The sequence below is a fragment of the Podarcis pityusensis genome (assembly GCF_964106645.2).
Source record: "Podarcis pityusensis genome assembly, chromosome: 10".
NCBI classification, from domain to species: Eukaryota; Metazoa; Chordata; class Lepidosauria; order Squamata; family Lacertidae; genus Podarcis; species Podarcis pityusensis.
This window is the reverse complement of record NC_138035.1, coordinates 40,125,316-40,197,404: the sequence shown is the minus strand read 5'-3', so window position 1 is coordinate 40,197,404 and position 72,089 is coordinate 40,125,316. Positions and strand designations below refer to the sequence as shown.

At 44.6% G+C, this 72,089-nt stretch overlaps 2 protein-coding genes across 3 annotated transcripts in view; both read left to right on the top strand.

Moving 5' to 3' along the window:
- Positions 1-5,428, top strand: part of LRRIQ1 (leucine rich repeats and IQ motif containing 1) — a 106,040-nt gene extending 100,612 nt beyond the window's left edge. Inside the window, exon 28 of the mRNA XM_080971441.1 lies at positions 5,220-5,428. The gene's annotated coding sequence lies outside the window, so the exon portion shown is untranslated. The remainder of the gene's footprint in view (positions 1-5,219) is intronic.
- A 13,317-nt stretch (positions 5,429-18,745) lies between these two features.
- On the top strand, positions 18,746-49,540 carry ALX1 (ALX homeobox 1). Of its 2 annotated transcripts, XM_080971512.1 has the most exons (5): positions 18,746-18,978; positions 25,067-25,371; positions 35,298-35,426; positions 48,051-48,107; positions 48,901-49,540. In XM_080971512.1, the coding sequence occupies exons 1-5, from the start codon at positions 18,756-18,758 to the stop codon at positions 49,219-49,221; spliced, it is 1,035 nt and encodes a 344-aa protein (XP_080827638.1). In that variant the 5' UTR covers positions 18,746-18,755; the 3' UTR covers positions 49,222-49,540. The 2 variants fall into 2 exon arrangements, with proteins under 2 accessions (XP_080827638.1, XP_080827639.1); XM_080971513.1 differs by lacking the exon at positions 48,051-48,107 and having other exon boundaries at positions 48,901-49,537.
- The last annotated feature ends 22,549 nt before the right edge of the window (positions 49,541-72,089 follow it).

The following is a 72,089-nucleotide window of genomic DNA, read 5'->3' as shown; positions in this document are numbered from 1 at the left end:
TAAATGGTTGGGATTCATTCATTGATGAATCTATGTGGCGGTCAATTTCAATCCATAGGTGCAGTTTGTAACTTAGGAGACGTGAGCTTTCAAGACTCACCATTATAGTGGGAATTTCCTTTAGCGTCTCAAACCAAGAGAACTTACAAATAATAAGGTTTGAGGATTATGCAAAGTGATTTAGGCCCACCCAATACATTCAAAGCACATTTAAAGCACGACCGCCTCCCAAAGAATCCCGGGAGCTGTAGTTTTTAAGGCTACTGGGAATTTTAGCTCTGTAAGACGAAGCTGCTTGTTTTGTGACTCCTCTAATCATACAATGAATGCATCCTTCCCGATTTGTTTTTCAACATTATCATCATCATGATAAAACCTCGAATGACAAAGATCCACATGCAAAACCAATAACGCTACACTGTGAACTATGACTGTGGGCGCCTTCCCAGGAATCTGATCCCAAAGTGTCCGGCTGAAATGACTGGGCCTTCTTCCCAAGGAAATGGGCTTGGAGAGCTGAAAGAGCCCTCAAGGCCCCCCCCCCCGTCCCACTCCCTGGAGCTAATAAACTAAATCTGGGCTGCTTGAAATCCGTTGCAAACCTCTGTCCCGCAGCAAGTGCCTCTTTCAGTTCCACGACAGAGGCGCCTCTGGAAGCGAAGGACTCTCCAGCTCCGATTTCTAAGGGCACATGCTTCGGATCACGCCGCTTCCAATTACATGTAGTATATCTTGACCTGAAGACATGAAAAAGAAATAGTTCCTTCACCGTCTGAGGGGACGGGTCTAATATTGGGAGTATTTGTTTTATTTATTTATGGTTTACTTATCTGGCCCGCCTGCCGAAGCCCAGAGAACTATGCCAAACATACAGCACAGATACGGCTATGCCCAAAATACAGCCCAGATGTCCAAAAACAATAACAATGAAATCCAATTAAAATTACCATCAAATCAGGGCAGAAGAGAGGATCGCGCCCCAGATCTTAAGCGCACTGGGTGGAAATAAACGCAAGATTCTCCCTGCGTTGAAATCGGGGCTCCGATCTACCGCAACCCAGTTACTGTGGAGGAGCTTGTCAGTGAGAAATCCTTTACCCTAACGGGTCAAACCTCAGTCGTAGGGTCGGGGAGCTTCGAAACCGCCCCGGTCTGCTTTCCACGCCTTGCGTGGAAACTGACCCAGTAACTTTCCCTCCCCCGCTTTGGAGAGCTGAAACCGACACGAGTGAGACCTCGGCTGCTTTGAAACGGACCGTCGAGGAGCAGTGCCTGCCTGCTGACGAACAGGCCTTTTGATACCACAACAAATCTGAGAGTTTGGGGAGCCACAGGATTGCTTGTTGGGTTTTGCTGGCCAAAAATCAACGTGGTTGTATCCCTCTGGCAGTCTGCCGTGCGAGGAAGAGCGAGAACAGCGCGCGATGCACTCTGGGATGGATGTCTTCTTGTCCCATTGAACTGAATGACTGAATGGTTGTGGGTTATGACTTCCCATCACGGGGAGGGGGAACCGCCTGTTCATGTCGGTGGAAGTCCCCCCCCCCCCATACACACACACACCCCACTTAGAGCCCTATCTTCTGAGCATCATTCTACTATACGGTAAATTCCAATGCCCTCAATAGGACTTGCTCCCAAGTAAGTATGCATAGGCTTATAGAACACAATCTCCAACTAGGTTTCTTTCCCCTGCGGGAGCTTCGCCGACTTGAATGAGAGCTGAAACAAAACAGAGAGACATATAGCAGAATGGGATGGCTTTTCAACCTGAATAATAAAAATTCCAAGCAAGCCATATTTTTAAAAGGATAAACAAAACACGGATCCTAAACATCCGGCCACTCCACCTCAGTTTTCCTGTACACATCTTTATTTGGAAGCAAATAGGACGATCTTTTTTTAATACGTGTAGAAGGACCCGGTCGTGTGAAGCCTGAGGCTGACCAACCTTGCGCAGCTCTCATTCAAGTCCATCGGGCTTGCACAGGAAAAAAAACTTCCATAGGATTGGACCTACGCAGTGCAATGTTTACTTAGGAAAAGGAATCCCAGGTAAACATGTATAGGATTGCAGCGTATGTGTGTGCCCCTTTTAATTCAGTTTTAATAGTGTGCAGGGTGACAAGTCAGACCCTTTGCAATATAAACCAGCTCCACATATGAAGTCTCGAGTCAACAGTGGAATCCGGGAAGCGCCAATGGTCAAAGAGTCTATCTCGGGTTTATTTTTAGTGAGATAGAGCATCTACTTCCGTCGTTAGAATTCACTGGCTCTTCCGCAATTGGGGAAAAACAACAACACACTGACCCGATTTCAAAATAGGGCGTCATTTGTTTCTCTTGCGCTTAGAAAGCAGTCGGAACATTTGGTCCCTGGCTGAGAATATGCTAATGGCCCAGTCGAAACAAACTACATTCATAAAGCACGCTGTTTGGGAACCGAGGAATCAGTTCCATTGAAACCAGAGGCGGCGTGGATATGGGATGGGTGACAGCAAAGTATTCGGCTTTATTGGGTGAAGCTGAGAGCGGGAGCCAGTGCGCCACTGCTAGCCAGCCCAGCCGACTTTGATCGCAATGGAACTGGCGTCCGAGGGAGCCTGTTTAGGATCTGGGTGTACCTTTCGGACACCTGACTCCCTGGAGGGAGGGGGGAGCTTTGCTTTTGATCAAGGGCTCGAAGCAATGACAGTATAAACGAGCAGAGAGGAAAAAATTCTCTCCTACTGAGCTCGCCCTTTTCCGCACTGGAGGGGATCTACAGCGAAGAAAAAACGACCTTGCCAGACAAACGAAAATATGATCGCATCTGGTACCCCACCTTATTCTTAACACGTTTCCCATGTGATTCAACTTTCCTGTCAATTACGGTTAAAACTGAACGGCCAGACCTGCGCAGACTGTGTGGATTTATTAAGAAATAAGTTCCAGGAAGATCGTGGGCATGACAAGAGGAACCTGTTCCTTTAAATTTTGCGCCGCGCCTAATGCATTTTATATTAAACTATATTGTATTGTATGTCATCATTATTGGCATTCACTGTTCGACAGGCTCACAATCTATAATAAGCAACCCTAGTAGTATAAGGAGGGACATACTTGCAGCAGCTCAGTCCGATCCTGGGCATATTTCATCTGAAACAAGTCTCACCAAGTTGAAAAGGATGTATTGCACTACACTGCATTGCGTTATGTTGAGTTGCATTTTATTTTATTGTGATTTAGGGCTAAAGCTGCAGTCCTATGCACACTTACTTTGCAGTAAGTCCAATCGAAATCAGTTGGCCCCTGAAACAGGAAGTCTCAGCAGCGCCGGGTCCCCTCTCTACCAGTAAAAATGCAACACATTAAATAACTAACTATTTGCTGCGCTTTTATGAAGCTCAAAATCAGAGGCAGTCGCTTTACTGTTGCTAATGATAGGGCCGGCGCTACCACACCCACCCCATAAAATCTGTTAAGTCTTCTCCGCGCCACAGCAACAAACTAACGGGGTTCAACAAGTTGTCACTTTCTAGTAAGTGTAAACAGGATCGCAACCTTGAAGGAAACACACGGCTGCCTTGCAGATTTTAACGCCCCTTCCAAAACTTACGTTCCCTTCAAAATCTTGGGATAGTGTTAACTATCCTCTCTCCTGCTTCTAGGGTCCTACCTCACCGAACTGGATTCTGTCCCTAGGCAGTTTTTATTTTAGGATAAAACAGCACGCTCGCCTTCAGTGCTAAAGAGGCCGCTTTGTTGCCACCTCCGCAGAGCGCTAATTTCGGGGTCTCCCCTCGGAGACGTGTGATTCCATTACAGTCAGTGGCGCAGCTTCGCGGCCGAAACCGTTTCCAAACTGCGGCGGTTGCAGAGCACAAAGGCAGCTCTTGTTGGGCTGGGGACAGGCTGAGATGAATTCGTTCAGGTTCTTTTGAAGCAGAAAACCCCCGATTCCGCGTTGCTGGGCTTTGGCCCGAGCATTTCAAATGCAGCGAAGCGGGCTTTGAAACAGTGCGTGCGCAAGGCGCTCCAAAGCTTCGCGTCAATCCGAATTGATTACGGAATTAGAATCGCAACCGAGGGCGCGTGGATGTTTAAGGCGAGTCCAGGCTGGGGAATGGCGATCTGATCAGCTTCTATGCTCTTCATTGGCATGTCAACATCTCCTCTGACCTCTCCCATCCCCACCCCCCATCTCTAGGTATGCAGAGTTCCTCCCCAAAACACTAACACGGAACTTTCCGGACCCAACAAAGGTTGGGTCAGTCGTGCTGTGACTCTAAAACTTACTCGGGTGAAATCTAAGGCGCTTCCTAGTAAATAAACCGGGAACTCACGAGATGCACGGCCTTTGAATTAACCAACGTTTTGCGCTGCACCACTCAGGGTTTGGACACGGACCGTAATGGGTGCGGGTCTCTTACAGAAAAAGAACAGAAAACACCATTGTTTCCTATACAATGCATGTCTACTAGTCCAGCTGAGTCCCATGGTCCTCCTCCCAGATCAGGTTTTGTTCCTCTGTGCTGTTTAACGAGTAAACACTGCAAGAAGCGAGGAGGGCGAGCTCTGGAGCAGTCCTCGTGAAAGACACACTTTACAGAGCGGGGCTGCATTCACACGACAGTTAATTCCGTTTCCGTCCCTTTCCCCTAACTGTTAAGTTCTGCGTTATATTTGAGCTTTCCCGCTATGTAAAAGCCACTTCTGGAACTATAGTGGAACACAATGCGACTTTAGCGCTCGTTTCCGTGTTATTTGCTTCCAGGGTCAAAACGCGGTTTCAAATAAAATGGAAATGAGCGCTAAACTAGCGCTACATTCCACTACTGCTCTGGAAGTGGCTTTCACCTCGTGTGAGAGCTCAACTATAATGCGGAACTTAATGAAGAAATGTCCTGAAAATGGAATAATGTGCCACGTGAGTGCAGAGTGTTGAACTAGGACCTGGGAAGACCGGAGTTCAAATCCCCACTCAGCTACGAAACTCAGTGGGTGACTTTGGGCCAGTCACTCAACCTACCTCATAGGATTGTTCTGAGGATAAACTGGGGAGGCGGGGAACTATGTACGCCGCCTTGAGCTCCTTGGAGGAAAGGCGCGCTATAAATGTAAAACTAAAACAAAACTCACGAGTTAAGCCCCATTACTTTAATGGATCTTACTCCCAGAAAAGTAGGCATATGAATGCAGTCTTATGCTGATACTGATTCGCTTGCTTAATCCTCCAGTTCTCATCCATCGACTCCTTCGTGTGGATGTGTGAGAGACACAGGGTTCACTGTATGGATGAACTACGGGACCCGATCATGCAGCAGTCTTAACGCCACCCTAAGCAGTGTCTTAGAAACGCAGCCAGGCAGTCTAATGGACACGTCAAGGACTAATCCCACTGAGACCTGGTTGTCACTGTACTACTGGTTTGTGGCTGGCATGCTCCACAACAGACCGCAGGTAGGGGCTCACACGTCTGAAAGACCATTCATTGCATACATTTTTTAATGAAATAAAATAAATTCCTCCACACTTGGGGTGGAAGGGTGGACTACATCTCTAGGGAAAGTCTATGTTAGAGCCCTGTTTTTGCTCATGATATTAGGTGGAGAGATTTCACCCCACACACATACCCTGCCGCCCCCAAGCATTGTTCAGTGGGACAGTCCAGAAACATGTTTGCCGCAGTGGTATTTCGCTTTACAGGAAGTTTGCCAGAGGCCGCAATCCATGCTGATGCGGAAGTCAGTCCCATTCAACTGGCACCGAAGTAAACCTGGTTAAGAACACATCAGATATACCGCTTGCCCCTTTTAGCATCTTTGTTGCACAGTTTCTTGGATTTCAGCAGGATCTGGATGGAAGAGGTCGCCAGGCTGAGTCCTTGGGGCCTCTTCTCAATTCGCTTATAAAATGGGGGGGGGGGTGTCTTGAAAAAGGCTCACGTCGCTTTCCTAGCAACAAGAACCATCTCTGTGCGCTCTGAAGCAGAAGAAGCCCAGAGGCTTTTGCTGGTACCTCGAAGGCAGCCTTTAAAGTCAAGCATTCATGGCGCTTCCCAGACAAAATGAGCAATAGCTACCCGACTGTCCACGTGAAAACGTCAGTATTTAAACGAAGGGTTTGACAAATATGTTCGATTCGGCGGAAAGCGAAAGGAGGCACGCTTGCTCAAATATTATGAGCAGACCTGGTGACCGCAAAGTCCCTTTTCAGCATTCACCTCGACGCTTAGGGTGTATTTTCAAAGGGCAGGCTCCCCTTCAAGGGGGCGGAGGGAGAGAGAGAGAGCCAAGAATAGGCACGAAACCGACGGCTTGAAACTGACCAGGATCCCTCCGCTGGAACACACGCGCCCCACGCCGCAGGTACAGAAGCCCACCCCAAGCGCACCATGGCGCGCACGCCGGGCAGAACTGCGCCAGACGCTTTTAGCAACAGGAATATCACTTTCCCCTTAGCCTGAGACTGGTTTACTCGCGAGTCGGGGCACTTAGGCTCGCAGCCAACAGACCTGCCCCTACTACATTGCATCATTTTCTTAAAACCAAAGGTCAGGCGGTTTATGTGTGTGTGAAAGAGCAAATATTTCTCTCATTTTTAGCAAGAGCCAGCCAGAATTTCAACTCAATAAAGTCCTCTCTTTCTTTCTCTCTCCCCTTCCCCCTCTTCCCCTCTTTCTCTCTCTCCTGTTTGCCTTTTTCTTCCTGTAGAACCTTAGCATAAGTTGGACGATCGTTGTACCTTAATCCTAAACATGATGGAAAAACTAGGCAAAAAAACCCCTTTTGCAGCACGACCTTCCGTCTGGTTGACAGTGAACTTCGCTGCACACAGCATATAGAAGCACTTAAACTCAAAGGCAACTTCTTTGGGTGTCTCCCCCTCTTACCCATTGTAACAATATTTGAGAGAAGGATGTTAAAACTGAGCTTTTAAAAATCAGTGCTGTTTGGGGCAATCCTATGAGCAGTTTGCAACTCCTATTTAGCCTTGACCAGTGTTCAGTATTCATGCTGTCACAATTTGAATGATACTGGATAGTTCAGTGGGAAAGTGAATCGTGTGCTTTTCTTCCATTGAAATGAAGAGAACTTACAAATGCTGAACTGGATGTTATCAGTCCTTGGGGTTTAGCACTGAGAATCGATCTAAGGTATTGTAGTATCAAAATTCTGGGCTCAAATCCAGTCCCATGCAGTTTCAATCGGAAGTAACTCGCACTGTTTTAGCGTTGCAGTCATAGAATCATAGGGAAGGGACCCTGGGGGTCATCTAGTCCAACCCCCTGCAATACAGGAATATGCAGTCCAGGGATCGAACCTTGACGTTATCAGCACCACACTCTAATCAGTTGTTCTGTGGGTTTTACTTTGGAGAGACGTAACACCTGAATAGGATAAGGCTGCTCAGCACCATCAGACCTAGCAAATGAGCTTCAGTGTGCTCAAAATGGGATGCATAGCATCAAAGAGAAGAGGAACCGGACATGGAAAGGGCAAATGGGTCGGGGGAGGATGACCTACAAACTAAGCGCGGTTGGCTCAACCAATCCTGCGCCACGTTTGAATAGATCGCCCTTTGATAGAATGGGTTTTATCCAACTATGCTAAACTCAGAATAGACCTATTGTAATCAAAGGGTCTAAATTCGCCAGCCCTTTAATTTCAGTGGGTCTACTCTGAGTAGGGCGAACATTAGACAGGACCAGGTGGGAAGCCCCAGGGCTATGATTCCTCTAGGAAATATTCCTTCAGCCATCATGGGGCAGTTTAGGATGGGTCCAGAGTCCAGTGGAGCTAGAATGCAACTCCACTGTGAGGTAAGTTTCTATTCAGCAAGCTGCTTCTTCCCAGCCCTGTCCCACTGTTTCCATACTAAAACAGCAATCGTGGGAACAAGCCCATTGAATTCAGTAAGATTTCCGAGTTCACCTGCACAGTTTTGCAGTGTCCTGACCCCACTTGCATTTTATTGGAAGGTTAAAGAAATCCGGACTTACTTCCAAATAAGCTTGTGCGTAACGAGTTTAACCGCATGTACGATTATTTGGGAGTAAGACAAACTGAAGGCAAGGCTTTCTTGGAGTAAACCTGCATAGGCTGCATGGCGTCCATATGCATACTTACTGAAGAGTAATTCCCATTGCACTCCGGGGAACTTTATTTTGGGTAAGCTCCTGCTGCGTAAAGGGAGATTGCGCCCTTAGCGCTTATTTTTTTTGGTACCACGTGTGAAGGCTCTCGAATCGAGTGGGCTTTCTTTTCGGGGCTGCCACTGTAATCGCGTTGGTTGCAAAGCGGGGGGTCTGATGATGTTGACCAGGCATAGGCAAACTCGCCCTCCAGATGTTTTGGGACTACAATTCCCGCCACCCCTAGCTAACAGGACCAGTGGTCAGGGATGATGGGAGTTGTAGTCCCAAAACATCTGGAGGACCGAGTTTACCTATGCCTGATGTTGACCTTCAACTTCTGAGGGTTGACGGGATTCGTAGTTCATCAGTATCTAGAGGGCCACAGACTCCCCATCTCTGCAATGCAGACACAGGCCAGGTTGAAGCCTCAGGTGTGAAGCGTGATTGAAAGGTGAAGCCCCAAGCCCCCCCCCAACTTCCAGGAAAGGGATTTTGGGGTCGCTGCCTTAGTTTGCTCTTCCTTTTGAAAATATGCGCGAAAGTCGTTCCTTCTTATGTCCGTTTCATCAAGATAAGCGCAGATCTCCCGGGGAGCAAAGATTGAATCCACACGAGGAATATTAGCTCATCTCTCTCTGTTTGGAGAGAGACCTTAGATCCTCGCGCAAATCCGCATCCCGGGGAGGAAGTCATCAAAAAGCCGAACGTGCTTTGAAATCAACTCGGCTTTTTGCAGGAGGCGAAAGCAGGAAAGCGACCGCTGCCAGGCACACTCCCGATTTCCCCTAGTAATCTCTCTGCTGGACGCGACATTGACAGGTTTATGGCGCTCCGCGTTAAAGTCGGCCTCGAACCGCTTTGTGCGCCGAAAAGCGCACAGAGCGGCGCGTAATCGCCCTGGTAATCAACGGCTCGTCTAGAGAAGCCTTTGCCATGGTTTTAAAAAGAAACATTCTCTGTTTTCTAGGCATGTGTCATGAATGGCAGCTGAGCCAAGCAGCCCCTATGATTACGGCTGGGCGAGTCAGTCGAGGAAATAAAGCGATTGCTGACACCAGGCTTGAGAGCCAAGGCAGGCTGGGAGCCTCAGCCATGGTCTCGCATTCCTCTCTCCAAATCTGGCACCCCCGTATCACGCGCAAAGGTGCTGAGAGGCGGCCTTCGTTTTCTCTGGCTCAGATGCCTAAGAGCGCAATGTTGCAATGCTGGCGACCTATAGCTGGGAATAAGTCAAGGCGACCTGCTTTTTGCTGCTGTGTAAACAGGATCGGGGTGCACGTGGTCCAGCTTGGGCTGGGTCGTGCCTCAAATATTTAAAATCTAGCTTCCCACTGGTAACGTGGATTATCCTCACCTCAAGTGCTCAGAGGTTTTCCACGAAAATGAAAATAGTATATTAGCAGCTTAAAGGGTGCAGGGTGAAAGGAATACGCAGCTAGGTCAATTAGGATCGAAGCTGGTTTGGGGGGAAACGCATGAAAACTCACTATTTCCTAAGAAACCACAGAATAGGTATAGGCTGGGTAGGAATTGTTGCGAACGTCGTGTATGCAACGCTTCCAAATCCAGGGGTGGCGGCAGCGCAGTGGAGGCAGAGCAAACGACTTTTCGGCTGCCAAGTTTTGCCCGCTTGTCAGGGAGTAAGTCCCACTGAATTCGTTGGACTTCGGCGGCTTTTCTGGGATGCCCTCTCGGTTCCTTCCACCTCTTCGATGATCAAAGAGCTCGGGCGATAGTTGCAATCAGCTGAAAAAGCTATTAGACAAGTGATTGCAAAGTCCACCAACACCTACACAATGGAACATCCATGTACAGCCGCAGTATACCCGATTGGAGGTGGGCAATCGGGAGGGGTTCGTGCCCTTCCTGTGACCTTCGCGGCGCATCTGGAGGACTGCTGTTTGAACCCGAGTGCTGGAGGAGGTCTCCAATCCTACGCACGCTTCCCTCAGAGTAAGTCCCATTGAACCCCACTGGGAGTCTTGTTCCTGGGCGAATTGGCCACAGGGTTGGCCTGCAGGTGGACCTTCGGTCTGGTCCTGCGGTGGACAGTTCCACCTTTTCTTCATTTGACACTCTCATCTTTTCAGAGTCACAATCCGGACTCAGGCTGTGGCTGAAGACTGGAACCATGATGATAGGTCCCTTTTGACTTTATTACAGATCCGACGCACGGGGGTGGGAGGGGGAGGGAGGGAGAGAGACAGAGAGAGAAACGGTTCGTGCTGGGCAGAGGCTGTCGAGAAAACGGCAGGAGCCTTTTGGACTGGTGAAGCAGTCGGCCCCAAGTAACGCGCTTACTCTCGGCGTCTTTTGCACGGCTGGAGAGCGTCCAAGCTTTGCTGAGCTGGCCTTCCTCAGCCCGTTTCCCTCCTCCCGACCTGGGAAAGCGACCTTGGCTTGGAGACTAGACTGCAGAGGCCGATTTCCCCCACCCGGGCAAAGGCGGAGGCTTTGGTCACCCTTTCCCAGAGCTAGTCCCGTACTCTGCACCTGGACAACAGCGTAGCAGGAATAGTCCTGGGAAGGTTACTCGGCGAGCCACCTAGAAAACCTGGGTCCATCAAGACTTGGACTTTTGCCAGGTTGGGCAAGCCACCTGGGGAGCCTCGATCTCTTGAGATCCTCTGACTGCTGCACTTCCAAAGACGACTCGGTGAAGTCGCATCTGGGCTCCAGGTGATTTTTTAAATGTATTTTTTGGTCGTTTGTTGTTGTAGTAAATTAACAAAAAGGAGGCATGGTGAAATTGGCCATCCTGAAAAGGAGCTTTGTTAGGGAACCGTGACATTTCAGGATCTTGGCCCAGAGGGAGAATGTTGTGCTCGCCTCCCAAGAGGCTGCGAGGAGCTCCCACATTCCTCCAACGCGACTCGGACCAATGAGGAGCGCCGCCCTGGCTCTGCTGGCGGAGATCCTAAACCGCTGGCTTGGGAACAAGCTCCAAGCTGATTTCAATGGAATTTATTTCCAAGTCCGTGTTGTTATTTCCGATCGGGGTGTTCCTGTTGCATATCCAAGACAGGAACACTTCATGCCCATTAGCTATCCCGTAACACGTTTTAAGCAGCCGTCCATGCTCGCAACTACTGGGTTTTTCTAGACGTCGCCAATGCGTGGCAAAGGGGCGGGATGCGGATTCCAATCCGCCTTAAGGGCTTTGGCTACGGAGCCCCACAGTGCTATTTACGCACAACAAATTAACACCCGAAATAAACCTCTGTGTTTGCAATCAACGTCTTCCAGGAATTAGATTTGTGCCTAGAAATTCTAGAAAATAAGGCAGTCGGACGCGCCACTAATATGCCCCCAAACACAAACAATTATTGCCAGTGGGATTTATATCTTACTAAAAAGTTTTCAAGGCCGAAGTACGCGGACTAACTGAAGTGATGCTGAACTCACTTACTTGGAAGTAAGATCTTTTCAAAGCAGCTGAGCTTACTTAAAAGTAAACCTGCGCATGGTTAGATATATGCCCACTGAAGTCGAGGGTAGAGACTCTTTTTAAATCCCTGGAGATTTAACAGTTTAACTGTGCTATGGAAGAAATCGGGAAAAGTGGATCGCAGAGGCCTTTGCCGTTTTTGGCAACGGGATCATGCCCCTCTTTACTCGTTTGAGTTTAGGAGCAAAACAAGGGCTATTCTGGCAAAGCAGACAGACAAATCCAGTTAGATGCGCCATATATAGCCATATATATATATACACCCGATGAACAAATCAATAAATGCGTCCAAATATATTTTATACCACCAACAAAATTTAATAACTTACAATTCATAGGAATTTAGTATTTCAGGAAGTACTTTTTCTCACCAAGCGAACTTGATCACGTTTCCTCAGAGACACCCCCCCCCCCCGCCACTGGGTTCAATAAGCAAATGTATTTAAGGTTGCAGCCTAAATTATCCTCTCCGTACATTTCGCGACCACAGATTCATACACAACCCAGTTCAGTCAGTTTTGAACTCTAAACATCCAAATATTTCGGCTAAATCCATGAAAGTCCCGTTTGTTCCTCAGGCCTCCTTGCCCTTGTTCCCAAAATGTCCTTTGGGTTTGAAGAATCCTGTATTGTTTGAATAGCAGGGGTTTTTTGTTTTTTGTTTTTTTGTTGTTTAAATCCATTTTAATATTGTAATAAAAGGAGCAAGCTCTGTGGTGGAACCTAAACAAGCGGAGAAGGTGCTAACCCACCTGAAACTGGTGACACAGCCAACGTGCTGTTTAATTGTAGGAGCGTTTTTGTCATTGTTTGGACAAGTCGATCAAGTTCAACGGCAGATTGGCTGCTGACTTCCACGTCTAATTCGCTGGCTTATTTCGGGACCCGTTTGGAAAAGGAGCATTTAAAAATATCCACCCGTCTTCCTTGGTCAGGCTCAGTCCCTTCTCCGCGGATAATCGCAGGCTTACGTTCTAGCAAACCACCGGTAACGAGAAATGCGCTCTTTCCCCGGAGTTCGCCTTCAATGAAACAAGAAAAGAGGAGAGCTGTACCCGCGCATTTGCAGTTCCATAAATACTCGCGCCACCCTGGAAAGGCAAGGCAATAAAATCAGTTCCTTGTCTGTAAGGAATAAGTCGAGGGGAAGGAGATGCTAAGCAGGCAGAGCCAAAACTATAGCCAGAATGCTAACCAGGATACTAACCTTGCTGCTCAAGAAAAGAGTCGTTGAAAGAGAAAAGGGAGGAGGGCGCCGGCTTGGAACGCATTTTAGGAAATTGACACCAAAGAGTGCCTGGGAAAGGCACCTTGTCAGTTTCATACAAAGCATAGCCACAGAACACCCTAACAGCTAGAAACTATAGACTTTTCTTTAAAGCTGCAAGCTTGCAAGGAATTGCTCCTAAAGGCAGGAGAATGTTCTCAGATAGCGAGGCTGCACGAATATGGAGGAGGGGCGCTTAACGGTTGACCCTAAAAAACCGGTATGATCCTCCCCATATGTTCTGCTCTGATCAAGAGGACTTGCCCTGGAAAGTACAGTTACCTTTTCAACTATATCTGGTGGTGGGAGGAAATTCGGTGCAATAATAATAATAATAATAATAATAATATCGAGAGCTACGTTGCTGATCAGACGATTCTCCCTGGGAAGCTCAGCTGTTGAGAAGAGGGCTCGTAGGGAGCATATGCTACAGAGAGAGGCAGTGACTTCCTTCTGACAACAACAACTTTTGCTCACCTGGAAAAGAGGTCCCTATGGGACGCAAGCCCCCTACGGTGCCCCCTACGGTGCCCCCTAGGCTGCCCGGCTGCCTTGCCCTCCCTCTCTCCTCCTTGCTTCCTGTTCCGTTTCCCTCTCACGCGCAGTGCGGATCTTTCGCCCTTTCTTTCAAGCAACCTTTTCTCGAGCCCGTTTGTCGCCTGCAGGAGTCCTCCGCCTTCCCTTCTCCACTTGCCCCCCGCTCCCCCGGCGCGAGGGTCCTTTCTTTTCCCTCAGAGCATTAGCTCCGTCGATGGCCATCTCCAAGGGCGCCTAATCGTGGCGGACCTGCGAGCTGAAGGGCTGGCGATGCAGCGCAGCAGCTGCGCTTTTCAGCGCACTCAGATCCGCGCCCCGCGCCCTCCGCCGGCCTCCGGAGCAGGGGAGGCCGTTTGCCCGGGAAGTCAGTCTCTCTCTCTCTCTCTCTCTCTCTCTCTCTCTCTCTCTCTCTCTCTAGGGGTTATCTCAGGGGACTGTCTCTCTCCCCTCGCGCACACGCTCCCCCTGGCCAAGAGCCGTCTTGCGATCGAGCCGACACCCTCTCGCAGCCGGTTCAGGGACGGCACCATCTCGCGAAACACAGCGAGACATCTGCAGCCCGGCCCGTATAAAAAAAGAAAAAAAGCGCGCGGGGTTGGGTTGGGTTGGGTGGGGGTCTGGCTGGTTGCCTGTCGTAGCCGCGGGAATCCGTCCTGAAAAAAGAAGCTTTTCAGAGCGATCTCACCTCCAGCCTCCTCTTGGAAAAGGAAGCGGCCCCGGCTCGCCTCTCTTTGCAAGAGATCTTCTGATCCCGCTTTGCGCATCTCCAGGCTGCGAGAAATGGACATCAGTGGCCTCCGCTTGCCTGCTGGGACCCTTTGGGGACATAGATGGAGCAAAGCCAGAGAAAAAAGAAAATAAATGTGGGGTGGGGGTTTTTTTGGAGGGTGGGGGGCAAGCAGCTTAGGTCCCGGGCTGATCCGTCCACCCCAATACAGCCAGAGGATATTTTCCCCCTTTCCTTCGTAGCTCCCCCTCTCCCTGGTGTAGAGGATCTTGTTTCTGCGCTGCAAAGTCTCCCTCCCCGGCTGTACACCCGCGTGGCCCGATCTTATCAAGAGCCGAGGCCTATAAATCAGGGGAGCTCGTCTGGCGATGGTGGGGGCGCTTTCCAGCATCAGATCCAGGGCGAAGCACAAACTGGGAACGATAGGGCGGGGTGGGGGCTCAAACACGCGCGCACACGCGCGCAGGAGGGCGGAAAGGGGCGACCAGCCAAGTGAAACTGACCAGAGGGAGCCTTGTATCCGTTCTGTTTTTGACTGGGGGACGCGAAAGGGAAATCCCATCCGGGAAGCAGAGCGCGCAGAGCGCAGGCCGTGGAGAGCCGAAGAAGAGCCCCGAGGCCGCCCCTGGGCCCAGGCAGGGGTATCCTTAGGAGGCCCCGTTTGAACCACGTCCTCTCGCTCGTCCCGGCGGTCCCGGGGAGCCTATCTTGTGTGGTGGCGCTGAAAGCTGCGGCTGAAGGCCGATTCTCTCTCTCTCCACCGCCCCCCGCCCTGCGCAATCCCCTTTCCTTTCTCCCCTGCAGTTTTTGCTAGCTGACTGCCTTGGCTTGTATTGGGAGAAGGGGCGCGCCGCGACTGCAGCAGACCCGCACGTGGCTTTCATTTAGGAGACACCGAGCAAGCCAGCAACTCGCCGCGCCGAGCGCGCTTTCTCTCGGATACCTTCTCCTAGCTCCCTGGCAAGGCGAGGCCGAGGGGCCCCAAGGATGGCCGAAGGGCCGGGGATCTTCAAGCCGGGAGAAAGAGGAGGAGGAGTTCAGCAAAGGCCGATTGGAGCTACTGACTCGGCGTAAGATAAACGCCTCCAAAACAAAACAAAAAAAACCACCCACACCATTATTTTGTGCGCCGTGTGTGGCTTTCTTGCTGCAGTCCCAACTGCTAGATCTCTTTCATATCTGATTCTTTTTTTTTTTCTTCCTTTCTCGATCAGGACTTTTCACAGTGGAAGAAGGCATTCTTCAACCTCACCTCTCCTAAACACGCCGACTTGGAATGAAGCCCGCCCCCCCTTCTCCGGTTGCAATTATTTCTCTCCTGCACACGGAAGCAGCTAGCTTCTGGTCGTAAGACGGACTAGGTGTGTAGAAAGGGTTGGGCTTTGGGAAGTCAAGCGTTGCCAGCGGCTGGGATACAGATATCGATCTGCACACCATTCAAAGTGGTGGAGTAAAATGGTGTGTGTGTTTGCGTGCGCTCTCTCTCTCTCTCTCTCTCTCTCTCTCTCTCTCTCTCTCTCACACACACACACACACACAAACACCACCACCCAATGAAAACCTCCGTTGGAGAATATCCAGTACGGACACTAGCAGGAGCCAACCGGCTAATGCGCAGGGCGCCTCGCATCTTGAGCCAATGGCAACGTTACCATGTGCTGGAATAGACCTCGAAATCCTGTAAGAATCTCCGGAAAATGGCAATTGTTTATAGTTTCATAAAAGACTGAAGAATTTATTTATTATTATTATTATATTATTATTATTATTATTATTATTATTAAACACAACGCACGCAAACCTGTTCTACAATCCACCTCCTGCGCGAAATCCACTGCAGTGATGGATGCGAAAGGGGGCTATGAAGGAAGAATTATTTATAGGCTGATTGTGGCCATTTCTGCTGGTGGATCATAATGATCCCCTAACGTGGGTCTCATTATATTGGTTTATATTGGTCATTTCATTAGAATGGTGTAACAAAAGCAAAGCAAAACACAAGCAAACCAGCCCTGAGGACTTTACAATATTGATCCCCCCCCCCCCAATTTTAAGTGCATTGCCTTGGATTTCTATTATCAGTCTCGTTTAGCCCAGGGACACCCCGACCTAGGAAACCCCGCCCCTTCTTTGAATTGTCTGTCACGTTGCTAGGCCCATTGAAATTAATAGGGCTTATTTAATGAACACAAGTAAGTTAGGTCCATTAATTTAAATAAGTCTACTCCGAGTAAAAATCTTAGCTAATAATAATAATAATAATAATAATAATAATAATAATTTATACCCCGCCCATCTGGCTGAGAATCGCCCTTAGAATTAATGAAAATTCAAAGGGTCTTTTGTGAGTAAAACTTAGTTGAATACAAATGATGGTGATGGTTATATAAAGAAGAAGAAAGGTGTTAGATGAAGGCTAGGTTTTGAAACGACGAGCAAAATGATTGGCGATTTGTGCCTCAGGCAGGCCAGGGGCTCCACCCCCCCCCAAGCAAAATCCTGATCGCCCGTGTATCCCTTCTGACGTCCACACAACAGCTGTTCCCAAAAACTTCGCCTATACATCTCGACCTCGTCGCAAAGTGCGAGGAAGCTTGTGATGGACGTAATCAGTAGTACCGACCCGCAGGCATTTCTGATACCCGCTTAAAACGAAGCAAACAAAATACAGTACTCCAGCAACTTCCAATGAGGAAAGCAGCCTCGGTTATTTATTTAACCCCAGTCCCTATGAAAGAGGGCGAGGGAGAAAGGCAGAGCTACATAGGAAGAGATCTCGGCAGGTCGAACCCATCGATTCTGCGTTGCAAGAAACGTTCATGATAGGGGTCGAGGCTACTAAGAAAGCGCGCAGGGAGACGAAGCGTCACAAGATTCCGACGATCATTTGACACGCAAAAGATCGCTGCTGGCAGATTAATTATTGACGGGGGGCGGGTTGGGTAGGGAAGGAATGGAGAAAAGGGAAGGGGGCAGCATTGGAATGTCAGCCCTCTCCTAGCAGACACTTCTGAAAAGAAAGAACAAGGGTTAATACTGGACAAGGTTGTTTTATAGATGAACGATTGTCAGAATTATGTGCATTTCCTAGCAATAAATAATAAAACACTTTGGAGACATTTTGTGTGTGTGATGGGGGGCGGGGAGAATGAGCTTTCCTACTTGCTCATATCTTAAATCAATTGGTTAACCTTTAAGGTACCACAGGACTCTTCAATCTCCTGGCTGCAACGCACTAAAACAGCTAATAAGAATTAATAGTAATTAAAAAATCGGTATATACAGTGGTTGACAATTTGTAGCTCCCATATTTGCAGTTCCTTCTGAAAACCCTGATGCACACGCGTGCTTGAAATATATCATATCTCAACTTGAAACACACATGTGAGCCGATTTAAAAATATATATATTTAATATAAGAAAAATGCCTCCGCCTTTTGGTTGACGGAGCCCTGCTATATTATTAATAAAGAACAGTATTTAAATTTTGGGGGTGCGCCTTCCCCTCCTCCTCAAACTATCCGGATGAAACTCTTGCTTTCTATTGCTTACTTTGAAATATTCCCTTTGAAGCCAACGGGGCTCCTCTGGAGTCAGTGACTTGAGAACGCGTAGTAGCCTTTTGCAGTCCTCAACGTGTTTCCTCGCGAGGAAGCAAACGCCAAGGATTCTTCTCCTGCAGGCTTACACCTAGGCCGGGTCCTAAAAACGTTTCCTCGGAAGTAGAGAATATATTGCAGCCTTGTATGGAAATCAGACCTGTTGAGGGGATCGCTGCCCCACAAGCAAACGCCTATCGGATTCGGAGTTGGAAATGCGGATGTAATGAGACCAAGGGCGACTTACTTCCGAGTTAAAGGCGCTTCGCTCCTTCGGGGATGGTGACTTTCCGACTTTATTTCTCCGCATCCTTGAAACCCGGGCTTTCCAGACGCTGTTGGCAATTATTACCCTTCTTCACCTTTCTCGCACCCAGCCAGGACCCCTTTCGGTTCTCTTGGCGGTTCCCACACAGATCCCCCGCCCCGAAGTGTAACTCCCCGGAGCTGGCGCTGCAGTTTGGCAACGCGTCGCGGGAGCCCCCCCCCCCGCTTTTCTTCCTCTTAGTTTACCGCGAAGTCCAGAGACCGCGGCGGGACACCCTCCCATCCCGCCTCCTCCGCCACGCTCCTCGTCTTCCCTGAGCTCCAGATCGCCGGCCCGTTTCCTGCTGCCCGTTCATACGGGCCGAAAGCAGACCAGAGTCCCTCCGGATCGCGGCGGCGTCGCGGGCGAGGGAGGGGGAGAAGGCAGGAAGAAGGCAGGGGGTGGGGGAAGACGCCTCTCGACTTGCAGAAGTCAAGGCGAAATGTGAGTTGGCTGCGGTTGGCCAGGGACTCTTCTCCGACCCCCCTCCCTCCATCATTCGCTTGTCTACCCATCCGCTGTGGGCCGCCGAGGTTGCGGCGGGGAGTGGAGAGCGAGGGGGCCAGAGACTGGGTGGAGCCAGCGGAGGCCGCAGTTTGGAAAGGTTGCGCAAGAAGCCCCCGCTGCGCTTCAAGATATAAAAGCGCCGTCGAGGCGCCTCCGCCGCAGCACCAGCGACTGCAAGAGCAGCAGCAGCAACAGCAGCAGCGACGACGACTGGCCAGGCGCGACCGCGGCTCCGTCGAGGATTATGGAGTTCCTGAGCGACAAATTCGGCCTCAAGAGCCCCCCGGCGGCGGCGGGCAAAGGAGGCGACTTCTACCTGGCCTCCGGGGGCCCCCTCGAGCACGTAATGGAAGCGCTGGACGGCGGAGAGGCCTTCTACGGCAAAGGCGGAGGCAAATGCGTTGCCCAGGCCGCCTATAACCCGCACGCCAGGCTGGACAGGGCGTCCCCGGGCAGGGACGGCTCCGGTGAGTGAAGGGCTGGCCGCCACCGCGGCAGGCAGTCCGCCCGCACTGCGGCCCAGGATTTGGGGCGAGTGTGTGAGGTGCGGGGTGGGGAGAGGGTGTCCGAAAAGCCGTCCGGGATCCGCTGCTTGGAGCGGCTCTCCTCCGGAAAGGGGTGGCGTGGCCTTCTGTGTAAACGGGATCCGGGTCGGCGAAGCGAAGCGGGTTCTTTTGAGCGTCTGCATGCAGAATGTTTTTGGAAAAAAATTTTTGGGGGGCGTGGGCAGTTCTCTCCTCTCCAGCAAAGCTCCTCACATACACACACGCACGCACAGCAGGCCGGACAAGATTGTGGCCCAATCCACCGCAGATTTGGAGTGTTCTTCTCGGGAGAACACCCCCCTCTTTTTCATCTCAGAAGAATCTGGGGCGCAAACGCGGTTTTCTAAAAGGTGATGGCGCCTTGGAGGCACCTCGAGCGGGGACGCTTCTCTCACTGTGGAGAAGCCTCGCCAAAAACGGTCGCCACCTTAGTTATAGAATTTAGATTAGTTTCTCCGCAATCCCAACAGCCCTGGCCAGCTAGAAACATCCCGATCCGAGGACTTGGAAGCCCGCAAAAACCGGATAGCTAAAACCGGTTTCCTTCGGGGAGGAGAGTGTTTTTAGACGGGCCGCTCATTAAATGATGAAAACGAGATAAAAGTTGACAATGTGAAGGTGATGCTCCTCTTCTGTTGCATTCTGATTTAACTTTAACTGACGCCCGTGCCTGTAATTCCTCCGTCGGAAGTTGCGGCAGCCGCCAAGATCCAACGTCAATTCATCCCACCAGCAGCCGGCTGGTTTGCAAAGAGGATTTTACCTTCCGACGGCCTCGGGCTTTTCTTCTTCCTCTTCTTCCCCCTTTAAAGTCCTCCTTCGGGTGTCACGCAGTTTGGAGGCGTTCAGCTGCCCTTGCTTTTCTAGTTGTTGTTTTTTTTTCTCGTGAGCTCTGAAGCTGCCTCCCGCAGGACCTCAGATCCGCTTCCCCGCTCACCCCTGTCTTTAGGGATATGAGAAAGAAGGTAGCCCCCAAAGTCAGCATTTCAAAAAGAAAACACTCCCCCGACTCCTTTCCTTCTCCGTCTTTTCCCTGAAAGCCAAATCTGTGGAAGGATTTACCCCCGGAGTCTGGGAGGCGAAGGAGGGACCATAACGCAAAACAGAGAGAGGAACCGCGGAAGGACGCACATTTCGGTCTTGCCCTGCTATAGATTAAAATGGGCCTTTTAACTTTGCGCGTGTATGTGCTTATATATATATATATAGAAAGAAAGAGAGAGAGGTTGTAAAGGCTTTTGGCTACTACTGTTATTACTCCTACTACTATTAATAGTACCCCGCCCTTCTATGTGGGTTGCCCCAGACACTCTGGGCGGCTTCCAAGATATTTAAAACACAATAAAACATTACACTACAATAATGCCTTTATCTATCTAGTGTGCGAATGCCCTTTACCCACGTATTATCTTGATCGTCTTCTAAATCCGTCTGTCATCTATGGGTTTTAAGCATATGTAATAACAAAAGTTGGCAACACAAACATAAACGGATAAATTAATAATCTCATCATATAGACTAAATTATAACGACAGGCAAAACGGCGGCGCGCAGTTTAATTACACAACAGAAGGAAACAAGGAAGACATTTAACTGTCAGCAACAGAAAAGGTAACAGCCAGTTATCGCAGGGAGTCGCGAATAAGCCAAAATGATCCTTCGGGAGCGGCTAAAATGTCCCAAAGCGACGAGAGAGCTCTAATGAGTGTGTATGTTCATTATGAATGCTATTAGGTATATCAGAGCATTTTATATCTTTATGCTATTACTGAGGAAATTGGAAGCCGAAATGTTTAACTGCCCGACTTACACCCCCCCCCCCATATTAATATACATATTTTCCCCTGATCGGTTGCATTCGTCCAGGATACGGAGTGTACTTGAATGCACCACCATTTTTCTGATCTTCTCTCACACTACAATATTCTGTCACATCCGATCCACAATCCGGTTAAACCATAGTGCTCGAATCTGACTCCAATGGTTTTAAATTCAAATATTATATCTGCTTTTTGGAGATCAGTCGCCCGCCCTCCCCATCTTTGTCCGCTGCTACTTTCTTTACTTTAGACTTTTCTTGACTGAAAACAAAAGAAACGAATAAACAAACAAAAACTACCACGGAAGGAGCAAGCAGGGGACTGCTTTCTCCCAAAATTCCGTCGGCCCATTTTATCCTTTCGCTTACTTTTCTACTCACCGGAAGTGCTGACTAAGTTTGCTGGAACATCTGGTCGTGTCTGTAGTAACCCTCCAGTCTGCCAGCGCTCCAGAAAAACGAGAGTTCACAAACCAAAATGCCAATCCAAACCGTCTTAAAAAGCACACAAATGTTCAGATCGTTCTTGGTCAGTTTCCTCCTCTTCCTCACCGTCTGAAATGTTGATGATAACAGTTCTACAAAATATGCAAGCCATTACAATTGGTAATACCATAGGATCATAGAATTGGAAGGAACCGGCCAGAATCATGTAGTCCAATCCCCTTTCAGTGCAGAAATATTTTGCCCAACTTGGGGGTCGAACCCACGACCCTGATATTAAGAGTCTCATGATCCACCGGTTGACCTATACCACTTGGTGTTAAAACCAAGGGACACGTCTAGTAAAAAGAAAAATCTCGTGTCTACTCGGAAGTAAATCTCGTGGACTTCAATGGGGCTTACTCGTCGGTAAGTGTGCCCGTTTAGTTGCTGCCGCGGGTCATGTCAGTGGCAATTATACTTCCGCCCCTTATTTATAGATGCCATTTATACTTCCGGCTTTTGATGAATTAACTTGCCTTTGGGCATCATCCGTATGCTTTCTTACACCTTCCTGATCGTTGCAAATAAACCCCACAGATTTCCATTAGCATTGGTTGGAATGGGGCTCGTTAAATGTTCCCTGGGGAGGGGAAGAAGACTGTGCTGCGCGTGGTACATTAGGTAGCAAAATCTATAAAAACTGTCGCAAAAGGCGCAACAACAAAAACCTGCTTTCAAACACCCAGTTTTTCATCTCGGAATGCAGCGCGACATTCTCTTCCTCCTTAACCTGCTCGCTGCCGTGTGTGCTTTCAAGCCGACAAACCAATGCGATGTGAAATGTTTATTGCAACCTCGTTGAGTTTAACGAGGTTGGAGATCTTTCCCATTATATATAGCGTATGTTAAAGCAAGGCGATTAAAAAAGGAAATTAAGCCAAACGATAAAAGAAGCCTGTCTGAAACTTTTTTTATGTCTTGTAAAGTGGGATGGATTTTCTTGCCAGCAAATGTTCCCCGGGCCAAAGATTTCACAGCAGAATTTTGATTCTGTTTGCTTTAACGTTAGACTCAACATTTGCCTGCCCTTTGCCGTGACTGTGAAATCTAAAAACGATCAGCTCTGTTTATAGTTCAATATTTGGAACAGTAATGAAGAATATAAAAATGAGGGAAGTATAAGGAAATTTTTGTAATTCCATGCATCAATCTGCCTAAAAATGTCTAAATAGTAACAAACGACACATCTATTATCCTGCTGCAAGAGGTCTGTAAATACGATTCTTATTCTGAATTATTGGAATGCTGCTTTGAACATTTTGGAATAGTAAACCTAAAATAAAAGAGAGAATCAATACTTCAGTAGGAAGCACAAGCACAGCACAAACTTATGTGGCAGAATATTCTTCTAGGTAAGTTTTTAGATCACAGCCTTAAGAATCAGGTTTTTTGACATCAAAATGCAATATTTTCCTTGGTGCTTATAATAATGGAATCTGTTTTTTTAAAAAAAATAGAATAAAAAATACTCCCATTTTAATATTGTTTGACAGCAAGTTCACACAACTTCCAAAGGCAATTATTTTAAGTGTGTAGGACAAAAGTGGGAGAAAAGACCCACAAGATCCGTAGGCACAGAAAAAGTGAAATAATCCCTGGGGAATCTAACATTGCATGTTTGTGATAGGTTTGCCATAATTTGTATAGGTTTGGTTCTTATTTCAATTTGGGTCAATGCTGGAGGGCAGTACTGGAGCATTTAACAGAAAGTAATACTAGTGGTAGGGTGTAAATCGTTGCTGGTTAGCTGCCTTAAATTGGGTACCTTAACTCTATATTTTTAAGAACTTATTGCTGAGAAGACTTGACCTACTGTGAACTCCTGTTCTATTTTATAGCCCCAAACTACATTTACTCAGAAGTAGAGCCCTATTAAAGTCAATAGGAAATGTGTTTGCAGCCTTACGTGGGTGCTGGCTTCACTGATTTCAAAGGTGCTTACTTCTAAGTAAGTGTGCTGTTATGGGTCGCAGTCTGTGTCTGGTTAAAATTACAGAAAATGAACAGGAGGGTGTAAAGAAATTACAGGGAGTGGCAGAGAGCGTTAAAACAATCTTGAAAGGGCAGCTTGGGTGCCATCCTTTGTAATGTTTTACTGCCCTGAAGGACTGGAATTTCTCTACTCCCCACCTGTCAAAAGAAAGGGGGGGGGGAGTTGGAGATCATTCAAATCTTGTAACAGGCTGCATCAGTTATCTCAGAAATATTTAGCAAAAAAGGCTGGGAATTAGTTCAGAAGCTAAAGGGGGAAAATACTTTAATCCTTATCTTGGGCAGCAAGTGTTTTTTCAAAGATAAATGGTTCTTGTAGGACGAGTGCAAAAATATAGGAAATAATCTCTTTGACTGAGTTATGATTTTGAAGAGAACCCCCACCACTTTGTAAAAATACTCCTTAATTAAAAGCAAAGCCGCTATACAAAACCAAGAGCATTAAAAAAAAAAAAGTGGGGCGTTTTTATTTTTTTTTCACTCCCTTCATTATTCTTGATTCGCAAGTGCGCTTCTTTTCCACATACCTTTCTTACACACTTCCCTCCCTTAACAATTAAAAGCTACTATAATGGCTTAAAAAATGAAATAGTTTGGAAATTCATCCAAACAAAGCACTTTATAGAAAGTTTTCATATTCTCTTGGGTCTCTGCATATTTAAGCAGATGGAATTCTCTTACTCCCAGGTAAGCATGCAAAGGGCTATTGCTGAAGTACTTGCGGGTGAAAGCTGAAATAGGTTTGGAAGGGACAGAAATGAACCTAAGCACACTTCTAAGAACAGATGCATAGGACCGCAATGTGCCTTTGTAAGTCTATTTTGATCTGATGTTTAATACTACTACTACTACTACTACTACTACTACTACTACTAATGTATATGCTGCCCCAGCCACTCTGGGTGGCTTCCAACAAATTGAAACATTAAGCACAGTAAAACATCAAACATTAGAAACTTCCTTATACAGGGCTGCCTTCAGATGTTTTCTAAACGTTAGATAGTGGTTTATTTCCTTGACTTCTGATGGGAGGGCATTCCACAGTGCAGGCACGACTACTGAGAAGGCTCTCTGCCTGGTTCCCTGTAACTTCGCTTCTCGCAGTGAGGGAACCGCCAGAAGGCCCTCGGAGCTGGATGTCAGTGTCCAGGCTGAACCATGGGAGCGGAGACGCTCCTTCAGGTTTACAGTGTCTATTATTTGGTTTGCTTGCACTGCAAAATGCATAGTTGTGATTTGAAATATAGGCGTCTCAAAGCAAATTCTCTTTGAAACTCCATGGGACTGACTTCCAGGTAAATGTGGTAGCTGGCACTTTGCAAGAATGTATTCCAATAGCATGACTTAGACAGCAACCCTGTAGATCGGGGCTAGCCAATATGGTGGACTACAGTTGCCACCATCCCTGCCCATTCCCCAATCTGGCTGGCGGTGATGGGAGTTGTAGTTCAACAAGATCTGGAGGGCACCACACTTGGTGGGCACTTTCCCTGGGAGTAAGTCACATTGAACTCCAGTAGGCATGCTAAGGTTCAAGAAAGGCAGGGCTAAAGGCAGTTGTTAATATAAGCAGTCTGTGATTCTGGCATGGACTCTTCCTCTTCAGCTGTAGCCATTTCAATAATAATTCCATCCCCACTTCCCCGCAAAATGCTTCCAAATTTAAAAACGAAAGGAACCCCAACCCAGGCTTGTTTTCCCTTTGCTGTACAGTGAACTATGGAATTACCAAAGTGGAAGGTCAGCCGCTTCACACCGAGCTGGGGAGACCTCTGGACAACTGCAACAGCCTCCGCATGTCCCCCGCCAAAGGGATGCAGGAGAAAGGCGAGATGGACGAACTGGGAGATAAGTGCGACAGCAACGTTTCCAGCAGCAAGAAGAGGAGGCACCGGACCACATTTACCAGTTTGCAGCTGGAAGAGCTGGAGAAAGTGTTCCAGAAGACACACTACCCCGATGTTTATGTACGGGAGCAGCTGGCTCTGAGAACAGAACTCACCGAGGCCAGAGTTCAGGTAGGAGCTGCGGTTCCATCCAAAAACAAAGCCGCTCATTCTGGAGGCTAAAAAAGCTCATTAGGCTGAGCAAGAGCCTTGTCTGAATTATCCCTCAGACAGAGGAGGATGTTGTGTTTCGATCTGAGGCTGGGCCAGCTGACTGCGCGTCTATTTTGGTAGCTTTGCTACTCAACCAGTAAGGCATGTCAGCAGTCGTAATACTGAACAGATTGTTTCAAGGGCTTCACATTATTTCAAGTCCCACACAGCTTTAGGTACCTGACTGGATGCCTCTTTCTATAGGTGCCGAGCTGGGTCTTAAGATCTTCCAAAGTGGCTTTTATCCTCTGAGTATGGTCTCCTTTTGAGGCATGAAATAGACAGAGAGGGGTCTTCTCAGTGGTGGCTCCCCATTTCTGTGGAATGCTCTCCACAAAGAGGCTAATCTTGCAGCAATATTAATGTCATTGTGGTATGAGATGAAGGTTTTCATATTCTCCTAGGCCTATTTAAAACAACAAGTAGTTTTTTTTTTAATCTAATATCGGCAATCTTACAGAATATTATATGTCAGTTCCTCTTCTGGTATTGGGGAAAGAGGGCTAGCAGTTCAGTGCATTGCCATCTGTTGAGTAATAGCCATTGTTTATTAAGTAATATTTGTAACTGTTACCTCGGCTTGTTTTTAATATTTTGTTGTGTGTCACCTAGAGGCCGAGGTATTAGGTGACAAATAAATTTGATAAGTCATAGCCATCAGCACTAGCAGCTGTTGTTTCAGCAACTCTCACAACAGTCCTGTAAGGTGGACCAGGGTCAACGGGCTGAGACTAAAGCACAACGGCTTGCTTAGTTAGGGACATCTACCAAATTTGTGGGTTTTGAACTGAGCCAGACTAGCCATATTTCACATATTCAGGGCTTTATTTTTGCATGATGCCAAAAGTGCCTTTGTGCCTTTGCTGCACTGTTTGCATTCTGGATGTGGGTGATGTTAATGAGGGAAAGAGAGCGGAAGAGAGGAACACATAGTTCATGCAATACATTAACATTATGGGCTCTGGAAATGCAAAAGCCAGTGTAAGCAATCACACATGACAAGGATTTGCATCTGCAGAATGGTTATACAGTGTTGCACAAGAACTATCCACAGTCTCTAAAGTGTTATAATTACAGTTTCTATGTCTCCGAACCATTCTGGACAGTGAGCTGACACTGCTGTGTGGCATTAGCAGTATTTTACTGCTAATTTACTTCTTCTTTGGCGATCACTCGTAGCTGAGTAAGATTGTCTTCCATAAACACGGTTTTAACAATGAGTCCGTAAGTGACTGTGGAGGCCAATTCTGGATCCACACGTCCTTCCATAGTGGGGACTGTGGTTTCCGGGTGGGAGTTGAGCATGGTGAGGGTTTGCCAAGCTTAGCACGTTTCTCCCTTTCATCATATCAGTATCTATGAGGTGTTTTAAAAAGGATGGAATCTTGTATCCTATGGTCTATTGCATTAACCTGACAGGCTTCTATGCTTTGTTGTTAATCCCCCATGCTTAATGAATAATGCCATGCTAATTGTTGGCTTAAATATCCTTGTACATCTTTGAATGTGAACATTGATGACTAATTAGGGCTGTTTAACACATTACCCCCACCCCCCTCATTTTAAGCTCCACACATCTAAGCTATTTAAATGGTACACTTAAAAATGCAAATTATGAGCCATGTACATGCAACCATCCACACAGCTAGGACTGGCAGCCTGTGACCTGTGAAGCATATACGGTACTCAGTGGCCAAACCATTATGTAATGTATGAAAAGGCTTCACATTAGTTATAGCTATGCTCTTCAGTGTACGTTCTCGGAAGCAAATCCCACAGAAGTCAGCAGAGGCATGTTCAGAAGCTTGAAAACATAATACACACTGATGCTTAAAGGAGAAATGGGTGTGCAGTTTAGCATGGTTACATCACTGGGGTCATAAACATAAAACAGTTCAAAGTAGAAGTTTTTTAAAAAATACATGCCGTCCAATAAACTCTTGCACCTACTGTGGGTGTATTGGTGGAGACAAGATGGGAGAACATTCTGTGAATCAAAGAATGAGACGAAGTCAATAAAGAAACTGAAAATTCAGAGACCAAAATTTGTTCTGCAGTACAGTACATTGATTCCAGTGGAACTTACTAAACATGCATGCTTTGGCTAACTTTTGTAACTTAAAAATAAAAGTATTGGTTTCCTACCCCCCCTCCTACCCCCACCCCCCAAAAAAGATTAATCCATGGAAGTTTTTAGAAATAACTGCTGTCCATTTAAAGCAGTCTTCCTTGAACTGGCATCTTCTATATGTTTTGGATTCCAACCCTCAAATATCATTTCTAAAAAGTTGGAGTCCATAGCATCTAGCAGACCCTGGGTTGGGGAAGGTCATTTTAAAAGCATTTGCATCTAGAAAAACATCCCGAATACTGTAGCTAAGACCACAAAGAGTCTTGTGGCACATTAAAGACTAACAGATTTATTATGGCATAAGCTTTCATGGACTATAGGTCATGTCACTTCATCCGATGTATGGAGTGTTATCCTGAGTTGCAGGTATGTATAAATACCATGGGGTTTTGCATGTGGGGGTGTTAGCCATGAGGTCAGAGGGAAATTGAATGCAGAGAAGTACAGACAGTGATAAATACCCAATTAGCAATAGTAATTCACAAAACAATTGTTGATGACACAGAGATCCTGGCATTGGTCAGCCAATTAACATGCATAACGTGCTAAAATCCTTTGTCTCAGTCCAGTCCTCAATCGCGAGGACTGTGTGGGTGTAAAAGATGCATGCAAAAACATGAAGGACGGAAATCTGGATTATGTCTTTTTACTGTTGCATATGTATGTATGTGGGTCTTTCTTTTCATTTTTTGATGGGGGAAGCACCACCCTTCCTCTAGGCTTTGGCTGTCTGGATCACTGCCTAGTACCTATTGGCCTGGGTCCAAAGAACTGCTTAGACTCAGGAAAGGGATTTGCTTGTTTCCCAGTGGAATTTTTGGCTTTTCTGTCAAACAGCTGACTCCCCCATGGCCATATCGCAAGCCACTCTTGAAACTTCTCTTAGTTTGCCATGTGCCAGGGGAGAATATAGCAAGTTTGAGGCTGCAGTTCTAGACCAACATACCTGGGAAGAAGCCCCTTTGAATTCATGGGCAAGGGCTGTAGTTCAGAGATGGAGCATCTGTCTTTGACCTAGAAGGTCCCAGTTTCAATCCCTGCTGTCTCCAGGAAGGGCGAGGAAAAGCTCTTGCTTGAAATCTTGTTGAGCAGCTGCCAGTCAGAGCAAGCAGTGCTGAGCCAGATGGACAAATGGTCTCTGACTTGGCATAAGGCAACTCCCAATGTTCCGTATCATGTTCCTTTCAGGCATGGTGAGCTTTCACATTGCTGTTAACAGGGGCAAGGAGTGGGGGTTGTGCTGAGCAGTCTCACTTCCAACACCGTGCTGTTCAGCCTGCCCTTCCTCTGATGTCTACACTAACAGCACCAACATCTGTAGAGAGGGTGCCATGGAACCGGAATGCTTCCAGATTCCATTGAAAGCTTTGGGTGTACAGCTATGCACAAAACTCTTCACTGCAGACCTTTGTAAAGTAAGTGCCACCCAGTGGTGTAGCATGGGTTGCCAGCACCCAGAGCAAGTAATGTGTCTTCTAAGGCAAGTATTGCACCTGCTCAGGCTGGGGCACCACCCCTGCCATGAGTCTTGCCAGCCATCCTCTCTCAGCTCCTGCCTGGCATGCTGCTCAGGTTTGATGAGCAGGTGGGATGGCGAGCACCTCTTGTCAGGGCAGCAGCTGCAGAGGCACACCCCTAAAACTTTTTGCACCCGTGTTTCGCAATGTGGAGGCAACCAATGTCTAAAGGGAGCTTCCAAGTTGACATGGGTAGGATTGCACTGCAAAGCTTTCACAACCAGCTTCTCCGTTCTTTGGATCCTGCCCACTGAGCCGAATCACGTCCCATTGAACACCACAAGATAAAAATGGGAAAACAGTTTGCACATGCAGAAAATGCTGCAGATCGTGATAATTTGCAAACCAAATGAACCGTCAAATTCAGTGAAATATTTTTTCATTAGGAGGTAATAGATTTTTACAGTCTCCTCAATGGATGCCTGCCTTTAGGAAGTTTTGTACAGTGCTAAATCGGGAGAACAGCTACAGAAGCTGGAATTTTTTTTTTTTTTTAAATCTGAACAGAATAACTGACAATGTGAGGTTTACTCTTCAGACTGAATACAATTTTGTAATTTGAAAAGGCCTTGCTAAGAAATAAAGGAGACAGATATTGAAGCATGAGGAACTGAACAAAGGTGTCTGTTTCTGAACTTTTCAGGGCACTGGCACTCATAAAAAGTCAGTTTGGCAAGATATGCTCCTTCACTAGCAGATCTGCACATAACAAAACAAACAAACAAACAAACAAACAAACAAACAAACAAAAGACATGGCTATTCTCAGAATTCTAAAATGACATCCCTCCAATTGCATTCCTTCCCCTTAAATCCAGAATGTTCAGCAACTCTTTAGACTCTGGATTCTCTTTGAATGTCTTGGTGCCAAAAAATAAACAAATTGGAGGTTATTTTTAAGTGTGTTTCGGAGAGTAAGTTCACAGAATCCAGATATCATGCTTTCAGATTACCTGCCCCCTTCATTTGTACCTTGATGTTGACATAATTGCAATTTCTGTCAACATCATTTTACACTCTTTGAGTAGAGTCAAGAGATCTGGCCGTAAGTGGGATGGAGCTTAGCTCAGATTTATCTTCTGGGTTGCAATAAGTTTGGGCTCTCTCACGCCACATTGCTGTCCAAGATGGGTAAAGGTGCCAGAATCAGATCTGTCTAGTTTTGTGTGGAGCACGATAAAGAGAGCGTGGATTTACAGTCTGTATATATTATGTGCTCTCCTTGGAACAAAATTGCTGGTTTCAGTTTCCCCCCTTGAGAATGTTTATTTTATGCTTTGTGTACACAGAGATTTCCGTGCTTATTGAACTAAATGCCCTGGATTTTTGCATTTCTGATCAGCCTACTGAAAAAGGCCAATGCAAGAAACTGGGGATCTTTCTTCCTCCGAGTCTTCCATCACAATATTAAGCAATTTTCAAAGGCCTGACATCATTAGAGACCCGCATCTGGCTAGGCAGGGATAACAAGCAGCAGATTGTTGCCTTGTTTTGTATAGGCAAATGGTTACTTTATCTTTGCCAAGAGCCGGCTTTGAGTAAATCGATGTAAACAGAAACATTTTGGGGGAGTGTCAGCATTAAAAAATGTGGGTTTCTTCCCCGTCAGTTCCTTTAAATTCAAGCAAATTGTTTTATTTAGTTTAGCCAAATGACTGGCTGGATATGCTCCGTACGTCTCCCTTCCGCGGCATTTCATCAAGATCCAATTTAAGTTTCGTCCTGCATCCATGCCGAGAGAGTCAGCCTGAACCTAATTTATCAGACTTGTTCTCTTTCCTGCCGCATGTCAGTGGATTAATTGGCACCCAGCTTAAGGAGATTGTCAAGGACTTTTTCAATGAAAGGGCCTCATTACTAAATTCCCATAATATGTTCTCTCTGCCTCCTGCGGAGACAGCAAGGGGGGAGGGACTGGTTTCTTGTAGCCTTCGGCACAATAGATAATACAAATTTGCCCACAAGAGGTGCAATCCTGCAATTGGTTAAGGACTGGAATAGCCCCATTGACTTCAGTGGAATTTCTGCACGAATCACTAAGGGCAGGATTGCACCGGCAGCCTAGGTTCATAAAAAGAAAAGAAATGCTTAACAGGTTTGAGCCGGGGTTGTGCTTTGATTGTTTTTTGGGGGGCATTTTTCAAAACTGACGCATTAAATTCGCAACGGGTCTATGGAAATTAAAAGGCCGTCCCTGCTGCTTTGGGCAATATTAGGAAGGGGCGGGTACATGTGTGTTTGGGTATCCTGAAGGGCTAAAAGCAATAAATAACCTCCACAAATGATTAACACTCAAATCAGTTTCAGAAACATTTCTGTTTAAAGTTCCTGCTCCGATATTAGATTTGAAATGCATTAAAGGCTTTAGTTCTTTCCTTGTTTGCTGATCTTTAAACATGAGCCAGGGGGAACAGCACTATTTTTGAGCTGAGTTTAACGCTGTGTAATTTGACCAGAAATGTTGTGGCATGGAGGAGAACAACCTCCCTGCCATTTGACACCACAATGCTATTTTGATATTTGTTTCAAGTTGCGTTTTGTTGTTGTTGAAAGAAACAGGATCCATTTATTTATTCAGAGGCTTTGAAATAGGGTGAGTGAGAGGAGGGAGTAGCTTTGGCAACAAATGCTATGGTAATAACGTGTAACTCACATGAACAACCTTTTGGCAATAATTTATATAAATATGTGACTAGTGATACGATTTAAAGTTTCAAGCACATTTGTCGCACTGTAATGACTTTCTCTGGGTGCAGGAGCTCTGTGTGTGTGTGTGTCTGTCTGTCTGTCTGTCTGTCTGTCTGGAGCTCCTCTGATCACAAATGCTTCCCCTTTCACTTCAACGGAATGTAAGTATTCTTTGATATGTGTGGAGCTTCCTCTCTCCAGAAGTGAACAAGGGCAAAGCACAAGTGCAGGAGCGCCACATCATTACTGTGGACTATTGTAACGTATTAGGCATGGTGCTGCCTTTGGAGATAGTTTGGAAACTTGTCATTCCTTTTAAGAAAGCACTCCACTCTTCTGTTTTTCATTTTCAATGGTCACTGTGCTCAGCATGCTTAGTCCTCCCTTCTAGGTTGCCCCCACTCAATCTTTTTTAAAGACTCAGGGCACTGCAAAGTGCCTTGCTGATGAGACGCTAGAGTTCCACCACCTTAATTCCCCATACACATATTTACATCAAAATTAGCATATGCAGATATTATGCCATGGACCTGTGGCCCAAGTTCTTTAAGTACCTAGGGACTTCCCTGATCCTGGTGGCACTTACTAGCTGAGTTCACTATTTGATGGAGTGAAAGCATCCTTTGTATGCATCAGAAGTGGGGAACCTGTGGCCCATTGCTGAACTCCAACACCCATGATCCTTGACTGTTGTCCAGGCTGGCTGGAGCTGGAATACAACAACATCTGGATTCTTAACCCAACCAACATTACAGGTTCCTAATTCCTCCCCTACTTTATGAAATATGAGGAGCAGGAGCTTTCCCATCATTTACCATTGTGGTAGCAAAATTAAGGATGTGTCTAATTTTTTAAAAGAGACCTACCTGGCTCCATCTTTGATTGTCTTTGGTGGACTATGAAATAATGTTTATTCCAGTATGCTACCCCCCCCCCCAATGTGTTATATGTGAAATGACATCATGCTGAGGGGTATATTCACATTTTGTAAATGTTACTGCTATGACAATATTTTAATCTGTAACTTTATCCATTTTGTGTACCATTTCAAGCATTTTTCTTTTTTTTAAATGGACAACAATACCCGAAAACCAATAAATATAAAAAATATGTAAGTCACAGAAACCTAGACTAGAGAGATCACCATAAAGTATGCTTGGCCTTTAGATTGCTTGCTCTAAATTTTTTAAACTAGGTCATCCCCCTTCCACCAATAACATTGTTTGGGAAGGCATTCAGTCAACTCTCCTGAAGGGATTTTGGAAGTAACCAAGGGATGCCCTTTTTAAAGTGTGGTGGTGACAGGTTAACCTGATCCATCATGAACATATGGGAGGGCTGGAACTCAGAACAGGGTGACTCAGAATATGAAATCTGAACGAAGCCAGGAGACAGTGGGCTGCCATCTCAGCATCTGCCAGAGCATTCAGTCCTACACAAGACAGTAATCTGCTGCTGCTTTTACCAGATCAGTCACAGTCTCAGAGTTCTCCTCTAGCCAAACACCACAAGACAATAAAAATAAGATGTTTGTTACATTAGGATTGAATGAGCTGTTTTATTCAGAGTTAGACGATTCATCCAGCCAATCATAGGAGCCAACTCCTAGGGGCCAAGGCCCTTTTGGCCACCCCAAGAAAATATTTGAGCCTCCCCCCTAAGTTGATAGGCATTGCCATTCAAATGGTGTTTGTGTGCACCGTGTCTTGTGATTGAATGTGGGGCTTGCCCCCCCCATATTTTATTCAGGTTGACACCCTTGCAGTAATTGGCACCAATTTATTGATCTCTTATTCTGTCTGGTGAGGGACGCGGGTGGCGCTGTGGGTAAAACCTCAGCGCCTAGGATTTGCTGATCGCATGGTCGGCGGTTCGAATCCCCGCGGCGGGGTGCGCTCCCGTCGTTGGGCCCCAGCGCCTGCCAACCTAGCAGTTCGAAAGCACCCCCGGGTGCAAGTAGATAAATAGGGACCGCTTACCAGCGGGAAGGTAAACGGCGTTCTGTGTGCTGCGCTGGCTCACCAGATGCAGCCTGTCACGCTGGCCACGTGACCCGGAAGTGTCTGCGGACAGTGCTGGCTTTCGGCCTATAGAGTGAGATGAGCGCACAACCCTAGAGTCTGTCAAGACTGGCCCGTACAGGCAGGGGTACCTTTACCTTTTTACCTATTCTGTCTGGTAGCAGATTGTATGTGTTTCCAGCACCAGTGTTGTATAATTGACTTGGGCCATTAGGCAGTTTGAGACGGCCTCCTCAGGCAGCAGGAGCTAAGGGGCAGGCTGTGGAGGTTAGATGATGGAGGACAGAGCTGTGTGTGCCATGCGGCCAAAACAGCACCTCCTTAGCCAGACTGCTGTCCTCAGTTGTGGCAGAGGGACATGGTACTGTCACTGGTGATAAGAATATAAGAATAGCCTGCTGGATTGGGCCAATGGCCCATCTAGTCCAGGACCCTGTTATTGCAGTGGCCAGCCAAATGCCTGTGGGAAACCAGTGAGCATAACATGAGTACAAGAGCACAGTCCCCTCCCATGGTTTTCAACAACAGGCATTCAGAAGCATTGCTACCTCTAACTGTGGAGGTAGGGCATAGTCATCATGGCCTGCTGCCACTGATATCCCTCTCCTTCATGAGTTTGTCTAATCCTATTTTAAAGACCTCCAAATTGGTGGCCATCACTGCCTCCTGGGGGAGTGTGTCTAATAGTTTGACTATGTGCTAAGTGCAGAAATCCTTTTGTTTATCTGTCCTAAATCTTCCAATGTTCAGCTTCATTGGATGCTCACAAATTCTAGAGCAGAGGTTGGATGGCCATCTGTCATGTATGATTTAGTTTAGATTCCTGCATTGCAGGGGGTTGGACACGGGTGGTGCTGTGGTCTAAACCACTGAGCCTCTTGGGCTTGCCAATCAGAAGGTTGGTGGTTCAAATCCCCGTGACGGGGTGAGCTCCCATTACTCTGTCCCAGCTCCTGCCAACCTAGCAGTTTGAAAGCACACCAGAGCAAGTAGATAAATAGGTACCGCTGTGGTGGGAAGGTAAATGGCATTTCCATGTGCTCTGCCTTCCATCACAATGTTTCATTGCACCAGGAGCGGTTTAGTCATGCTGGCCACATGACCTGGAAAGCTGTCTGTGGACAAACACCAGTGCCCTTGCCTTGAAAGCGAGATGAGTGCCCCAATCCCATAGTCGCCTTTGACTGGACTTAACTGTCCAGGGGTCCTTTACCTTTTACCTTACTAGAAGACCCTCAGGGTCCCTTCTAACTCTACAATTCTAGGATTCTATTAATGGGAAAGAACCTTTTCTTTAGCCACGTTCTCCTTTCCGTGCATATTTTAAGAAACTTACATCATGTTGCCTCTTACTCACCTTTTCTCTAAACTTAAAAAGTAAGTCTTGAAGTAAGATTCAGCTGCCAGCTGTGGAGGGGTATGTTATCTTGCCCTTTGCCTCAGGTCGTCCCCCTGAGTAGTCTAACCATTGTTGTCTTCTCTGATGTAGGTCTGGTTCCAAAACCGAAGGGCAAAGTGGAGAAAGAGGGAACGGTATGGGCAAATCCAACAAGCCAAAAGTCATTTTGCTGCCACCTATGACATATCTGTTCTACCGAGGACTGATAGCTACCCACAGGTATTTAATATATCAAAGCTTTGGTTCTTTAACTGCAAGCTCTCTGTGTTGACACTTCTGAAATCAACTCATATTTTGGCCATTGTTGGCACCCAAGCCAGAGCCACATGGGGCACTTTGGCGTGTACCATGGGGTTCTTGCATGGAAATCTGTCACATCCACTGGGGAGAGAGAGTAAGCACAAGATGTACTTTTTAGTTTGAGAGGAACTCTGATCTTCCTTCCTGATCTGAGGCCAAGAAACAGCCCTACATGCACTAAAATGAATGGGACAGCCCCGCATGTCAGGGGAGCTGAGCTCCATGTGTTCATTGGAGTTTCTCCAGCTGTAAGGAGTTTCAGTGACTAGGATGATTGCTTCCTAATTTGTAGGTATGATTTAATTATAATATATATTAAGCGTTTTAATAGAATTTCTAGATGAGTACAAATTCTTGAAAGGCAACCAGATGGTAAATGTGTTACACTTATGATCAAACCATTGTACAATCTTGCTCTTTAGATTCAGTGCATTTGTTAACTATTAGAAGAAATCTAACCTCCTGTAGTATGATAAGACAGTATTTCTAGTTGGGTTTTTTTTTTTTTTTGGCAACTTATACTCTGCTTGACTAAGAATTCTATAAAAACAGTAATTGCAGCCAACCATCTGTTTTCTTTTTATTCCTTTCTGTGCCCGACCGTTAATTGTATAATTTTATTTTCCTTAACACACATTTTTTATCCCCCCCCCTTTGTAAATGTCACAAGGCATTGTAATCAGAGCAGCTGAAGTGTTCACAAAGATAAACAAATAGCTGTTGGAATATTGTGGGAATGTATTCCTATTAAAAAAAGACAGTTTGGAGGAAATTCATTAAACTCTTTCCAAAGTCACAAAGTTGGATAGCTAGTAAAACGTCAGGCACTTGCTATTTGTCTGGCATTTGAACCATTTTTCTCTTTGGCCAATTTGGCCAATTCTTCAAGGTGATTTAGGCCCCCTCACAAGTCATAAAATTAACCAAAGGTTATCTACCTCTACCTCACACTAAAACAGAATTTAACGTTGCTGTAATCGTAAAGCTAATGTTAATTGTTTTTTAAAGTCTGAAATACACGAGATTTACTTCCAGGTAGAAGTATTTAGTCTGGGAACACCAGAGTGGGGAAAATGGCAGCACAATTGGTGGCAACTGGGTGGCACTTGCCAAACAGCAGGTGACTTTGTGATCTCAGTGTGAGCTTTGAAATTTAGCCTGCAATCCTATGGCCCCTTACATATGTATATCCACCTTACTTCTGAGTAGGCATGTATAGAATTGCACAGTTAGCCTGATTTCCTGAAATTTCTAGGTATATGTGTATTCCCCCTGCCATATGCGTATACTAGATATGCCTGGGGGGGGGGGAGTAGGAAAATTCCTACGGGCTCCACTGTCCCTAACATCTGGATGTTCAGTGTTAGTGTGAAAGAGACCTACATGTCTACAACTGTGTGTACGTAATCAGGATCCCTGCTGTATGCACACTAATGCTGAACACTGGGATAGAAGACCAGCATCTGCAATATCACTCCCTCTGCCATCAGTGAACATGTGGCAGAGCGAGAATGCATATGCATCAATTTTATATGTTATATAAATCACAGCCTGAATTAGCAGCAGCCAACATAGCAGATTGTCAGGGTGAGCCACTCTCCAAAAGCACCACCTTTAAGGAACCCAAGTGAACTTTAGGTTACATTTCTGCAACTGGGCAATGCACGGAATAGCTCCCCATGTATTTAAATGCAAAGTGGTTATTTGAGTGACCGGCCTGGGGCTGTTCAACAGGCTCCAAGTCCAAGAACAGGGACAAAGAACCTGTGGTCCTTGAGAGATGATGTTGGACTACAACTCCCATCATTGCTGATCAGTGTCCTTGCTGGCTGAGGCTGATAGGAGCTGGGACTTGGGAATGTCACAACATCTGGAGGGTCTCAGGTTCCCCATTCATTCTGGGCATCTAGGCAGCCACTGGGATCCAGTTCATTTGTTCATTTGTTCATTTGTTCATTCATTCATTCATTCATTCATTTATTCATTCACCATCTGTTGAGTACTCAGTAGGAAGAGCAGGTGCCCTGTAAACTAGGTCCCAAGGTTCTGGACACCTGGGACATTGCCATCAGCCTGCTCAGAGGTGTCCCAGGTGTAAGGAGTTGTGGGACAAATCATTTCCAGAACACTTGATCTTCCTACTGAACACTTGGACACTCAAAAGCTACCGTATTTTTTGCACCATAACACTCACCTTTTTCCTCCTAGAAAGTAAGGGGAAATGTCTGTGCGTGTTATGGAGCGAATGCCTACGGATGGCGGGGGGGGGGGGATCTGTTGCAGTCGTGAGCAGAGGATCCATGGTTCCCTTTCCTTCCCTCCTCCGTGGCTTGCTTTGAAACAGCAAAGCGGGAGAAGAGCTGCTGAGTGGGGAGGAGAGAGGGACATAGAGCCTGCTTCTTTAAAGGAGCAAAGCAGGAGAGGAGAGGAGCCTTCTCCTCTTATACCCCTCTTCTGCATTATTAACAGCATCCTTCTCCACCACCCCACACGTGTTCCTTGTCCCTTGAGTGCTTTTCCTTCCCTTCCCACTTAAAATGTGGTTACAAAGCACGGATCCACATGGATCCTCAGGATTTTTGCACTGGGTCACCCCAAATTCACCATCAGATCACATAGCATGTCCATGGCTACAGCTTGCACCAAAAAAATCACGCACCCACTGTTGCCTGGGGCTGCAGTGGTGCAAAAACATGGTTACAAAGCATGGATCCACATGGATCCTCAGGATTTTTGCATTGGGCTACCCCAAACTCACCATCAGATCACATGTCTGTGGCCACAGCATGAACCACAAAAATCATACATCCACTGTTTCGTTTAGAATATTTATTTTCTTGTTTTCCTCCTCTAAAAACTATGTGCGTGTTATGGTCGGGTGCGTGTTATAGAGCGAAAAATACGGTACATGTCCCATGATCTCTAGTATGTATGATACTGTTTTTCATGATAATGATAATCATAATAATCATCTAATTTAAAAAACAATTATTATAACATGCTTAACATTCTGAGTAGCTGTACAAAAAACAAAAACAGCTTATAGATGTCAAAACATGAGCTGCTTAAAGTTCTGGATCTCTTAGTCTCTCAGTTGCACTCTGTCTCTGTGTGTTTCCTTCTCTCTGTGTTGTTGGCATCCATCTCAAGACACACACACACACACACACACACACACACACACACACTAATAGAGATTGAATGGGACCACAGAATTCAGAGTTGTTGCTGTGATTACTGTCAAGCATTTAAACATTTGTGATCACAGCGGATCTATTTAAATTAACGGGCCTAACTTAGTCATATTAGTTCATTTCAGTGAGTCTACTCAGAATAAATCTTAGTTGAATTTCACTTATTATTATCTCATTTTCTTTGGGTGGCTTACAAAACCAAAAAGATGTGCAAAAACAATCTCAGCACAAATAACACAGCATCAAAGAACACCAAAACCATCATGAGTGAATAACGGTAATATAATAGCAAATGCAAAGCAATTTGTGCCCAGATCTAAGTACACTAAAAACATATAATTAAGGGCCCTGTGAGAATGTGCTCTTAAGTGAAGACGTTCAGGAACAATTTCTGTTATTTTATCTGTTTATGCCTGTGTGTCCATCCTTCCTCCAAGTAGCCGAGCAATAAGTCAGATGGAGAAAACAGCATGCCAATGGCAACCTGGTAAATGTTGTGGCATAGGAGAGAGTGGAATCCAGAGTTCCTCTCAGGAATGGCTGAAGGAACTGGAAGGGAGCCATAGCTCTATGGTAGAGCAACTGCTTTGCATGTAGAAGGTGCCAGATTCAATCCCCAGCATCTCCAGATAGGGCTGGGAGAGACTCCTGTCTGAAACCCTGGAGAGCCACTGCCAGGCAATGTAGACAGTATGGAGCTGGATAGACCAGTGGTCAGAGGCAGTTTCCTGTGTTCTCAGGGAATCTTTGCTTGAGTCTAGGAAACATGGGTAGTTGCAGAGAATCAAAAGTGGGGGAGAAGAAGCTGAGTCCCAAATCTCTGAGTTTAGCAAGGGGTTGTGGCAGTGGGAGCTCCAGATCCATTTAGGCAGGGTTATCAGAATAGCACAGTCAACAGCAGCATATTTCACTTAGATCACCAAAGCCTGCAAAGTCAGTGGTTTGCTGATCCTCATCATGACATGCCTTTGTATTTAGCATGTCTTTAGCTATTTCTGAAAAATATTTAGATCCTGCAGTGCCCTGGCCTAAATGGGATCTTCAAGGTGCCATTAGTCTAGCTCAGTATTGTCTGAAGGGACGCAGGTGGCACTGTGGTCTAAACCACTGAGCCTCTTGAGCTTGCCGATCAGAAAGTCAGCAGTTCAAATCCATGTGATAGGGTGAGCTCCCATTGCTTTGTCCCAGCTCCTGCCAATCTAGCAGTTTGAAAGCATACCAGCATGAGTAGATAAATAGGAACTGCTGTGATGGGAATGTAAATGGTGTTTTTGTGTCCTCTGGCACTCATCATGATGTTCTGTGCACCAGAAGCAGTTTGGTTATGCTGGCCACATGACCTGGAAAGCTTTCTGCAGACAAACAGTGGCTCCCTCACCTTGAAAGCGGAGATGAATGCTGCATCCCATAGTCAAATTCGACTGGCCTTAACCATCTAGGGGTCCTTTACCTTTTACCTAATACTGCCTACACTGCCTGGTAGTAGCTCTCCAGGATTTCAGGCAAATGTCTCATCCAACCCTACTTGGAGACTCCTGGGATTGAACCTGGACCTTCTGCTTGCAAGGAAGATGCTTACCGCTGTGCTATGGCCTTTCCCCGTTTCCTGGTATCCTGATCTTCCTAGGTCCTCAAGTATACATGCAGTCTCCATGGATGCTAAAGGTTCCCCACTTCCAAAGAAACTGGGAGGAATGCGCAACCTGGGATGTGAGGCTAGATCCATTGTCCTGCAGCCCTGTTGCCCCAGCTGTCGGCTCTTCCTTCCAGTAAGCCTGAATAGGTCTTGTGTCACACACATGGATGTCACAGGGCATGAGTTTCTTAGTAGTGGATGCTGATAAGAACTCCATTTTGACTTGTCCAAAGAGTGGCAGAGTCCCATTGGGAACATGGTGTTGAATTGCTGCAACCTCTTCAGCGTTTAGCTGCATGATGTGACTTCATGGTAAGGGTACTGAACTAAGTAGTGATGGGGTGGGGAGAGAACCATTTGTACTACCTTGAGCTATTTGGAGGAAAAGCTGGATGGAAAAAATAATAAGTAGATCTTAAAGAAAAATGCACTGAGGAAGGTAGGTGTCAGCAGCTGGAGGAACCTGGGCCAAATCTCCCTCACTGAGAGATAACATCTACTGACTCCAGAGGCAAAGGCGTTGTGATGAAATGGGCATTAGCAAGTGACTGGAGGAAGGCAGAAGTTGAGCTGCTGCTCTTACTCCTCACTCCTGTTCAAAGTGGCTAAAGTAAGAAGATGACATCTCTCCTGAAAAGGGCAAACGGAACAGAATAGCTGGCTTTGTGTCATCAGGATTGGGGAACATGCTCATCTAGTTTATGTGCACTGGAGGAACGGCTGCAGCTCAGCAAAAGAACACATGCTTTGAAGTAAAAGGAATGAGGATCAGTTCTTGGTGTCTCCAGGTATGGCAGGAAAAGGCTTCAGACTGAAGCCCTGGAGAGTAGCTTCCCATCAGTGTCAACAATATTGAGCTAGATGGTCTGACTTGGTAGAAGGCATTTTCTTGTATTTGATGTATTTAGCCAATGGCAAAGTTCCCAACAGTGGGGCAACTTTGGGGGCTCCTGATTCAAAAAGCAAGGGTGTGAGGAACTATATAAATCTGCATGTGCTATTTGTTAAACCTTGCATCTTAATTCCACATAGGGGCCCTTTATGACCAGAGCACACATGGGGGACTTCCATTAGCAATAATCAGAGTTACATGCTCAAATTAAATACTCCATATGGTGCATATTACACACCACATGGCATTTGACTAAAATATGTTTTTGTTCTGCACGAAGCTGACAAATAACTACAGAGGCGCCCCATCCTTCTTGGAACCAACCATTCTGATTTGTGCTGACCACAGCCCTTTAGTCTGGGTAGGGTCATACAGTGAATATTTTGCACAGCACCAGTCCCCCAAGACTACTGATATTGCATAACACTTGACTCTGCAAGACACAAAGGCTACTACTGTCATTTTAACTTCCAAGTATGTACTGTATAATGTGCCTTTGCATCATCAACCCCCTTTGCAAGTTTTGTTAGGAGACTTGTCTATACACTGAGCATCTATCTATACACAGTCAGACCACTGGTCTATCTTGTTGCTCAGGGGTGGGGAACCTCCTGTTTGTGTGAGAAATATGACCTCCCAGGCGTCTCCATTTGGCCCATGAAGCCATTTTGGGCAAGTCACAGCCACTTGCTATACATCTGACATTATACATGATGGGTTTCAGAGGTTCAAAGAGCAATATAGGGCTCTTTGCAACAGGGCTTTCATACAGCCCTGTGCTGTGTTTTGAAGTCCTGACAACCTGGGCATCAAATCCCAGTGTGGTCTGATATCATAGTGACATCAGGTGTTTGACAGGTGGTGGTAGGGAGATGAACATCTGGCTCATCTGCCAGAAAAGTTTTCCCACCCCATTGTAGTTCTTAAGACCCTACCAACCTCTCCGCCCCCCCATTGCTGCCTATCAGGGATTTCCCCCCTAATGTACCCAGCAGGAATTTTCTTCAGAACAGCCTCAGGGGAGGAAAGGGTTTAATTCCCCCCCCCCATTCCTGCTGTGATCCTGCTCATTATTAGTCCTGCCCCTCCAACAGCAGATGCTATTTGCATTTTTTTTAAAAAAAGAAATGTGTACATTAAATGTGTGCGTTTAACATAAAGCCTGACTGGTCCTGATTCCTGGTCAGAAGAATGGCAGAATCCTCAGCCTGTGTCATACTGAAAGGACCTTTCAGGAGATACAGCATAACATGGATACATGGGAAAGGGTCATACATCTAACCTCTAACTTAAGAGACTCCTTTGGATGAGTGGGGCAGAGTCCAGGTGCTCAGGGGCACAGCTTTGTAAACAGTGGCAGAGCCAACAGAATCCAGATTCTGATGTTCGGCAAGCAGAAAGAAGGAAGTAGAAAGGCATGGCAGCTGATGGTTTAGGTGGCAAAAGCAGTCTGGCAAAGCAAATACATATAGCACACACATGTGCAGAATAACTGGAGGGTAGTTAAAATTTTGAACAAACAAACTAAAAATACATCGTATTTAAACAACTTTGATCATGTTGCTCCTAATTCACAGATAAGAAAACACTGAGGTACAGCAATTTGCAACCATCCTAAGTTCCAATAGTGAATCCACATTAGAGAATTCTTTAAAATAAGATATGCAGAATGTTTTCCCTTCACCGCTGAGCAACTGCAGCCTCACCCTATGCTCCTCCTGCGTTCTCTCCCCCCAACCCCTTTCTTGACGGGGTCTCTCCCTCCTCCAGTTGAAGCAGCCTGGGAGAAGCAGAGAGAACTAGGATCTGATTTATATTTAGCAATTAGGCTTTGGGAAGAAAAACCCAGAACAACAACAACAAAGAAGCAACCTACCATGCTGAGAACTGGAGTGGATATTCCTTCATTTATATAGATTTTCTGATCATCTCTCAATTGGCTATGGGTCCCTGTTTCAGTTTCCCCTGGTTGATTGATGCCCTGATTGCAACTCCAGCTATCCTGCATTGCTAAATTCTTCAGAGAGAAGGGATGTTCAACATCTTCAAAATTGACATAGTCGTATCACCGTCAACATTTTCAGGAGGCTGCAGTAAAAGTGACACAAGCAGGAGAAGTTGGCAGTCAGAATACCATTGGGGGTTAAGTGTCTGCTTTGGAATGCATTTTGCACATATCATAGTTATACTCTGCTTGAAAGAGCTGTCCATCCATGTTTAAGGCACTTCAAGAAAAAAGGCAAAGAATGCTAACTATTTAAAAGAGGAGAAACTGAAAGCACTGCACCGTTCAAGGGCAGATCAGGACTGTGTACACATCATACGTTTAAAGCACATTAACCCCTTTCCCCGAATCCTGGGAACTGTAGTCTACCCATCACAGAGCTATGTTTCACACACCCTTTGGAAACTACAGTTTCAAGGTTTATTTGGGGAAGGAAATGTGCTTTAAATGTGTAGTGTGTACATAGCCGCGGTTGAGTGTCTGCAGTGGTAACAACAAAAAGTGGTTATTGTATCAGCGACATTTTTAAAGGGCCATAGCTGAACAATACTGTTAAATCTGCAGTGCTTAGAATGGAGATAAGCCTCTTTGATGTTAAAAGAGTAGCAGCTAAATTGGACTAGAGATAAGCTTTTTAAAGAGCAGAGAAAGGCTTTTTGTGCCTGCTGGCTTTTGAGGAATAGGCAGAAGTTTTTTTCCTGTGTTCCTACAGTGGTAAGGTAAGAGATATGGAAAATGTTACCTGCATAGGAAAATGCTAGGTACCACAGCGCAAAGAGAGAAAATAAACTCTGAAAATAAGATGTCTGATCTTAGTACTGTGGTGCTTAGTGCTTAGACTGCAGCTAAGAGATCATTAGTGCTTAGATCAGAGATAACCAGGGCTTGGAAAGTTTGTTTTTAAAAGGCCCATCCTTTTACAAAAGAAATAGTTCATGTCCATCCAAATTTATAACTTTTTACAGTTCATAAAAAATTAGTACCGCCCTCCCCCCCCTGCATTCTGAATGTTACAAAGCAATGTGCTGAAGTTCAGGGTTCAAAAGTAAATCTAAACCAAATACAAGTAAAAAGAAGTTTGACAGACAGAATGGCAACAGATGAAGCTTTCCCCATAATTGTATTTTCATACTAGAAAAGACTTATCCTGTTTAATTTCTGTCTGTCAGACAGCTGTTAAAAGCTTTGTTCCTGTACTTGTGCTTTTTGCTGCAAGCTGTTGGAAGTCAACTTTGTTCAGCTGAACTAATTCATTCCAAGGGCTGGAGATAACAGATCTCTGCACCTGACAGGCCAAATTCAGAAGCCTAACTAGTATAAGTTTGCTAGTCTTTGCCTATTTATATTGTCCACTAGCAAATATATCAATTAGCGCTAAAGAAATTGTAGTTTATTTAACCGTATAAGGCTGTGATCCTTATATCCACTTACCTGGAGTAAGCCCAGTTGAATTCAATGGGACTTGCTTCTGGGTTGGCATGTATAAGATTGCTCTGATCAAATGCATCTAAATAAATGTGCAAGTTACCACAACGTAGGTGGCCATCTGAAATACTGAAGGAGGTGATAATTTACTAGCTGTTAAGAAAAATGACCGCCTTGTCAAAAGAAAAAAAAAAAACTTTAATATTTTCTGTTTCATTCTTGATATTGTAACACATAGGAGCCGAAACAGCTTCACAAATTAATATGTGCCCTCACAGATTAAAGTTACCTCTGTCTATTAATCAACTAAAATTGTAGTTGATTAATGTGTTTGCTAATCTGATTGAATTTTACAGCGCTTCCACCCCACCCCCATCCCCACTGCCACTCACACACATGTACTACAGTAAGGAAAAATATTGAAGGGCTCTTTAGTGATTTCACAGTAACCACAAGAGCAAAACTCAAGATGTTTGTGATGTTAACAGAAACCAGAGATGAGATCTATGTATAGGCTTATTCAGAATCGCCTTGAATTGCCTTTTATATACTACACAGATCACAGGAAAAATATTTTCTTTAAATTCAAGTACTGTCTCCTTTCTGCCCTACATTCCAGGAGAGGCACTGATGTTTTCTACGTATTGTAAAACAGGGCTGTATTTATTTTTAAAATTCCAATATATATTTTACACTTAGGAATTTATTTAGTGAAACTTAACAGCATATATCTTGTTAAACAGTCAACCTGCTGCAAATCTTTACCTATCCACTTAAAATAAAGAATTGCTAATTTGAGGAACAGAGAATTAGGCTTTTAAGTAGTGCTGTGAAACAGACAGGATCACAACTTTTAAAGTTACATCACGTTCGCAAACCAAGCAACGAGAGTTCTGCTGGATACCCTTTTGTTATCAGATTGATGATTGCGTTTCCCTCAAGTAAAGAAAAGCTAAACAACCTATTTGCCAACTTTATAAATTTTCAGTTTTATTTGCTTGACATGACTTTTGTGGTTAAATTCTAGCATTTCAAGACAAATTAAAGGGATAGGAAGATGATGAAACACGGGAAAACATTTGCCTGGCTGAACTTAAAGCACACGTTGCTACAGGAACTTTTGGCTCTCTAAGGATTTAGTCCCCTTTTACTTTGGCATGAAAATAATTTGGTCCACTGATCCATTTTCTTTCCTTTTAATCCTCCCCTCACATGCTTCCAACATCTTCCCATTGTTCCTTGGCACTCCAAGTATCCCACTTGACAAAAACTTGGGATGCAACATTGCTGGAGGAATCGCGTCATATGAACCCAGGAAAGCTGCTTTCACACCACGTTGGGCCAATAGTCCAATTTGTTCAGTGCTGTCTACACTGACTGACATCCCCAGGCAGGGCTGGGAATGTTGTTGCTGTTGTCCCCACCCCCACCCCAGTCTGAAATCCTTAGAGCCACTGCTGGTCAGGATGGGGGGGGGGGAAATACCAGGTTAAATAATGCTAGATGGGCCTGTGGGCTGTTCATATGAGACTGCAAATATTCAACGTCAAAAGCTTTCTGAAACAGGATTTGTAGGCTCTGCACCTGTGCTTTGGAATCCCAATCATGCCAGAAGATTCAGATTTTGGTTTTTCAAATTCCAGTGGTGATCTGTGGCTCTTGCCTTCTGTTCTGCTTAATTCACTATGTCATAGTTGCAATGCCCTACAGAGACCCCTCGGTTCAGCGCCCAGTGTGGTGGAGCTGGTCACACTGCCCTAATGCCCCCAAGGCCCCTATGAATGGGCAGTGGTATGTTTGCAGAGGCCATCTCACCTTTAGCTAAATATGTTGTGGGGGGGCACTCCTCCTTTGTATGGGAGACTAGGAGGGCAGCCTTTCTCAACCTGTGGGTCCCCAGATGTTGTTGAACTACAACTCCCATCACCCCTAGCTAGCAAGGCCAGAGCTCAGGGATGATGGGAGTCGTAGTCCAACAACATCTGGGGACCCACAGGTTGAGAACCGCTGTAAGGTGACCCTGGTTTGGAATTTTGTTCCCCCCCACCCCAGACAATCTGCAAAAACAAAGGCTTGAGGGCATATTTGTCCTGCCACAACTGTAATGAATCTGCGTTGTTTTGCTTTTAGACAAAATGACTTGGCATTCCTCCCACCCCTCCGTCCCCATTCACTCTTTGGTCCAGGCCTGGGTCTGAGGCCAGATCAGAGAGATAAGCTGTCCTTTTGCAGCTCTGCTTGGACTTTTACAGCTTGCACCTCCACACAGAGATCAGAATATAAGGTTGCAGCTGCACACATACCTAACTTTTTGAGCTAAGGAATGAGGCCCCTTTCATAGGCACATTCACTAGGAAAATAACGGGTAAGAACAGTTGCAAACATCCATCAGGAAAAAAATGGTAGAAGGCATTTAGCTCCTCATAAAGCAAAACTTTAACTTGGAGAAGATTTGACACAGCAGTAAAGCACACACTATTTCTCTTTCATATATCCTTTTTTAAAAAAATAATGAGGAAGGGCTCTTAAATTTTTACTTTTACTTTCTATTAAAAGCAAATCAGATTGATGAAGTAAAATTCCCATGGACTTTCAGAATATATTTCACTTTACACTTGCTTTCTTTATGCGATGAAGCAGAAATCCTCTGCATTGGTTTCATAATTCCCACAAAATTACAGCTCATGGTGTTTTCAGTTTGGGGAGCATGCACGCACATTCTCCTCAGCCTAATTTTATTTAGAAAACAACAAGTTCAAGCCCTCACCCAGCCCTGAAGTCCATGGGGGTCATCTTGGGCCAGTTACTATATCTCAGTCTAGCCTACTTTATAAGGTTGTTGTGAGATAAAGCAGGGTGGGTAGTGGGAATGCATGCATCTTTTGTTCATTTGAGGAAAGGTCAGATAGAAACATCATTAAGCAATAGTAACAGGAGTGGCACGTGGCCAGGTGCAAGACAGGATAGAAATGTGAAACTCGGATTTTGGTTTGGGGATGAATTGGTTCCCCAGGAGCTGTGTCCGTAGGAGTGACTGGCATTCCAGGAAGCAGAGCATTTAGTCTAAACAGAATCACAGCACTAGTTCAATTGGGTGAGGAAAGCCCTCTAACTCAGCAGCATGAATATCATGCTCGAGAGCAACTTTGCAAAATTGTTTTATTTTTGTTCTGCATGTCAAAAAGCAGCAGCAGCAGCAGAGAGGATACACGAGTAATTCTTGTGACATCTCTGCATGCTTACAGTGTCATGCACAATTTAGTCAATAAAGATGACTGGCAGAAGGTGCAGGACTGACATCTGTGTCCCACAATTTGACGTGATAGAGGTTTATAAAATGACAAATGGGGAGGAGAGCACAGACGGAACTTTTTCTCTCTCATAATTCTAGAACTCGGAGTCACCCAAAGAAGTTGACTGGCAGCAGGTTCAGGACAGACAGAAGGAGGTACTTCTTCGCACTGTGCATAAGTAGCTTGTGGAACCCACCACCACAAGATGTGTTGATGGTCACTAGGTTAGGCAGCTTTAAAAATTAAGGAAATCCATGGGGCCTACTTCTTACTGGTTGCTGTCTATAGTACCCCCACGAACCTCTGAATATCAGGTGCTGGGACTGATGCCCTGATGCAAAAGTCCAGAGGATCTGTTGGAGACTATTTGAAAAAACAAGATGCTCAGCTAGATGGCTCTTGATGGCTCTTTTAGGTGCAAAGGGCAGAATTATGCATCTCTTTCACACTGAAAGATGCACAATGAACTTCAACTCCCTGTACGTTTGGAACTGAAAGGGAACTGCAGGAACAGTTTGGGATGTTGGATGCAGGGGTCCTCTAATTCAGCTGACTTTTGAGCACACAGGGCTTATTCCTAGAAGACAATCTGATGCCCATAAATCAGCTTCCATGGACACATTGCTCTCACTGGAGCCAGGTGAAAAGTTGGTTGTCACACAGTCTTGTGATTACAACCACAAAAACCCTTTCCCTGGAAACCTATCCTGTTTTGATTTTGAACATTTTTGTACAGGCTGTGCAAGGTGCTCCTAAACAAGCAAACCTTTGGACCCCTGTTGGCATCAGGTTTGTCATTTCCACAGAAATAAATGTTCTGCAGTTCCGTGAATGGCAGATGTGTCACCCGATTGCCCGAAAATGGACCAAATGAAGCAGAAAGCTATGTTAAGGAGGGGGGTGGCGGCAATTGTGCACATTTAATCTTCTTTGTTTTATATGTTCCAGATTCAGAATAATTTGTGGGCAGGAAATGCAGCGAGCGGTTCGGTGGTGACTTCCTGCATGCTTCCACGGGAGACCTCCTCTTGTATGACCCCTTACTCTCATTCACCTCGGACAGATTCTGGGTACTCGGGTTTTTCAAACCACCAGAGCCAATTCAGCCATGTTCCCCTCAACAATTTCTTCACTGACTCTTTACTTTCTGGAACCACCAATGGACATGCATTTGAAACCAAGCCGGAATTTGAACGGAGGTCTTCCAGTATTGCAGTTCTACGAATGAAAGCCAAAGAACATACCGCTAACATCTCCTGGGCCATGTAATGTAAGAGAATGTCCTTCTTTTTCAGAGTTCAGGCAAAAGGAAGAAGAAGAAAAACACCCACCCACCATCGTTTCTTATTTCCCATATTTAAAGGACCCAATCATAAGCTGCTGTGTGAAGAATTGCTACCGATCAGGAGATAGAAAGGAGCCCGCTTAAGCCAGATGCCTGATATGCTATTTAACAATCACATTTTTAAGCATAAACATGTAGGAGGACTCAAAATAGAACCACCATGTGCCAGTCTCCAGAAGCCCTCTTAAAAAATAGCCAAATATGTTGTACTGTACTGGTTGATGAAATATGATTGTAAAACCTGCAAAAAAGAATAAAAACCTATTAAAGAAGCACATCTGCTATACGTTGCTTGGTGTCAATGCTGTGTCAATGCAGAATTCCTTATTCACAGAATAGCAGGTAGTCTTTGGTGGAAAATGTAGGATGTGAAACACAAGAGCAGGCAAGTAGAACATTCCTAGAGTGAACATGTTTACACATGGGGAGGAATGTTTGTCCAGCCAGCAGGTAAACTTCCTGTTTCCTTCTGGGCTGGGACAGACTTCCTCTGCATGTGACTAGAGGTGGGTGTGGCCTCACCTGTGGAGGTAATGACAAAAGCACAGGGCAGGGCAGCCATCTCTCTCTCTTTCACCACATGCATCGAAGAAACAACATTGACTGAGCCAAAGATGCCCTCTTGACTTCCAGCCAAGAGAGGACAAAGGGACTGTCTTCTTATGAGATAGATTCCAAGTGTGTGTTACTTCATTAAGCTAAGTCCGCCTTCTGGGATCTGATTGTGAACAGAATGTGAGTAAACTCCTTTTATACTTTTGTAAAAGACTGTGTCATCTCTTATATTTTATGAGGGAATAAGGGGAAAATACCAGAACAGTTATTATAGAGGCTTTAGCGAGCCCGAGTAAACACATCCGTTGCAAAGTTTAAAATAAGGGGAATGTTACTCTGCTGAAATTGTGGAACTTGTTAACACAAGTTGGATAAGGATATAATCAGACAATATATCCTCTCCTGCATCCCCGAACATTCCCACAGAAAATGCATTTGTTATGACAGTGCTGCAAGGGAAACATTTTAGCAAGCTGTGTAGGGGATCCAACCACTTTTGGGGTATATAGCGGGCGCCAGGGATAGATAGACTCCAGAAAAATCACCTTTCCTTTCATCCATGAGCAGGAGTGTTCTGTGAATCCCATGGGATCTCAGAATTCAACCCATAATTTATTAAGGAATGATACCTTTCTTATTTGCTTTGTACCTTCACCAGTATTAAAGATACCTCTATGAAGTTGTCCTTAACTATTGGGCATATTTCTTCGAGTGAAACCTATACATGTCTATCCAGAATGATGTCCCGCTATATTCAATCCTGTTTATGTCTCAGAAAAGTAGGTAAAAGGATTGTGCAACCTTAGTCTGTGCCCCAAGGCAAAGGTGGAGGATTCAGCCAATTTCAACCTGAGCTGAGCTGGAAAATGTTTGGGGAAGTCTGAAGCCTATCTGCTGCAGTTAAAACCGAGTTACAATTTTAAACTGACAGCAGTACACATTGGTGTGTGTGTTTTGAGTTTCAGTGATCGCTGCAAGGACTCAAAGGAAAACTCCCACTGATTTTTTTCAGCAGGAGAGAAAGAGACGGAGAGCAAGAGAGAGAGAAACTTCTGTTTCTGGATGACATGTCAGTGCCTCTGAAAGATGAAGGAAGAATTAAAATGTCAGCAAACATTCTGAAATTTCTGATAGTAAAAAAAAAAAAGAAAAAGAAAAAGAAAAAGAGAGTATGTGTGTGTTGGTGATGAAGGGAGGTGGGGAGGAGGAATGAAGAAAAATACTTTACATCTGGCAAATTGCTATCTGCTTTGATTTATTTCTCCTCCCTTTCCCCTGCCACATTCCAAGCTCCTTTGGATGAACGAAATGTTAGCCTCTTTGAAAGAAGCACTCACGCTCCCAAGTTCATAAAGGCAAACTCAAACTTAATTGAAATAAAGGAAGGCTTGAAACTGAGACTGAGTCGGACAAGATTCAGTCAGGCCTGCTCCTGCTGGCATTTTCCTCACAACCCCAAACTTGAGACAGGAAGTGAGAGAAGTTCATGTGCAATAAAACTACCACCTGGATCCAATGGGTGTTTCTCTTACTGTTTAGGACCCCTCTAGACTGCTATGTTTTCTCTTGTTTCATATGGTATATTTTGCAACATGTCAGGGGCATAACTGGTAGTGGATTTATACTGGGCCATCCATCCATCCTTGCACTTTATTAGTTGTTTTGTGATGCTTCCCCAGTGCCATCACATTGTTGTCATTTGGAAGGGCACTCTTGTACAACAAAAGTGGGGCACCCCCCTCCCCAAACTTGGAACATTTGTGGTATGAAAAGCTACAGGATTTCAGCAGGAAGTTATGAGACATGCACTTGTTGGAAATGAAACATTATGTCCACCTCAAAACTTTTTCAGGCATCAACAGAATTGAAGGCAGGACCAGGTGTAACTGCTCCAAAACTACCATGAACCCATCATCATAAATGTACAGTTGTACCTCGGCTCCCAAACTCCTTGGGGGTCAAACGTTCCAGCTCCCGTGAAAATTGGAAGTGATTGTTCCAGTTTTCAAATGTTCTTTTGGAAGCCGAATGTCCGATGGGGCTTCAGCAGCTTCTGATTGGCTGTAAGAGCTTCCTGCAGCCAATCAGAAGCCGTGCTTTGGAAGTCGAACGTTTCGGAAGTCGAACAGACTTCTGGAACGGATTTTGTTTGACTTCTGAGGTACGACTGTATAGTAAAAAAGGATGTCTGGAGGGGCCCTCAGTGTGAAAGGCATTCCGACATTAAAAATAAATAAATAAACATCCTTTGTTGTCAGTCACCTGTTTGTGGTATCTCAAGGATCCATTTGCAAACTAGGTCCCCTCCTGGAAGTGCCCTGAATGAAAACAGTAACACCAAGCATTCACAATCTACCAGGACACAGCACCACCACAAACAAGGCCCACAGATTTGTTATTTTATTTTATTGCATTTATATCCTGCTCTTTCTCCAATAACTTCAAGGTAGTATACATGGTTTGCCCTCTGCTCATGGTAAAAGCTCACCTCAGCTGAGCTTTGAAATCTCAGAATCATTTTCCTGTTCAGATTTGTTAAAAATCATAGCAGCCCTTGGGTCAGGACGGGGGTCGGGGTCAGGTGAGTAATAACTCATGAGATGTCAGGGAAGTTAACCCTTCATTCAAAGAAACAAAAACCAGCTCAGCCTGAGTAAGCATGGCCACTCTTACCAGTAGATCTTGCCCCATTGAGGCAGTTCCTTGCTTTCCCACAGTTTCCTAAGTCTTCTCCTCCCCAGCAACCTGAGGCTCCTACATCTTGTCTCCCTTTCTTCCACCCTATTCATTCCTCTTCATCTTCTGGGAGACCAGGAGGGTGAGAAGCTGGCCATACAGGAGGGGAAGACTCCCAGGCTTCCTCAGCAGCCTGCCGGATCTCTTTCTCTTGGCACCCTCCTCTCCAATCTCCATTCCTGCCTCTGACTGCTCTCTGCTACAGCTTCTCCCTGCTCACTAAACCCTGTTACCTCTTCAGCTTCAACACATCTTCTTCCCAGTCTGCTCCCTCTGACCGCTCATTGCAGTCCCACAACCAATCCACTGGCTCTGTGACTTCCTCCTCTGGGGTTTCCTTTGGGTGTTCCCCAGCTAGTGCCTCCCACCACTCCTCTGTGTCTAGCTAGTCCATGAAACCTTGGGAGAACTACATCTCCCACAGTCCACTGTTACCCACAGTCCACTGTTACCACCCATGAGGCAAAGTGGCTGGATCCACAGGGGTAGCTGATCCTGATGTCAATCTTTCTTTCCCTTGTTCCTGATGTAGATTTTTCCCTCAACCTTTCTTCCATGGCTGGAAGGGAGGCAACATTTTGGAATCTGCCTCAGGTGCTAAAATGTATTGGACCAGCCCCGGGCAGGGCAATGGAGGTGGGAAAAAACACCCTTCTTCTCCTTTTGCCATGTGTACTTTTAGAGAGTATAGTGGTACCTCGGGTTACATACGCTTCAGGTTACATACGCTTCAAGTTACAGACTCTGCTAACCCAGAAATATTACCTCAGGTTAAGAACTTTGCTTCAGGATGAGAAGAGAAATCGTACGGCGGCAGCAGGAGGCCCCATTAGCTAAAGTGGTGCTTCAGGTTAAGAACAGTTTCAGGTTAAGTACAGACCTCCGGAACGAATTAAGTACTTAACCTGAGGTACCACTGTATACTTTAGAGCTTGGGTTGAGTTAAACAGCTTTAGGGATGTGACAGAGCCAGGGGGGTATTCCCCCCCCCGACTCCTCAGATTGGCTAAAAAGAGAGAGACATGAGTTCTGTGTTTTTTCAGTAAGAACTTGTATCATTTCCAAGTTGTTCTGGTGTGTGGCCTGCGCACTAGTACCTGCTGAATTTCAAATGGTCACTCTAGCTTTATAAGTCTGGCAATCTATAAATGTCTGCCATCCACCCAGGGAGCTATAGATTTAGCAATCCTTCACCAGCCTCCCTAACTTCAGGCTTGGAGCTCTTTCCATTTTTTAAGACAACCCGCTAAGTGAGAATGGCTTAAAAAACAACAACAAAACTATTGCAAATGGATTTTTATAAAGCATTGTTTGCTTATAAGGCGAGAGTCTTTGTCGCTGCTTGCAACCGTAAACTCAACACTGATATGCCTTTGCAAACCATTTACTAATTGCACCTCACTTCTGCCAAAAACATGTCCACAGTTACTTTGGAAAACTGGGAATGTTTGCACATGGGAGGGGGTGGAGAGAAAGGAAAAGGAGCCTGAAGAATAGTAGCTTGTAAAATGCTTTAGTTTTTGTTTTTTTTAATGTAAAATTTGTGGGCTGAGTCATGTGGAAGATGTTGTTTTGAAACCATGATTAAGAGAGAATGGCTGTAAAGCCATCAATTTGTACATTAAAGAGGGCTATTGTACCTACATGCAAGGATAATAGAAAGTACTAGTATTCGTATGTGTAAATACAGCAGTTTTCCAGACTTCCTTATAAGACATGGAAGAGGAAAGGAAAAGACTAGAGTTATAAATTTAAGACAGTGAAACTCTCTTATTGAAAAATGTGTTTTTAATCTTTTGGAAAAAAGTTTCCCCATACTCATGTTCAAGGTGTAGCATGTGGTACACGCCAAGTCAATTTCCAGATAATTTTTATTAGGGATTCATCAGTAGGGAAGTAGCTCAGGCTTCACTTGGCAATCTCAAGTCCTTTTGATGTGGCTTCCGCTTCCATTTTCGCATACATTGCAATAGCAGAAATTCCTCTGGTCATCCCATGAAATTCCGCGTTGTGCTGTTTTTGGCGTTGTTCATCATCAGCACCAAGGCATTTTAAGCTGGAATTGAACAGCACAATCCCCGCCAGCGGACGGCAGCAGTGGACAGTTTGCAGCCCAATAAACCTTTATGTTGAGAACACACACTATAAAGTCATTTCAGCTGGAGCAAAGAGGGCATGGAAGCAGATTTCCTGCCATTTACACATAATTGGAAAGACTGTGCTTAAATTAAACTTTTCCTCCCTGCATTTACAGTGGAAATTATTCCCATTACACACTGCAGGCATCCCTCAGTGCACTTAGACAAACAGGTATTCACGACCTTCTTGAAGGAGAGGTGTGACGAGATACAGACGCCGTATTAAACTTGTCATGCGCCCAGCTTTGGACTTGCAATGAATGAGAGTCTTTAGAAGCAGTGCTCTGCGTGATGAAGGATAACTGAGCTACCCTGGGCTAATGGCTCCAAACTGACTTGGGTTATCTGGTTCCCCATTCATCATGTGAAGCGCTGCCTCTGTTGCTTAGATCTATTAGTTTCAATGGTCTAAAGACACTGTGAAACTAGAACCACAGCTTTGGTTCAGGTCACTAGTGACAGACAAACTAAGCCACAGCTAGGGATCATGCAAGAACATGAGAAGATCCTGCTGGATCAGGCCAGTAGCCCATGTAGTCCACATCTTGTTCTCACAGTGGTGAATCAGATGCCTAGAGGAAGCTCACAAGGAGAACCTAAGCACAACACCACTCTTCCTTCCTGGGGTTTCCAGAAACTGGTACCCAAACACAAACTGCCTCCAACAGTAGAGGATGGAGGAGGTGGGGAACACAGCTAACAGAATGGTGGGGAATTCAAATTTAGTTTGATTTTATTTCAGTATGTTGTGAAACAATGCGCAAATAAATGCAGCTCACCTCCCAAATTTTGAACCTCCCAAATTCTGCAATACAGTTCTCCAACCAAAACTGTGAGTACAAAAATGCATATATTGATACATGTGTGTGAAAAGCTTATCTATCAGTGAAAACAACATGTATTGTATTCAGGGAAACTGCTTGCAAAAATGTGCAGATTAGGCAATGCTGCATAAAAAATGTGCGTATTTCAGAGAAATATACCCTAAAATGCTGACATTTTTTAAATGAGGATTTTCATTTTTAAAAAAATAATAATCTCCGAGTCCTGCAGGAAAGAGGTGAACGGAATATAAGATTGGAAAATTGATAAAGCAACACAGATAGATTCACTCATCCTTATGGCAATGCAGTGAAATGAATAGCATCTTAGTGAGCAGGGGTCCTCAATTCTGAAGCTTATTTCAGTCTTAAAGGAGGTCAATTCTGACTTGCACAAAGTGGCATGGTAGCCACTTGGAATGCAACTGCATGTAGGTTTGTGGCATAAGGGCATAATTTGCGTGTCATGTAAACACCACTGTCTGCTTCCAGCAATTTAATGAAAACTGCTGCCACCCCTCTCTCAAGGCTGAACATTTCCAGAGAAATCAGGTGTATGCCTCCTGCCCAATTTGCCAGGTGAAGCCATCACCCTGTGGTTGTGTTTCGGGTTGCTTCCCTATCAGGACACAGATTGCAAATGTGAAGAGGGTCTCAGCTGTAGTAAACCTCCGCCTTCCCCCAAGCAGAGTGCCCTAACCATTTGTCTACCATATGCTAGAAGATGACTGTGAATATAGTGCAGCCCACTCATACAATGCACATCTGTTTCCATCAGGTACAGAAAGAGATATAACTTCCCTTCTCTCTCCTCTGAAAATATTAAGGTTTACAGTGCGCTGGGCAATGATGTTATTTTGACTAAATACATACACTCCACACCTTTCCCTCCCGGAGCCCCTTTTGCTCACAGTTTAATTTTTTTCTTGAAAACCTCCATGGAAGACAATCCAAGGGCAACAGATTGCTGCAATATCGATTGAACTTGCCTTAGTTCATTCCTAACCAAAGCTTTACTCATGGCTCATGTTTAATCTCTATTTCAGTGACTTCAACCGGTTGCTTCCAGTCCTGTCCTGAAAAACCAATGATTTATTTATCCCTCCCTGGGAACAAGTCCCATAACTCTGTGGGGTTTACTGCTGTTTTGGACTGCATTGTAAGCCCAGGGTTGTTCTTACTTCCGGAATCTCTCAATTGACCTAGGTTCTGTTACTTATTCAATACAGTATAAGCCAGACTTGGCTCTCCAGATGTTTTGGGACTACAACTCCCATCATCTCTAGCTAACAGGACCAGTGGTCAGGAATGGTACTCCCAAAACATCTGGAGGGCAGAGTTTGGAGATCCCTGATATAACCCTTCAATCTCTCATTCAACACAGGTCCAAAACATCTCTCTTTTTATCCAGGCATACATTTAGGTTTTCATTTGATGTTACTTTTAGTTTACAACAGATGCATCTACGTGTAGATTATTCTTCAGCACAGAATTGTTACCCATATCCCAGAACCACTATAGCCTTTCCTTATCTAGACAGGTTAAACAGTATACTCTACAAAGAAGGGAGCAAGTACATGTACATTCTCTCCGTAACACTTTCACTATTTTCTGTGCTATCAGATAATCTTGAAATGAGAAGGAAATTTACGGGAGTGAGGCAAGTGCTCTCTTAGCTTACTGAAAATGGCTGTGAAACATTTTTTTTAATAAATATTTTTTATTAGATTTTCCATAAAAAAAAACATTTTTACAAAATTATACATCCATTTTTAACTTAAACCCTTTTTCCAGAACTTCCCTCAGCTAGTCTGATAATTTTCCGTTTATTTTTTATCCTCGTCTCACATTTCCCAATATTATATTGCACTCAAATACTCTTAATCACATCATATTTTTAAAACAATATTTCTAACAGTAATTTCACAGAGCTTCTTGAAAGCCAACGAACGTTATTTGCTCATCACAGAAATTTTTGATATACTCTGTAAATTTCTTCCAGTCCTCGGAGAATCTCTGGTCACGTTGGTTCCTAATTCTCCCCGTCAATCTGTCCATTTCTGCGTATTCCATCAGTTTCATCCTCCATTCTTCTTTTGTGGGCATCTCTTCCTGTTTCCATTTCTGTGCCAGCAAAATTCTGGCTGCTGTTACTGCATACAAAACTAATTTCACATCTTTTTTGCTAATTTCATTATCCAGTATTCCCAACAAGAAAGCTTCTGGTTTTTTAACAAAAGTATATTTCAGCATTTTCTTTAACTCATTATAGATCATCTCCCAGAAGCTTTTTACCTTCTTACATTCCTACCACATATGGTAAAATGTTCCTTCTGTCTCCTTACACTTCCAACATTTATTACACACTTTATACATTTTACCCAGTTTTACTGGTGTTATATACCATCTATATAACATCTTCATAACATTTTCCTTAATCGTTGTACAAGCTGTAAACTTTAACCCATCCTTCCATAATTTAGTCCATTTCTCAAATTCAATATTATATCCGAAATCTCTAGCCCAACTAATCATAACAGATTTAACCTCTTCGTCCACAGTATTCCATTCCAACAATATTTTATACATTTTAGATAAAATTTTCACTTCATTGTTTAAGATTTCTTGTTGAAATCTAGATTCTTTTTCAGAATATCCCCTCTCTAAAACCTCTTTTTTAAACATTTCATTTAACTGAAAATAATGCAGCCAATCCTTAACATATTCTTTTACTTCTTCATATGGTTTCTATTTCCACTTATTTCCTTCCTTTTTTAATAGTTTCTCATATGCTATGCATCTCCCGCTCATATTTATCTTTTTAATACTCATAACCTCTAATGGTGATAACCAATGTGGAATCTTTGGTTCTAATACATTTTTATACCTATTCCAAACTCCAATCAAAGATCCTCTAAAGATGTGGTTCTCAAACCCTTTATGTATTCTTTTTTTATCATACCATAAATACACGTGCCAACCGAATCTATTATCATAACCTTCTAAATCCAATAATTCATTATTTTCTAACTTCATCCATTCTTTCAATCAACAAAGACATGACGCTTCATAATATAACCTCAAGTCTGGCAGGGCGAAACCTCCTCTTTCTCTTGCGTCAGTTAATATCTTAAATTTAATTCTTGGTTTCTTGCCCTGCCAAATATATCTTGATAATATTCTTTGCCATTCTTTAAATATTGTCACTCCTTTTATTATTGGTATTGTTTGAAATAAAAATAACATTTTCGGCTGTGAAACATTGCTGGAAAGTTTCATCAAGAATTATTTTATGACTGGGCCCTCTCTTCTAAAATGAATCCATGTAAATGTTTAAAGCTAAATGTAAAATACATTTTTGTTTGGGGAAGTATCATTTTCCACAGGTAAATAGGCAATACTCAGTTGCCCCAGTCCATAGATGACAGATCAATCAGCATGGGTAATGAATGAATATTGTACCCCATCCATTTGACTGGGTTGCTCCAGCCACTCTGGGTGTGTTCCAAGAGAATATAAAAGAACACAACAAAACGTCAAATATTAAAAGCTTTTCAATACAGGGCTGCCTTCAGATGTCGATGGAAAGCCACATAATTGTTTATCTGTTTGATATCTGCTGGACATTCCACAGGGTGGGCACAGCTACTGAGAAGGTCCTCTGCCTGGTTCCCTTGTAAGTTCACTTCTTGAAGTAAGGAAACTGCCAGACGCCCTTCGGAGCTGGATCTTAATATCTGGTGGAGATGCTTCAGGGCAGAAGTTGTGTAGGGCTTTAAAGGTCAACACCAACACTTTGAATTGTGCTCAGAAATGTACTGGGAGCCAATGTAGATCTTTTCATGAATGGGGTGCAGGGCTTTTGCTGCACTTGCCTTCTTTTCGACGCAGCAAAGAAGCTAGTATGTGTGTCCTTTCTTTCATCTCTATAGTGGTTTACAGTCTTCAGCCTTCCCAGCTGCCCAGGATTCAGTCAAAGGCTAGTAGAAAGAAATAAGTGAAAGCTCCTCCCAGGGTTCCTTTTCCAGATCAGACAGCACAGGCAGCTGGGGAGGCTGCAGAGGGCTGGGTAAACATTTCCAGGAAAGAAAGGCACATCCACCACCCTCAACCACATCACAGTGAGAAAGTAAGCCCTAAACTGGGGTCCACAAGGTATATCTTGCCTGGGCTGGATTGGTCCCATGGAGATCCCTCTGTGGGCCAGATTGCACTCACCCCTGTGATTTTTGGCCTCTGTGCATGCGCAGATGCAATTTTCAGCACTGTGGAAATGAGTCCCTGTGCTGTGCTGCGCTGGTTTAGGACAGTGCGCGGGCGGGCAGCTTGGTTCGGGGGCGGCTTGGGGGGCTGTCAAACGACCTCTGTGGGCTGCTTTTGGCCCATGGGCCTTTGGTTGCTGACCCCTGCCCTAGCCCCTGCACCTGCTAAAATTATTAAAAACAAACAAGCTGAAGTACCATCAGAATGAGACAGGAAAAGGAGAATCTCTCTCTCAGTGTCAGAAAACCTCAAGAAATTGGAGGACAAATTTTTGCACAGTGCTAAAGGAGGCATATCAGAAGGTATACAAATAGTAAAAATTGTGAGACACACGCTCAGATTTTTGCTGCGCTACCAAGAATTCCTCAGTTGGAGGATTGGCAGTCAGCTAGTGCATCAGCACATATAGCCTAATTCTATGAGCTATGTTATTTTTGTTGTTGCCATTGTAAAATTCATTGAAAGAATTGTTTTGTCCTGTAACCAATTACGCTAATGTTTTAGTATCTGTCTGCTCAGAGGTTCAGCAGCTACAATTACTGCCTGTTAAATTATGGATATAATGGGAAATGGCTGTTATCTTCAACTCAGAAACTCAAGGCATTTACGGAGCAATTCACAATCTAAACAGGGTATCAATGAATAAATGAGATATTTTACCACTAGTTTTAATAAGAATTTAAATAAACCAATGAAATGCATATGCTTGAGGTGCTGGTTTGGGTAGCTGGGTAAGTAATATACTTACAAGTAACAATTCCAGCACTTTATGAGGTATAAACATTATGGAGAGGAGAGTTGCAGGGAAGCCCGTTGAAACAGATTTAACAATCTGGGCCAATGCAAGAAATCTACAAAGACCAACCAATCAAACAAAACCAAAAACACTTATTGGAATATAAACTATTGATTATACAGGCTTAGGAACATGTTTTCTTTGCTCTTAATTTTTTTTTTTTAAATTTTTTATTGATTTTACAGAAAAGTTTTAAACAATACAAACAAATAAAAAGACATACAAACATGTATAATTTCATAACCTTTTTTTTCATATCCCTCTCTTCTCGGACTCCCCCAAACCTCCCCTTCCTACATCCCAATTTCCAAAATTATTTCAGCAAATTCTAAATAGTTTTATCAAATATATTTTTTCTTACTCTTTTCTTCAACTTAATCTTATGTCGCTGTAATCTCCTTTTCTTTCTCCAAACCTCGACATTTTAACATTCCTCAATTTTATAATAGTTCTTAAGATAAATTTTGAATTTCTTCCAATCTTCTTCCGCCGTCTCTTTCCCCTGCTCACGGATTCTGCCAGTCATCTCAGCCAATGTCATATAGTCTATCACCTTCATCTGCCACTCTTCCAAGGTGGGTAATTCTTCTGTCTTCCAATACTTTGCAATGAGTATTCTTGCTGCTGTCGTAGCATACATAAAAAAGGTTCTATCTCTCTTTAACACCAATTGGCCGGCAATGCCCAAGAGAAAGGCTTCTGGTTTCTTCGGGAAAGTACATTTAAGTACCTTTTTCATTTCATTATATATCATTTCCCAAAAAGCCTTAATCTTCGGGCACGTCCACCAAAGATGATAAAAGGTACCTTCAGTTTCTTTACACTTCCAACACTTATTATCAGGCAAATGATAAATTTTTGCTAGCTTGACTGGGGTCATGTACCACCTATAGATCATTTTCATAATATTTTCCTTTAAGGCATTACATGCCGTAAATTTTATACCGGTGTTCCACAACCATTCCCAGTCAGCAAACATAATATTATGACCAATGTCCTGTGCCCACTTAATCATAGCTGATTTAACTGTTTCATCTTGTGTATTCCATTTCAGCAGCAGATTATACATTCTTGACAAATTCTTAGTATTGGGTTCTAACAGTTCAATTTCTAATGTTTTCTTTGCTCTTAAAGGTCATTCCTTCAACTGAAAGGAATGGGAATTAACAAGAATTATCAGACTGTAATCTAGGCTGTGTACACACAGCACTGCAGACTACATTCATGGCACATTGAGATTGTGTGTTTTTTTCTACCTTGAAAGCACACAATCTAAAATAGTTATTAAAAATAGCAAAGAATCCAAACATTAGAAACAAAAAACTTGGTTTAGTTAAAATAAAATGCTAAAATTACGTGTAAGTTAACCCTTCTAACGTCATGAAGTGAAGCATTTCTCGTTCCTGCCTCCATGGTGCTATACCCCTTGAGCTCACTTTTATCCTCAGCTCAAAGGCCCCTTAATTTCAATTCCTGCAGAAAACCCTGAGGGTGAGGACACAGTGTCTTCTCTCACTCTCTTCCTGCCCCACTGACTGCAGCAAGCAAAGCTCAGACTGTGCAAAAAAAAGTAGAGGGGGCAAAAGAGTGGAGGAGGGGGGAGATCCAGAAAAAAGAAGGAGATCCTGTTGTCATATCCCAGTTAGGAAGCAAATGTAAAGGTGTGTCGGAATCAGGGATTCTTTAGCTGTGATTCCTGCATTGAGGAGATTGGACTAGATGACCCTTGCAGTACCTTTCATCTCTACAATTCTATGGTTCTACAATACTCAGCCTTTCCATAACTATCAACTGTTTCAGAATGTTGTGTTGCTTTACATAAATAATGTGTTTTGTTTTTTTCTAAATGAGACTGTTTTAGCTTGGCAAACACATACACACATACAAGAGGTGTTGTGCTAAAATAGTTCTCTCCATTGTTTCTGAAACTCACTATTTATTTATATATTTAAGACTATTTACACCCCTTCTTTCTCCTCATACAGTTTCGACAATAAAATTCAATGGCTTATTTAATTAGCTGTCCCCCTCCTCCAAGCTAATTACTTGCAGCAGTTCCCAGTCTTGTTCCCAGTTGTAGCTGGTAAGATCCACCAACCTGGATTTACAGTGTGGCTTGGACAAGGGATTTGCCTAAGCTTTTAAGGAGGGCCAGCTCTAGGAAATAATATTGACTCCCGTTTCCTTTACCATTTCCAGCATATTCCCTCTGTTCTTGGACTAGAAGCTGACCTGAACCATTAAATCCATTAATTGACTTAATTCTCCCCTGGACTTTAGGCAAACGATGGAGCAGAGACAGACAGAGAGCTACTTAAAATCCCCACGTTTATCGACACTTCCTATTTATACTGCTAAATGTTTAAAACAACACTGGCTCGGCTTCTGCGTTAGCTTTCCCCCTTTTCAATTCCTTTTGGCAACAGTTTCTACAGGCAGAACTTTTCAAGGGTGGCAATTGGGCCTCCACTCAAATAAATAGAGATCACGGAAACAAAAAAAATAAAAGTGAAATAAAAATCTACAGCTACAAAGCAGTTCGGATCCGTTCAATGCAGATGGCGCACAACGGGGTTTAAATCCCCAGGGAGTGAACACACATCCCGCTGAAATATAGAGCTGTTTTCTATCACTTGTTACCACTCGACTGTCTGTCCCAGGAAAGTGAATCCCATATATCTTCCTGGCCATCGGTTGCACTCTGCTTGCTCCTTTTCCCTCTGATGTAGTGGGATTCTCTTATAGGACATACAGAGATGAATGAGCTCTTACAACACGTCGAAGTGAAAGAAAACATTTCTTTCTGCGCCAGAGCAGATGAGATTCATCATTAAGAGAATGGATTTGACCTTGTCAAGTGGACCAAAGTAATTTATAAACAACGCCTCTGGAGGAGGCTACTTTCAGCCACATCCTGAGCTAGCAGGGTTTAAGCTGGGCCCGTGGCTAGCTGAACAATAACTGTAACAGCAAAATAAGTTGCCTGTGAAAATATGTGCTGCTGCTGCTGCTCAGTGGTGCCTTTAATTGCATTCCCAAAGAGACTCTCAGGATGAAAATCCACAAGGAGCTTTGAAAGTAGGCATTTCATTTCATAGAATCATAGAATCTCTGAGTTGGAAGGGACCCCAAGGGTCATCCAGCCCCCTGCAATTCAGGAATCTCAGCTAAAGCATCCATGACAGATGGCCACCCAACTTCTGCTTAAAAACCTCCAAGGAAGAAGAGTCCACCACTTCATGTGGGAGCCTGTTCCACTGCTGAACAGCTCTTACTGTCAGAAAGTTTTTTCGAATGTTTAGTTGGAATCTGCTTTCTTGCAACTTGAAGCCATGGGTTCGAGTCCTACCCACCAGACTAGGAGAAGACAAGTATGCTTCCTCCTCCAAGTGATAGCCCTTAATATATTTGAAGATGGCTATCATATCTCCTTTCAGTCTCCTCTTTTCCAGGCTAAACATACCTAGCTCCTTCAAGTGCTCCTCTTAAGGCTTAGTTTCTAGACTCTTGATCATCTTGATTGTACACGTTCCAGCTTGTCAACATCCTTCTTAAACTATGGTGCTTGGACACCGTATTCCAAGTGTGGTCTGACCAAGGCAGAATAGAGTGGTACTATTACTTCCCTTCATCTGGACACTATACTTCTGATGCAGTTTAGAATAGCATTAGCTTTTTTTGCTGCTGCATCACACTGTTGACCACTAAGTGGTCCACCAAGACCCCTAGATCCTTTTCTAGCAAGTCAGGTGTCCCCCATCCTAGATTTATGCATCTGGTTCTTCCTGCCTAAATGCAGAACCTTACATTTGTCCCTATTGAAGTTCATTTGGTTAGCTTGCGCCCAGTTCTCCAATCTGTTAAGGTCATTTTAAATTCTGATTCTGTCTTCTCCAGCATTAGCTACCCCTCCCAATTTGGTGTAATGTGCTAATTTGATGAGCATCCCCTCAATTCCTTCATCCAAGTCATTTATACAGACCCTGAACAACAATGGACCCAGGACCATAGCTGTCAACTTTTCCCTTTCCTTGTGAGGAATCCTATTCGGAATAAGGGAATTTCCCTTTAAAAAAGGGAAACACTGACAGCTATGCCCAGGACAGAACACTGAGGCACCCCACTTGTCACTTTTTTTTCAGGATAATGAGGAACCATTAATGAATAATCTTTGGGTTCAGACAGTCAACCAGCTACAAATCCACCTAACAGTTACCTTGTTCAACTCCCATTTTACCAGCTTCCTCACAAGAATATCATGGGGGACTTTGTCAAAAGGCTTATTGAAATCAAGATCTACTATGTCCACAACATTTCCCTGATCCACCAAGTTTGTAGTACCATCAAAAAAAGAGAAAGAAATCAGATTGGTTTGGCATGACTTATTTTGAAAAACCCATGCTGGGTCTTAGTAATCACAGCATCCTTTTCTAAATGCTCACAGACTGACTGTTGAATTATCTGTTCTAGGACCTTCCTTGGTATCGAGGTCAACCTCACTGGTTGGTAGTTACCTGGGTCTCCCCCCCACCTTTTGAAGATGGGGACAACATTTGCTCGCCTCCAGTCTGTAGGGACCTCACCTGTTCTCCAAGAATTCTCAAATATAATAGACAAAGGATCTGAAATTACATCTGCAAGCTCCTTCGGTACCCTTGGATGCAACTCATCAGGCCCTGGAGATTTGAATTCATTTCCTGTCTTAGGCTGCAGCTCCCTCCTTACATCATTTATTCTGTTATTACCAGATTGGGCATCACTTTCCTTTTGGGTGAAGACAGAGGCAAAGTAGGTGTTGAGTAGTTCCACTTTTTCTCTGTCACCCAATAGCATTTCTCTGTGTTCCCCATGCAGAGGACCTACCACTTGCTTGTTCTTCCTCTTACTTTGGACATATCTCAGTACTAGAGAATCCACAGGCAGTGGAGGGCAAATAGGGCACGAACATCACTCTGCCCTGAGACAGCCCCCTTTGCCCACTTCTTACGTACAACCATTCCAAAGAGAGGCACTGCCTGTCACCTACCTCCACCTTAGTCCTCAAATTGTCTTGTAGGAAGGAGGTTGGAACTATAATTGGCTGGTTCTGCCTATCATTGGCTCTAGCTCCAGCTATGATTGGGCAGGAATGAGTCATGGATCTCCTCTCTGTAAACAGGTACGGGTAGTTACATTCAAAGCCTTTAAAGTCCTAAATGGTTTGGGACCTAAGGAATTTGATGGGCTGTCTACATCCCAATGAACCTCCTTGGGTCTACCATTTTGTCTCACAGGGCCACCATTAAATAGTCTAGTAAATGGCTTTTTCAGGGATGACCAATAGCATCCCATATGGTGGGGTGGAGCCACGGAGCTGTCCTCCTGCCCCTTGCATTGCTGCAGCATTTCTGGAAGGGGCGGGGTGGCGGCAGTGACAAGGCTAAGTGGGCTCACCAACCAGGGTGCTGGATCAAGTCCACTGGCTTACTTGCACAACCCCATTTTGCTGCCACTCCATTCCACTCCACCCCTGTCCAGGTAAGCTGAAGGAGGCCTCACCATATGGACTCACCTTCCTAAATAGGTATGGATGAGTCCTACACTGATGACTTTTAAATGGGCCCTGAAGACTTTTGTTGTTGATGTTCTAAAGTGCTTTTACTTGATATTTTAAGTTCTGCCTTTAACGGCTGCTGTTTCAAATGCTTTATGCCCTGTTGCTTGTTTTTGTATTCATACTGATTCTCTGCTGACATTGTCCATCTGCTGCTATTATAACATTTTTTATGGGTGTTTTAGTGCAGGGGTAGTCAACATGGTGTCATCCAGATGTTGCTAGCCTTCACCTTCCATCAGCTCCAGCCAGCATGGCCATGGGTCAGGCTGAGGGGAATTGTAACAACATTTGAAAGTTGACCACCCCTGCTTCAACATATTATAGAATGCATTTTATGACTTGTTATTCTGTATAATGTGAATCTTTTGTTTTTAATATGCTGTGAGCCTCCACGGGAGGATGAATCCCTGAATGGTAGCTTAGGAATAGTACTGAAATTAAACAAAGAAACAAAATAAATAAACAATCCTTACTCTGGAGCCCTAGATGAAAATCCTATATATAGACCCTAAACTACAATGAAACTATTAGCAGGGGAAATATGGTACTTTTGACTACTTTGTGATTAACAAGGAGTTCATTGCTACATAGATAAAGGGATGTGACCTGCAGTTATCCCATGGGAATGTTTCAGATGCACAGCTTGTTATCTTAGAAGGACTCATCAAAGAGGGTATGAGAGAAGAGGTGACCTCTATTCTCTGCCACTGGTATGTTATGAGTAACTATTTTTTATTTTTTTAATACGGTAGACCATCTGTAAAGTGCATAGGAGAGATAGGATCTAAACTCTGCACTGTGACCAGAAGATGACACTATTTACTCCCCATATCATCGGTTGGGACTGGAGCACTACCAAAAGAAAGTTTCCCAAGCAGATACAGAGGACCACACGGAAACTGTTCATAGCTCTTTAGCAGATTTATGTTTCAATTCATTAATGGGTCAGATTGTCAAGCGCAGTCAAGCTAAGGGAAAAAGAACAGCAAAAGATCTCCGGTGACTCTTCCCTGCTCTTATGAATCATGCACTCTCAAGCTATGATAGGCAATTTAACCCTCCTAAACCAGTGGAGTTGTTGTGGACCCCAGCTGCTGTTGAAATATTTGTAGAACTCTTTTTTTTTAAAGCCAAACCTGAGCTATTTATTATTCTATGTATTCCTCAGTTGTCCTGTAGTGCTCCCTTTGTGTGTGTGTGTGTGTGTGGGGGAGGTTTGTAAGTTATATGCAAACTTATCAGGGTCCCAATTTACCCCAAATCGATGGGAAAGTGAAACTATCGGAAACATAAGCCAACTGGACTCCATTCAGTCCCCAGCAACTGACCCAGAAAACAATTTAGTAAATTCCAATTGTTTTTGGTAGTTATACCACTTCAAAAATGCTGGAATAGATTTTTGTTCCATTCTTGCATTACTCCCTCACACCACAGTACATCCTCTATTATGAAGCAAACCCACAAGCCAAACCACATTACAAAGACTCCAGAAGTAAATTTTACCCTGGGGCTTAACTCTGCTTCAAATTGGCTTTATGGGAGTTAACATACTCTGAGTAGTGGATGGCATGGTGGGGCTGCACCCCTCACCTGACCTCCCTCTGGGGGAGTTGCTGCTCTACACAAGGATGAAGAGCGGGAGGGACAAGGTGGTGGCAAAGTCAGCATGGTGCGAGTGCACTGCTATGGGAGCTGGATTGTCTCTGCTGGCATGTTTGCACCACACCAACCCTGCCCTGTCCCCATTTCATTTTTTCTATGTTAATAATAATAAGGCTGGGAGTTGTTTCTGTGTATCTTTTAGGAATTGCTTGTCTCTTGCGCAAGTGGGTCCTGCGTAATGTGTTTTGATTATGCTCTTAACTATGTTGCAAGTTGCTTGGAGACCTTGTGTCCGTGTGCCTGTGCGACACTTCAAATCTTACAGGTGAGCCGTTCTCTTGAAAGATGCTCATCTCTACCCTTATGTAATTAATCCAGTGGGGCCTGGGTGAGTATTGTGATAAGGATGGGGATTTGCCTCTAGATGTGTATCTGCATCTGCAGCAGCTGTGCAAACAGAAGAAAGACTGCTTCCTTGGGCAGATCTCCCTTACTGGACTGGAGCAACTGTGAATAAAGTAAGCAACTGCAATGATTGTTGCATTCTTTCTGCTTTATAAGGTAGGAGGAAAAAGCCACCCTGACCCATGTGTATTGGTGTTCCTTTATAAGCACACATAGCTAACTCAGGGATATTAATTTTAAAGGGCCTATTCTGAGTAGGTGTTAGACGTATACAATGCAGAATGCCTGCCCCCTGGAGAAATGTAAACTTGAAGTTGCTTGCATGGTAGGAAGCCTGAATGCAATATAACTAACTGAGGCTGTGCAGCACGTACTACTAGACTGCCAGTGTATCAATAACTTTATTGATACATGATGGGTGTCGACAGGGGAAAGAGCAATAACCACAGAGGACACACCATCTCTGTGTGCAGATGACAATGATTCAACAGCTGCTCATGCTGTCTGCTTAGGGTGCAGGTATGTACACTTGCAAAGAAGGCTGATCGCTGAAGAATTGATGCTTTTGAATTATGGTGCTGGAGGAGACTCTTGAGAGTCCCATGGACTGCAAGAAGATCAAACACATCCATTCTTAAGGAAATTAGGCCTGAGTGCTCACTGGAAGGACAGATCGTGAAGCTGAGGCTCCAATACTTTGGCCACCTCATGAGAAGAGAAGACTCCCTGGAAAAGACCCTGATGTTGGGAAAGATGGAGGCCACAAGGAGAAGGGGACGACAGAGGACGAGATGGTTGGACAGTGTTCTCGAAGCTACAAACATGAGTCTGACCATGTCTGACTGCGGGAGGCAGTGGAAGACAGGAGTGCCTGGCGTGCTCTGGTCCATGGGGTCACGAAGAGTCGGACACGACTAACGACTAAACAACAACAACAAAGTGATGTCTGCAAAGAAGCTTTTAGAAAGATGCTGAAGTGTAGCTGCAACCTTATGATTGTGAGAGAGAAAGGGGTGGGGGAATAAGGATGAATGAAGATGATGTAATATTGTTCAAGCTCTATACATTACAAACTGAATCTATGCTACAAAGACCTTGGGTGCTTCCCCATTTTTCTAAACATAAGCCACACAGCATCAACATACCAGCCTGTATCCCTCACCTCAGTAAATCTTGTAAGTTAAAAACAAAATTGCCAATTACCGGTTTGTGATCTCTCAAGGACCTGTTTGCACTTTTAAGCTTCTATTGAGAGGCATACATGGTTTCTGTGGAAGTTTTTCTTGTTCTCTGTTGAGCACTGTGCAATTCTAGAGGAGTTCCTTCATAAAATAGGCATGCTGTGGCACAGGGAACCACTAGGATGGCAATGATGAATTTATTTTTCCAGCAGCAACCCTGCAAATGGTACTTTACAGGTAACAGAGGCAAGGAAGCTCTTTGCATCTGTGAGACTACAATCTACATTTCAACTGGATGCTGTGTTCGGTTCAGGCATTGTTTCAGAATGTGCAAACTGAGTTAATTGGCATTTAAATCTGCAGCTGATGGAATCCACATCCACCCACCCTCTCTAGGTGAGGCCTGCATTCAAAAACCCTATCACAGGTGCAGTTGTATAAGTTTTAGTTTCAGTGGAGAATAAGGACTAACGGGTTAAGATAAAGGCTTGATCAAAGTGGTGGATGAGATAGTAAGCTAGACTGTGTGGACTGCACAGCCTACGTTGCTCTCTCCTAACCAGATGGAATGCATTGGGGAAGTAGACGCCAGCAGGACTGAAACACACTGTCCTGTCCATCAGCTGATATCGTCCAATGATGCCAGTTGATGGACAGATGACTGTGGTTTTGGAGAAATGGCCTTGAGAGCTAACTTGGACCCTTTAGCAGGCCAATATAGGCCTGCAGGCTAGAAGTTCTCAACCACTGCTGTGGTGTAGAGGACCAGTGTAGACTCAGTTCCAAGCACACAAAAATAGGTGGCACATCTGAATGCAACATGTGTCCAAGAAAATCCCCAGATAAAGACAAATATATATCTATATGTCTCCAACGGCATAAACTTTTTTTTTTTTTTTGCGTGTGAGCAAGTTGGGTGGAACAGGGAAGACATTGGAGTAACAGTATAGAAAGGTTGAGAAAGCTCTAAAAAATAAGCAGCAAATGTTGACACGTGAAATTATTTGGAGTGCAGAGTGTTAGATCTTCAGCACCTCCGACCCCCTGCAACCAAATCCAGGAACCAGAGTTTGAAACACATCATTTTGAAAATGTTACAGAGAAGGGTGGGGGGAGATTTCTGCTGGAATCTGGTTATCTCTCTTTCAGTGGACAAGAATCAAAGAGGGAACGGCACACATATAAATGTAGCTTTCTGCATACAAGTCATTTAGCATGTGGGGGAGGAGGCTTCCTTCCTTTCCCTCCTTTCTTCTCCCCCCTCTCCAGAGCAGTTTGCAGATGTTTTAATGGGCTCTTTATTCTTTTGTTCATCCTGAGCTCAGTGACCCTCACTCCCAATGGATTGATTTTTCCCCCCTGGTCAAATTTTGCTTTCTTCTGAGCCTTTGATCCTGAGCTCTAACTCCTGTAACAACTAACGCCACATTGCCGTGATAATCTTTGGATACACTGCCTGCCTCTTTCCTCAGGATGATCAAGCACTCTGCCTTCCCGGTTCCTCATCTCCTCCTGGCTGGTGCTGCTGCAGAAGGCAGAGGAGAAAGATTTCTCACCTTATCAAATCTCTGACATGTGATTGGAAAGGGTGCAATATGGCTCACGAAAGCAATGAACTCTGAGAATGGAAGCATGTGTGCAAATGGTTACCTCCTGGACGTAGATTTTGGGTTGTGTCTCAGATGAAGCTCTTAGACACTTCACAATGTGCTGCAGTCATTAACAGAGGCAGGGAGACACAAGGACTTCGAAAGGCCTGACACACAGAGAGACTTATTGTTAGGCTTGGATATTAAAGAAAAAGAAAGAGGTTAGTTCCTTTCTCGAGTTGATTTCCCCCATCTCTACTTTATAGACATGTTTTCCATTAGTGAAACCAGAGGTTAGGATTTACCTTGTGGGAGTGGAGAAAACTTCGCACATATTTGAAAACTGGGTTTGGCAGCTGCCCCCTTCTATAAAGTTTATAGAACACAGTAATCCGTACTCAAAAGTTGTATGCTTCCAGCCAGTACAGCTAGAGGCTGACAATGGCAAAACCAAACCAAGCACAAATGCATTCAAACCATGCTAAAAATGGCAGATATTTAAACAAAACTAATTCCAATTACAGTAAGCAAGATGACATGGCAATGGCTATAAAGTGGTGGAAAATCCACCTTAAAATAAGGTGCTTTTACTAATTTTCTCCAGAAAAACTGGTTACGTGGTAATTCCTAAGCCAGGTGTGGGGATCCTTTGGTCCACCAGGTGCACTGAACTACAACTCCCAGCATCCCTGGCCATTGCCTATGCTAGTTGAAGCTGACTGGGGTTGTAGCTCAACAATATCTGGAGGGCCAAGGCTTCCCAGTCTTGCCTTCAGCAGATAATAGAAATGGATTTGGGCTGAGGATGGCGTAGGGATGATTTGGCATGATGGTTGTGGAGAAGGCAAGGGATGTGGAATCATGTTTTATGTATGATAAAACACTCTTTAAAATTAATTTGATTTTTTAAAAAATCACAAACAAAATTCCCATTGCATTCTGGTTATCATCAAAATAAAACATAGTTAAAAAACAATTAAAATTACAACATTTAACAATGTATAATACAAAATGCCTAAAATGTTCATCTAATGACAAGTCGTACTGATCCCACTTAAATATGAGCACCACTGTAGGAGCCATATAAGAATGTAAATATAAACAAAGGAA

What these genes read in the sequence shown, in the direction of transcription:
- ALX1 (XM_080971512.1), top strand. Translation starts at nt 18,756, where the DNA reads ATGGAGTTCCTGAGCGACAAATTCGGCCTCAAGAGCCCCCCGGCGGCG. An exon ending in TCACCGAGGCCAGAGTTCAG is followed by an intron (nt 25,372 to 35,297) that starts GTAGGAGCTGCG and finishes TCTCTGATGTAG; the next exon opens with GTCTGGTTCCAAAACCGAAG. An exon ending in GGACTGATAGCTACCCACAG is followed by an intron (nt 35,427 to 48,050) that starts GTATTTAATATA and finishes TCATAATTCTAG; the next exon opens with AACTCGGAGTCACCCAAAGA.